General features: G+C 40.5%; 2 protein-coding genes and 5 non-coding genes across 9 annotated transcripts; 3 read left to right on the top strand and 4 right to left on the bottom strand.

The window, feature by feature from the left end:
• The first annotated feature begins 16,476 nt into the window (after positions 1-16,476).
• On the top strand, positions 16,477-16,558 carry trnas-aga (transfer RNA serine (anticodon AGA)). The gene has a single exon. It is a non-coding gene; the product is annotated as a tRNA-Ser (tRNA).
• Positions 16,559-18,933: 2,375 nt separating this feature from the next.
• On the bottom strand, positions 18,934-19,005 carry trnag-ucc (transfer RNA glycine (anticodon UCC)). The gene has a single exon. It is a non-coding gene; the product is annotated as a tRNA-Gly (tRNA).
• A 685-nt stretch (positions 19,006-19,690) lies between these two features.
• trnag-ucc (transfer RNA glycine (anticodon UCC)) lies at positions 19,691-19,762 on the bottom strand. Its single transcript has one exon. It is a non-coding gene; the product is annotated as a tRNA-Gly (tRNA).
• Positions 19,763-20,536: 774 nt separating this feature from the next.
• On the bottom strand, positions 20,537-20,608 carry trnag-ucc (transfer RNA glycine (anticodon UCC)). The gene has a single exon. It is a non-coding gene; the product is annotated as a tRNA-Gly (tRNA).
• A 1,459-nt stretch (positions 20,609-22,067) lies between these two features.
• Positions 22,068-22,139, top strand: trnaa-ugc (transfer RNA alanine (anticodon UGC)). Its single transcript has one exon. It is a non-coding gene; the product is annotated as a tRNA-Ala (tRNA).
• Positions 22,140-26,909: 4,770 nt separating this feature from the next.
• Positions 26,910-34,234, bottom strand: map3k8 (mitogen-activated protein kinase kinase kinase 8). 3 transcript variants are annotated; one of them, XM_063483754.1, is made up of 8 exons: positions 34,161-34,234; positions 33,045-33,407; positions 32,739-32,909; positions 31,074-31,335; positions 30,227-30,333; positions 29,189-29,341; positions 27,780-28,026; positions 26,910-27,688 (listed from the first exon to the last, which is right to left on the bottom strand). In XM_063483754.1, the coding sequence occupies exons 2-8, from the start codon at positions 33,405-33,407 to the stop codon at positions 27,564-27,566; spliced, it is 1,428 nt and encodes a 475-aa protein (XP_063339824.1). In that variant the 5' UTR covers positions 34,161-34,234; the 3' UTR covers positions 26,910-27,563. The 3 variants fall into 3 exon arrangements, with proteins under 3 accessions (XP_063339824.1, XP_063339822.1, XP_063339823.1); XM_063483752.1 differs by lacking the exon at positions 34,161-34,234 and adding an exon at positions 34,016-34,144; XM_063483753.1 differs by lacking the exon at positions 34,161-34,234 and adding an exon at positions 34,012-34,135.
• Positions 34,235-34,510: 276 nt separating this feature from the next.
• On the top strand, positions 34,511-46,625 carry mtpap (mitochondrial poly(A) polymerase). Its single transcript, XM_063484327.1, has 9 exons — positions 34,511-34,691; positions 35,428-35,594; positions 35,691-35,924; positions 36,021-36,245; positions 37,865-38,076; positions 39,265-39,491; positions 41,910-42,002; positions 42,100-42,173; positions 45,491-46,625. Exons 1-9 carry the CDS (start codon positions 34,511-34,513, stop codon positions 45,833-45,835), a joined length of 1,758 nt encoding a protein of 585 aa, XP_063340397.1. The 3' UTR covers positions 45,836-46,625.
• Positions 46,626-60,948: the final 14,323 nt, after the last annotated feature.

The following is a 60,948-nucleotide window of genomic DNA, read 5'->3' as shown; positions in this document are numbered from 1 at the left end:
TTACCATCTTTCATAAACAGCATGATATTGTCCTGAAGTTGGTGCCAGGGACCCAATACTGTAGAAAAACTACTGTCTTGTATTTAAAATGGCCTAAAAAGGTAAAGAAGACACAAGACTTTAGACCAGCAAACAGCTTTCACTCGTACGCAAAGCTATTAGTTAAATGCTAACATGCTTAGAACAATGATAACATGTAAATATCATGTTATGTGCGCTATGCTGACATGCTAATTAGCAATAACTTAATGGAAAACAGGTATCTGGTTCACAAAAGGGTTAAAATTTAGACCAAACAATGCTGCTAAATGAAGGGTCTGGGATTTTATTCTCTGAGGTCTCTAAAAAAAAACATTAGTTCAAACATTTTAAAAGCAGCAAAGCATTTCTTGGTGGATATTTTATGTCAGTCCAGCTGGTAGTTATAGCAATACTTAAGCCTGATCTCAGACTAGATGGGACTTTAGAAACATACCAAATTGGTATAAATGGTGCGGCAATCAAAATTCTAAACTAACATTAATTATAAACTTGGATTAAAATCAAATCAAACAATCTGAAGATAATTTATGTACTTTATTGGTTCCACTTGTTGAAAAAATCCTTAAAAAATGTAATACAGTAAGAAAGTTTAAGTTAGAAGCTTGTGTTACTACTTCTGAGGGTGGGGAAGTAATTAGCCACAGCAAATTAAGTGAATTCTCTCAGTGAAATATTCGGTGTAAACTTCTGCTTTTTAAAATAATGTATTTACTTTTCATTTTAACAAACCAAAGTCGTTCAAATATGAGAATCCTACCTTCTGTCAGTAGAGCTTCAGGGGAAAAACAACCCACCGGGTCCATTTTTGTCTGTAAGAGGACCACCAACCATCACGGGAATTCTTTCTCCCCCTTCCCCAGCTCCCCAGGTTTACACCAGGCTTTGAAGCTGTTTTCACAAAACATTATCACAGTACATCTAGGTTACAGTAATGTTTCCCCCCCTTTTCCCTTTTGCCATATTGCGTTTCAAGCGAGCACCTTTGTGTGTATGTGTGTGCACTCTACCAGCATTGTTTCTTGGAAAAAGATGAAGGCCAATAATACTAATTCCACCTTTTTAATGGTGGGAAAGCATATCACGAGATCCATGCTGTTGTTCTAACTGGAACCCTTTAGTCTGACAGAAATACAGAGTGTTATGGTCTATAAGCAAAACCAGGTTCTCCAGCACTTCAGGACTGGTTTGATGGCAATTCCATTTGGCACTCACTCCACAAGATCCACATGTGGCTCCAGCTGACCTTTGAGGCTGTCATGTTGCACACATGATTCTGACATCTGTTGAACAGCCTGAGTAACCTCGATGTTCTCAGCCTTTACATAAAACAGAGACATGCTGAGTAGAAGCCATCTGAAAAACATCATCATCTTGTACATCTTGTCAAAACCTTGTCAAAGCAAAAGAATTAAGAGACAATTTATGATTTTAAAAAAATTACCACCAAAGAAGTTTTCTATGATTTTGTAAAGATCAGACAAACCAAATGGACATGATGAAATTAAAAGTCAGAAGCACCTCTAGTGGTCCCTGCAGGCTGTCATTTCTTTACATCCTGAAATTTGTCATGTGTTGGATGAACGGATGCAGAGAACAATGATCTTTTTCTGTCCATTCTTAGAGTGTTACAAGCAACGGAGTTAAAAATACGTCTTTCCTGAGAGTGTCACTGAAGGAAATACCTTCAGTCGAAAAGACTGATATGCTTAACAAGTTCACAAATTCACAAGAAACTTTCAGAGCTTTTCAAGTTGGACACAATATGGATTAATCCTGGAAAATGTAATCCTCTGAAAATACAACTGTGACCATTTCCTGGGAAATGTAATGTCAGGAAATGGTACAAAAATTTGCTTAGATGCAATATCTTAAAAAAAAAAACGCTGTATAACTGCACTTGTACAGAAACATCTGATCTGTTGCAGGTGGCTTACACTGTCTAGTCTGATGCTGCAGGTACCTCAAGGCTATTCTCGCTAACTCCAAGTTGCTAATGGAGGCTATAACTTATTTCTGTGTTATTACAGTAGGCATGGCAGGGCCATAATGCTTTTGTGGCATATACACTTTGTGCAAAATTATTAAGCAAGTGAGTATTTTGACCTCATCTTTATTTCTATGCATATTTTTTCACTCCAAGCTACATAAACCGCAATACTTGTTGGATTTAAACATTCTCCGGTGATATTTATTTGTGTAATGTGGCCCAGAATGCTGAACATCTTATATCAAAGTGTGCACTGTTATTAGGCAGCTTCTCCAAAAGTTGAATCTGTTCATCTGGACATAGCGTTTTGTGATTTTATGATTAAGGAACTGACCTCACAGCCGATTGTTCCTTCAGTGGGCTGGTTTCAGTCATTATGCAAATGTACTGTTTATAAGATTGGGGAAACCTGCAGTCAGCTGAGACTGAAGAAGTCACTTGGATGAGTGACGAAATGTTTCTCCCACAAAACGCTACGTCCAGATGAACAGATTCAACTTTTGGAGATTTGCTTTCCTGGATGATTGAGAATGCATCAAGACATATTAGGCAGCTTCTTTACCTCAGGCAAAATGGGTCAAAAAGGGGACATAATGGACACAGATAGCTCAAAAATTGTAACAAAGTCTTTTGAAGTAGCTAATAGCTTCCAGAAGCAAAGATGCTCAGTACCCAGGGACATGACCGAAGTAAGGAAGGCTGAAACACAAGCACCACTGAACAAGACGCAAAACTTTTATTTTTTGATTTAAGGAAAGAATGGATTTTTTGAACAACAGTGTATTTTCTTGCTTTTTGGGCAGAGGCAGGGTTCCACTAACAGGCTTCTGCATCTTCATGGTTCAAAGCAGGCTTGGGTTGAAGCCCTCCAGACCATTGGTTCAAAGAAGTGAAAAAAGCAAAAACACAAAAACAGTTTTGCACCTAATGTAATACCAGAAAGCATAAGGCCAATTCAAAAAGGCCCACCATGGGCCACCATGGAAAAAATGATAAGACTGGGCTCTTGGAATGTATGTCAGGAACATCCAACCAAACTGGGAAGGCATCAAAGAGTAAAGAGTAATGCGAGGTTTTCAAATGTGACTCCAGAGACACAGTTAGGAGATGATGTCTTTCCCATCATGTTGATGATAACATGTGGTTACAGACTTAATGCACCAACACTGTGCATTTTTCCACCAGTAAAAACTCTGTGATGAGTTAAACAACCACTTTATAGTTTGAAAGTTTATCTGAACAAGTCACCTGAAATACAAAGACTGTATTTGCTCTTATGTTCACAGCCTTGCATGTTATTCAGTAATGTTTCAGGCCCTTGCTGTATATAGTCATGTTTGGGAGGTTTCAGAGCAATGGTCGAGCTGGGTTTGCGTGGGTCTGTCTCATTGCTGCATTGTAAATGAGTATGCATTCTTGGGCATTTAACTGTGCCGCTCTGCCCCTCATCAACCCCGTGACTAGTAAGCCCCCAGTAATGAGGTCAAAGTAGCAATGTACTCTGGCAGCTTCAGAAACACTAACAAGACCTCTTTTATTCCCTTTTGTTGTATCTTTGGATGGACTAGACTCGGTGTTGTTTACCTTATAGCCATGTTTTTTCAAAGGCCGTTTCCCTTTATTGCTTTTAATTTCCACCGACAATATCGATTGAGAGCAGAAGCTTTTGTGCCTATTGTGGAGAAAAATGCAGCATTCAGGACTCATAATGGTTATCACAGAGAAATTATATAAGGAATAGATTTCAAGAAAACTTTTTTCATCATCAGTATGCCTGATGATGGACCTCCATCGGCATGAGAGCAGGCAATGGCCTAACGAGAGAAAAAAACCCCACCACCAGCTACAACATTTTGCATTTTTCAAGCTAAACAAATTCACCCAGTGCAATCTATATTCTGCATTTAAATTATAGTGGATGCCTAAGTTGGCTAAATGAGATGTTATTCAAGGCCAATAATGTACTCTAATGAGTGTCATCTTGGACTTTAGTAGAGCTTTGTTTGTACACCACATTGTGTAGCTCAGAACTTTGTCTTCCAGTTGACCTTCTTTATGTTTTAGAAGAAGAACAACACATTTTCACAGTTTAGTTTTGCGCAGCAATAATATATCAAGCTCTCAGCCAGAGCCTGTATGTGTAACTCTGAACAAACACACTGAGCAAGCTGAACTTAGCCTAACTTTGATACATGCCTAAAAATCATCAAAAGGTTTGAATCTGCCACAGTTAAGATGTTTATTGTGTTTTAAAACATAAAAATAAGCAAAAAGTTTTGTATGTAACTTAAGCTTGTTTGCCCTGAGCTTGCAAAAGACACCATATTGCTTTGGAAGCTCTGCAAGTCACAAAATCAGTGGCAAAAGTTCTTATTGAGTGAATTTTTGGTTCATATACCAAAAAATCATTACATCTATGTGCCTTAAGACTTTAGCAGTACTATAAATCTTCCTATATATGAAATTCCTATGGTGAAAATGGAAGTCTTTTATTTTTAATGGATGGACTTTTAGCTCCCAATGGCTAACCCACTAGCAAGTAACCTGGCTCTAACATTATAGCAAGTTTACATTCTAACTGGTTCACACAATTTATTCAAATGATGTACTTATTTATATATTTATAACATACAGATAAGCTAACACACGGCCATCTAGGTTGCGGCTAGCTTGATAGCTTGGTTGCTAATATGACAATAAGTTCTCACATAAATGATGCGCTTGTTAAATGGACTCCAGCCAAAATGCTGTCAGCAAACCATTTCCATTTTTGGAGTTTAGACCTTCAAATGTACAACAGCAACAAAACTAACAATCTCTGGCCGTCTGATGAAGAGAGATTATAATAATAATAATAATAATAATAATAATAATAATAATTATTATTATTATTATTATTATTATTTTGGTCAGCAGTGTAAAGTTGTGTATGACATAATGTTTAAATTTGTGTGAATTTATAATTTATTCATAAAGATACTTTATGTGTTTAGCAATTCCATGAGAACTTGCTTTAAAACTATGACCTTACAATGTCATGACCCTATCATGATGTTGACCCAGGAAATTACATTTCTGGGGCAAGATCTTGTAAACAGTGATTATAGTGATTAGAGAACTCACTATGTTCTCTGAACTATGCAGAATAATTGGGGCAGAAAGAGAATTTAACATAAAGCTCTAATCTAATCTCATTAATCAAATCAAAGCCAATAACCTGCATATTTGACATTATTTAAGCCTGAAAAATACAGTTTTGGAATACATGCGGATGTTGTTAGATTCCTTAACTGTTTCCATGAAAGTTCTGAATGTACCCACATTATATCACTGACTGGAGGACAAAGGCAGGGGGTGGAAGTGACCTATTGTAAGTCACTGGCTGTTAGGATTTAATTCCAGACTGACCCCATAAATTTGTTCCACTTATTAAGCCCTACAAATTACATCTGCATGCTTTCAATGGCCTTTGGTAACAGTACTGGCTCGAGGTGATGGTGCAGGGAAAAAAAATCCAATTCAGCTTGTCACTTTCAGAATTGTTTTAATGGTAAATTAGGTAAATAATGTGGCACTGAAACATAAAAGTGCATCAAACTGACCCAATACTATAACATAAATGCTTTATTTCCCAACATGTTTTCATAACTGTTTAACATATATATTGAAAGAGATGGTTCAGTTGATCGGGTATTAATCTGACTGAGAGAGCATTCGCTACTTTGACGTAAGCAAGAGGCCCTTACACCAAAGTAACTTTCACTAAATATTTTTAACATCTATCATTTTGATTTTCTGGGCCTTTAACTTTTAGTCTTTAAATGACTTTCCTGTAGAGAATTTTAATAGGAGCTCACAAACTTTCTTATATAGTATCTGTGCTTTTAATGTGAAGCTGGAGATATCAGCGGGCTATGTTAGCATAGCCTTGTGGAAAAAGGAGATAGCAACCAGCAGGCTGAAGAAAGAGTCACGCGTCTTTGACAGATTAAGGCAAAGTGTTTAACTTTGGGCAGCATGGCAGAGTGGTGGTTAGCACTAATGCCTCATATCAAGGTCTTCGGTTTGAATCCAGCTGAGTGTGGTCTTTCTACGTGGTGTTCTTCCTGTGCCTGTGAAGGCTCTCTCAAGGCCTAAATCTGTCTAAGTCTAAATCTATGCATGAAAACTTTTCTTTTTCTCAATTAGTCCTGTGACTGGTAAAGATGCAGTGTCCAGGCTGTGCCCTTCATCTCAGCCTATGATATACTGGGTAGGCTCCAGACCATACATGACTCTGATTGGATATGCAGAAAAAGTTGTTGGATAGCTAAACCTGCTTGATCTTTAGGCTAGGTAGCCTAGTCTTTAATCAATCAGTTTGTCACTGTTACAGGTTGATAGTGAAAAAATAATGTATCAATCCTTGTTAGCTATTCCTGTAGCACATTTCTCCTTATTAAATTAGGCTCAGAAATTATGAAAGCATGTGATGCAATCAAGAGTCCAGTCAGCCAAGAGGATAAAGTACTATAGGCTAACTAGCTGCTAGCTGCATAAGTATGTACAGTATCTGCTAAAAATGTTTTGTTTCCTCAGAAATACATGAAAAGACCACACTTCCATGCCTGCGCTGTGGAAATCAGTTTACTCACATGACCACATTTTAATAGTTCTGTTTCCCAAACCTCTACAAACCCAACAGTAAAAACTGCTTCCACCTAATTATTACGTCCCCACAAGGGATTTTGACCCAGTTCTCCAAGGTGTGAGTCGTGCATTCGCATGCTGCACCTCTTACTGACAACTGTTTTTTATTATGTAACATCACCACCAGGGAATTCATGCATCCACCACAACAATGCTGTGAACTGACTGCCTTTTATTCTGTGGGGTACCAACATAATTGTAAAACACTACATGCCACCAGCACATAAAGCGTTTAAAAGAGGTTGCGGTTATTTCACGTTAATCTGTGAGATCAAAAGTTTGAGTGGCATTAAAATAGTCCTATTTGAACTAATCATGTGTGGAATATTTGACTCAAACAGGAAAGAATTTGATATGATAGCGTTTGTTGGATTACATTTTGTACGCATTACGTGAAGACCAAGACTTAAACAGAACGGATACGTAACTGTGTTTTTTCATGTGTGCATTATTAATAATACTACTGATTCAGCTTCGACTGCTGCTCTAGTACTGTGATTTTCACAATTATTTAGTTGGTTAATAACAGACCCTGTACTGTGTTAAACATGATTGTTAGCCCTTTGATGTATTGCATCAGAGTTAGCATGACGAATCATAGTGCAAATGTCATCCTTTAGTGTGGGTAGAAATGAAAAACAGGTGTAAAAACTGTGAGTCCTACGTGCTAGCGAATTAAGGAAACTGTATGTCATAGGGCTTTTCTTAAGGTTGTGTTTTTCTAAGATTACAACCCTGCGATGAGGCCAGGCCATGAGAATTTCACATCTGCAGCTGATTATTGTGAAGTAACAACAAACTATGTGAGATGGCTGGGATGTGGGCTGGAAGGAGCGGATGATATAATGTGCAGTCACTTTAAGTAAGGTCGTGGTTCACGGATAATCACAGACTTTTGAGAGGCGATTGCGGCAGAAGACCTTGTTTAACCAATACACGGTTAAAACTACTGTATTAGGCCTATTCTCAAATAGAGCACAATCGATTTCATAAGCACAGAAGTTATGAGAAAGTGTGTTTGTTTTTGCCTTTAAACTACATTTTTGGAAACTAACGAGTGGCAGCTGGATACACTCTCAGCCTGATCTATGCAAATGGGCGGATGGCATTAATTAGCTGTCCCGTTGCTACATTGTACACAACCTTTTCAGCCTTTGTAACTCTCCATGCCACAGTCAATCAGTATCTGTGTAACCACGCCTGGTATTCTTCTCTTGCCAGAGTCACATGGAAAAATGAACAATATTTGAGAAAAGCGTGTGCCTCTGGGGCTCAAAGGGAGAATAATGACAAACATATAAATAATGCAACAGCTCAGCGGGCTGTGCAGATTAAAGAGGGAACAGAAAACAATTTTCTTGTTGCTTACAAGTGAGACTTGTGTTGATGGAAATCTTTGCACGCAAGAGACAGAGGACAACAGAAAACATGCCGGAATGGAGAGGATAACAAGATGAGAACAGGAAAACAGGGGAGGAAACACAAGTGAAAGACAGCTGCATGAGCTGATTATCAAAACAACGTGTTTGCATGTGTGTAATCCAGTATTTCTATGGTTGTGAAGACCAAGCCTGTGAAATGAGAGGCTTTGTTTTCTCTTTTGCGGGCCTAAAGGTAAGGAGGTGTTAAGTCCGGTGATGCAATGGTGAAAGGTTATTATGCAGATGGTAGAGTTGCTGTACTTCCATCTTGGCATCAATACAGAAAATGACCGGAAATGAAGAAGAAACATCAAATGTTCCTAGTAAATAAACTGTAACATCAGTCTTGCAGAATTCGCAGCAAACTCCAAGACAAGATAACATACAGTATCGCAACATGGAACTAATAACATGAGTGCAGTTCCTCAAATGACCACTTGAGGCAGGCTTTTTTGTTTGCTTTGTTGAAACCCATTTTATTATACTTCATTTTTTCATTCATGTGGATACTGTACATGTTTAGCATTCATTTCATTGTTTAGTAAAATTCATTTAAATTTGTAGTAATAAATAATAAATGTAAAAGGTTTTTGATCACAAGTTTGTTTTTTTCATAAATAAATATTCAGAAACACATTTTACTTTATGGTTTTGAAGTATCACTGTAACGCACATAAACTCATACAAATGAGAAAAGTATCCAAGGCCAGCATGTTCTTGTGAGCGTGAAAACTTATTGTCATTTCATTATTGTCATAAAGCGCTTTGAGGCGACTGTTGTTGTGATTTGGCGCTATATAAATAAAATTGAATTGAACTGAATTTTAAATAGCTCTTTCTAGCATTATTAGTACTTTGACCTCAAATCTAGACCCTGAAGGAAAGGTCAGAGGTCAAGTGTGACATGATATTTAAATACGTATAGTATTTTAAATATGTTGACAATACACACCACACTTTTAAGGATCAGAGTTCCCAAGTTATCATGCTTTTCTTTTCAGTTTTTGAGGACCTTGGTGTATATAAGGCAAAATTGTTAACATGACCCCGACTCTACACCCCCACAAAATTTTATCAGAATTTATTCATAACTTTATTGTGTTTACAGACAGAAAGAATAACACGCCTGCACGCAAATGCTAGCAAAAACATAACCTCCTTGGCGGAGGTAATAGACATGTCAGCAGCCTGGCACAAAAATGCTTTTGGTTTCATGACTGATTTCCTTCTTCATGATTACTTCATTGAAAATTCCAAAATGCTTTAAATGTTTCTGTGTAATTTTAAACCCCAGGCAACATATCATCACTTCAATCTACACTTCTCCTCAAGTTAAAATAATTATGAAAAATCCTGAGTTCATAATGTGTTTATAAAATACTTTTTAGAGCTTGTGATGTCTGAAATAGTCAAATATGGCACAAGTGTAAAGCATTGTACCCAAAATAAACAGTTACAAATCTGGCATAACTGATTAAACTGTACAAGTGCTGCATTATTCCTGAATGAGACAAACTAACAGACCAAATGTTTGGGAACATGCTACTAAAGGTGGAAGGTAATGTAGACTGTTTAGCCTGTATCTAACTGAGAATTAAGAAGTACCATGTCTGTACTTGTGACACCTTGTGGAGAAACATAAATCTCAATTACCTCCTTACAGTGAAATATCATCTGCTGCTTCCCAAGCCCTGATTGGCTCTTGTGTTTTTTCATATAAATGAATATACATGGATACCTGGGAAACCCCCCCTCAGAGCCATAGACATCTGAAATGGACTGAAATCATGTAGTGTATAGTTGCACTAATCTATTTGCCTGGAGCTATTTTGTGCATTTGTTTGTGTCTTATTTGGCCTGTTTGTGTGACCTAGTTTACGTCTCCCCGGCTTCTATGCGCGTGAGTGTTTGTCTCAACAGAAACCCAACCTCTGTGGCACCACAGCTGCTCGGTCACTGTCAGATTCTGTCAGCGACACAGCAGTAGCCCGGCCTCTCGGTCGCTGACTCTGTCTGTTGGGTTGCCAGATCCAGGGTGGTCTCTACAACCGCAGTCATCCAACTCATCCGCCCCTGTTGTCAGCGTGATTATGTTGATTTACTAGTACTACCTCACTCCTTCCCACCTCTCAGTACATCCATCCTCTCCTCTTCTCAACCCCACTGCTGCCATACATTTATAACAAAGCTTCTCTGCTCATGACACACAGCAGTGTCCACACTGTAAGAATAATAAGTCTAAATGTGGCTAAGTACTTTAGAAACATTTTCATAGACTTGTAGTACACTTTGAGTGGTGCAACTGATCACAACCTATTTATAGTCAATGTAAATATACCAAAGTACTTATTTTGCATGTGCATCACTGCTATCAGACAGTCAAGTGTTCTTTGGAAGTGGTTTTTTTTTTTTCAAACCAAATGTGAATCATGAATTGATGCACACTGGGACATGCAAATAGAGGCAAATAAACGTCTGCACAAGTGGAAAGGTTTTTAACTTAAGTGTAAAATCTGCCTGATGCTGGAAGCTGCTGAAGCCGTAATTCATAGAGTTATTGTCTCCAATTCTTTTGAAAGGAGACCAGATTGTAAGAGTTGTTGGTAGTTTTATGTGTTCTTTTCTACTCTGAGTAGAAAAGCACTTTACTTAGCTTACCTCATTTTGCAATGCCTTTTCTATGTAAGTGGTTTCTATCTAACATTTACACATAGGTGGATGCATCAGAGAGCAACCTATGTATGCAGACTGGAGCAGCCAGGCCTCAAACCAACATGCTTCTGATTAGCAGACAACATACTCTACCTTCTGAGCTACAGCCACTCTCGAACTCTGAAAATCTTATTGTAACTTGATTCCAGGTATTGCTTTTACGCATTGCCCTAGTTCAGTGGTCAGCAACCTGCCATGGGTTAGAACTAGGGTAATACATGCTATATGTCCCCTGTCACCTGCGTGTGCTGCTCTTTTTCTCCCGTTGTTTGGTAGGAGGAACTAAAGTGGCTCTTTTGATGTTGAAGGATGCAGACGCCTGTTGTTGCTGGACTGAATATTTATCTCCATCAACTGTAACACAAGGCAGGCTTTGCTTGGCATTTGGTTTTCAAGAAGTTTATCGCTTATCTTCTGCACAATTGGAATTTCTAATGCCGACATGCTGTCGTGTGTCACAGTTGTCCTTGTTCAACAAATGGAAAATTTTTCCCTGATGTGAAAAAATGATGCGTAAAGCACGTTTACATGAGAAGCCAAGTCATTAGATTGGAGTGCCATAATCTGGTGAGTTATGGCACAGATGTCAAAACAGAGCTTGTACAAGTCTCAGAAACAGCAGAGATACAGCCAGAACAGCAGTATTTGACACCCTGGGAATGTGAGCTGGCTGGAATGGGAACACAAATTATTTTAAGTAAATGAAAGGTTTGGCTTTGGGGGAAAGATTACAAACTTGTGGTTTCTCTGTTCCCTGGGCAAAGAGGATGCTGGGGGAGGTCGCAGTTGTCATGGCAACTTAATTAAACTAACTTTGTGGTCAGCACAGACAACATTTCAGTCCTCTGCAGGCCGGCTAGAAAGCTTTCAGATAAATTCTTTGCCTGCTCTGATCTTCACATCCTCATAAAAGTTATTTTCTAAACTCAGCATTTTCAGTTTCATACACATGGCCCTCGTAGATTCAGAGGAACAGGACTTCTGGAGTGCAGCAGGCAGACGCAGGACATGCGATGAACCTGCTGATGACTGTAATCGGCCAGTTATGTGGAAAAGAAGACCAGGTTTAATCACCACATGACAACAACTTGGAGGATTTGCTTGTGGTCAGTCGAGCTCAGTTTCCAGTGTGTTCAGCCCACACGAACACATGATACACATCAACAGTAGCTTACTGTGCATACTGTGCATACTGGACATACTGTACGTGCAAAAATGTGGACACTGTCAAGATGAATTCATTTGAATGAATTCAGTAGCCACGCAGCAGGCCACAGCAGTGAGTGTGCAGTGAGCTGTGGGGTCTCACAGTAAAACTGAGGACTCGTGGCAGGCGATAAACTAAACACAGTCCTGTAACCAGTACTTAGTTACATAAAATCAATTACAGAATTACAGTAAACAAGAAATAAGTTTGCTTTCATTCACATAAAAATTTAAAAATTCCATAGCTGTCACGTCTTTTTTTGTTCATTAACATTTATTAAAATATATTAAATATTGAAAGTATATTTTATGATTGCAATCATATCAGCTAAAAATTGGCATTGTTTGCAGGTAATTTCATATTGATCAACAAAGCCAGTAACAAATGGAAGGCTAGCTCTCTGTATGTGTGCCACCCTCCAAACTTTCCATATGTTGATAACCACTGACCTGCTCAACTTTAAGTTAGGGTGTGGACACATGTTTGCATGGCCATGTTTATGAGAACCTCACTGCCTGGATGCATTCTTTAATTTTTTACCTCAAAGCTTATTCATTAACAATAACTGAGGAATTGTCATGGTCCTGTGTCTTGTGTCTTGTGTTTTGAGTTTTGTATTCTCAGTTTAGTCGTTTGGATTTTTAGCCTTTAGCTCTGGATCCTTTTCTTCTCTTGGTTCTGTTCATATTTGGAGTACTGGTTTGTATTTATTTCTCTTCCCCAGTGGTCTCTAGTATTTACATCCTGTTTGTTGCTTCCTATTTATTTTTATACTCTGGTAGCAACAAAAGGCCTGGAGCCATAATCAGCCCTGCAAAGACTCCAGTCCAGCCCACTGGATGGCTTTGTAAAATGTAAGGGAGACATAAATTGTGGACTTTTAGCTGTATTTTCACACGTTTTCCAGCTTTTCCTATAGATACAGCGCTCCCCTGTGGTCATCCACAACAATCAAAAAGTAATCTAATGATAGATTTCTGTCATTTTGCACATTTACATCCAAATTAAGCCCAGTCAGCTGTGCTGACAACTTTCTTTCATTTACTACACTACCATTTCTTTATCATGCATTGTCTTATATTAAAATTTTGCAGAGATTAAATGTGCATTTAAACTTTACCCTGACAGAAATTGGAGTCTGACCCACATAAGATCAAAGCGGGCTGCATGGGGCCCACGATGTAAAATTAGTTTGACATCCCTGCTCTATTATCTTTTGTGCAAATTCCACTTTCCTCTTCGTCACTGTGGCAGTCCAGCAGCGAAGCCTCGTCTGAGCAGCAGTAACTCAGTACCAAACCTTGCAGCTGCCTGGCCTGACAGAAATGATGCTGCCTGGAAACAGGGCCAGCCCCAGAGGTCTTTGCCCTCCAGAGAGGTCTGTTTGCTCTGCTCAGCCTGTGGGTTGGCTGCCTGAAGGGTTTTTCAGCCTAGCTCATCCTCTGGGTCAAACTTCTGAACTGGTCTTCAGTGCTCCCTGGCTCAGGCTGACCCACAGAAATGCTCCTGTGCATTGCCCCATGACCAGGTCGACTCACTGAACACTCATCAGCATTGTCTGGACTTGTCTGCTTTATACACCTGTGGCCATGGAAGTAACTGGAACACCTGAATTCAAAGATTCGGATGGATGAGTCAATACTTTTGGCAATATATTGTATGTACCACTGTGGATTTTGCAACTTTTATTCATTCATTTTCAACCCTAATTAGATGTTAGTTTTCATTTACTTTGTTTTTGTCTGTGAGTCCTGTGTTTGGGTCCTTTTTGCCACCTCTGTGACAGGAATAGACAAATCTTCCTCACTTCAAAGGTTACACTGAATCGCTGCACCATCATGGTATATATCTGTATAAAGACAAAAGTAAAACTCAGCCCAGTTAAACTTAGGCTGATATCTTTTCAACATAATACACGGGCCTTTACATGTATATATAACAGGTTTATCTGTTGTTTTGACAGGATAAACCTTCAGCGCTCCGTCTCCTCAAAGGAGCTCTGGTGCCACTCAGGTCTCTAACCTTCATCCATAATTGATGGTTAGGCCTTGTAATGTTTATGGCCAACTGTTATCCAGGCTGAATAATTAAAAGCAGCTTTCCTTTCCACTGCCATACAGTATATACTTTGGTAATTTACATAATTGGTCAGATGCAAAAGGAGGCTTCCTACTAAATAATGACCTGTTATGCAGGACTTATGAATGCAGCAGCTGGTGATGGTACAAAGCACAAAGTCTCTCAGCTGGCCAAGCATTCATGATGCTCATCTGGGCGTACCTTCCCCAAAGTGATGAAGTCATGTTTTTCACTGTGTGCTCCCAAAACTCTCAAATAATTTTGCAATGTCATTTCAAGTGAGGCTGTTCTGCCTTGGAAGTTTTCATTCCAGAAAATCCACACAGAGCCTTTCTTCAGTTCCTTCGCTTGATTTGTGCCAGATGTTCCCCTCACTCTACTCTTTCAGTCCGGCAAATAAAAAAATACTGCTTGCCACAGCGACAGTCTTAGTGTTGCAATGCTTACTTTTTTTTTCTCTGATTTTTGGTCACAATGGAGAGACAGAGGGTGTAGAGGAGGAGGAGGATGTTAGTTAGAGCAGTGGACCTTTGAGCTTTCTTACTGAGACGCTGGAAACATTCAGTAAAATTCCTCTGCGGATAGACCGCAGCGGTTTAACAACAGCTGGATCTTTTTGGTCAAGTGACGCACATTGGAGCTGAAACGCTGTGCAGACAGACACATATTGTGTAAAGACCAAAGAGACACTTAGCTCATTAAAGCTGGATAAAAACTATCATCCTTTTTTCAACAAGAATACAGATTTCCTGTGGTAGCCTCCACATCACCGCTCCCCCCGGTAAAAACAGAGCTTGCAGCCAGCTGTTTGCTGTCCACGTGGTTTGGAGGAAAATGGTGTATCCTCACATCTCGCCATGGCTAATTTTCACAACCCTCCCAGGCGCTGTATTTACATCTGGAATAACATCCCCACAAATGTCAGTGTAGTTAGAAGGGTGGAGGCTATCATTCTACACCTATTGGAGACTGAATGAAGCTTGATTGCACTATTAGAGGGTAAGATCATTTCCACCTCAGTGTTTCGAGTTCTTAAAAGTGGATCATAAATTAAAATTATAGGGCAGAATTCTTGCTAAATTGTGGTAATTACTGAACCATGTGAAACAGCAATCTGAGGTCAGCTTGACCTGCAGGCTCACACATCTCTGTTCTGAAACCTTTTACTGAGGTTTAAGTTGGGGATACATTTTTGCAATCTATCCCCAACTTAAACAGCCCACATATGCCCTCTCATCTCATAATCCTATGACATTTACTCAACACCGATATCCAGGACCAGGACTCAAATCTGACACTACCAATCTCAGCTTTGAGCAGCCAGCCAGCATTATTAATCACTTTACCATCTACTCTACATATCTCAACGTCTTACTCTTATCTAATGTGGAATTCAGTTGCGAGTGAGGGCACGAGGACAGAACAAACGACACCTTGTGGAAGACAGCCAGAAATGAATAAAAAGTAATGATTAAATGCAGAGTGTTGTATAAACACATAAGAACAGAATGAAAACCAGAATCCTGTCTGTGTACACATGCAAGGAACTGGGATTGTTCTCAGTGTACTTATTAAAACAGGCAACATAGATAAAAGCAACACGTAAGAAGAAGCACAACCTGTGTAAAATAATCAGCATTATATAATGACAGTTTAGATACCAAAATCAAGGTTGTGAAGCCTTTGAACTTCTATATGTGACACTGGACTATACAAATTCTGCAAGTTCTTCCTGGAGAACTTGAAACATCAGTTTAAAGAACTAACAGGTAAGTGATCTCAGAGTTAACTGACACACTTTTGGACAGTGACTGTAGACTTGATGTGGGTTTCTTGTTTAGACTCTTAGTATTTATGAGAGAGATGTTCACACTATAGCTCTCCGGTTTACATTTCTGGAAGACGTGTAAATACTTGATCTGACGTTCTGTGTGTACTTCAAAGGAACCTTTTAAGAAATGTGAATTACTGCCATCTTGTGGTATTGGAAGTCAAAGGAATCTGCGCTTTCTTTATTTCGTATTTATCCACATACATAGTCGACAATGTTGTCAAATAAATCGAAACATCGGCATTAAAAATACTTTTAACAAAATGTTAAAACCCCGCATCCATCAGGTTTTACCTTTGGAGCAAAAAGAAAATAAATATAGACTTTTGTTAGTAACTCTGGAGTTAATCTTCCATTATCATTTCATTATATGTTTGTTTATGATGTTCATCTAAAAAAGTATTAGACGTTCAATCAAATATACAGAGGCTATACGGAGGCTTAGCAACTAATGCTCGGCTAACTATGCTTGAGCTAACAAGCGATGCACGACGGTGACGTAGTGTGAGTTGTCGTGGCCGAGTGGTTAAGGCGATGGACTAGAAATCCATTGGGGTCTCCCCGCGCAGGTTCGAATCCTGCCGACAACGTGACTCTGTTTTTGTCCGATCGAGACTGAATCTACATAAACTACGTTATGGTGGCGGCCATGTCTGTTGCAAAAAAACCTACATTCAGAACTTTCCCTGTGCTACTGTGCTAAATATCTTGAATGGTGCTGCACAGTATAATGGTTACATCAGGTATGTTCCTGAATGGCAGCTGCAAATCAATCCAGCTGGATTCATTTTGTGTAGATTCCCAGATACTTAAAAAACATTTATTGTCCACAGCCCTGAGGAGGAGCCTTTTAGTGAAATTATTTTTCTTTGAAGGAGAACATCAGAAAACAGCAAGGGCATTAGGGCAGCACCGCTGAAATATTAAATGAACACCAGTGACTAACCAATGTATGTATATATATTGAAATATAAACATACTCATTCGTAAATTTGGGCTACATGTTTGCGTGTGTCATCTGTTTAGAAGGTCTAGGCTAGCTTTCTTCTGTATAGCCTTAATGGCACATCCTGTTCTTTAAATCATATTTCAGGTTGTTGTATCAGTACATAGTAGGTGTGAAGTATTTATTTACTATTTGAAATCATGACACTAAAATTCCTATTTACAAAGGAGCAGAATTCTGAAATGTGAAATTATTCAACAAAGCATGACCCATGTGTCCCTAAGATCTGCTGAATACAGTCGAGGCTATCCTTTCTCAAAGGGATCTGCTGATAAAGTGCTCAAGTTTTCTCATGACAGCAGTGTGTGGATTCAGAGTTTCTTCCTGTTATGAGAGCTAACACAATGCATTTCTTATGCCTCAAATGAGAAATGTAATCAAGTCACTTGCTGTTTTCCTCTCATCTTTTATTATATTGCATTAGATACTCTCCTTATGTTCCCATGAACATAAGGAGAGTATCTAATGCAATACAATGTTGTGGCAGCTTATATGTTGGGTTCCTTTGACCCATGTCAAAGGAACCCAACATATAAGCTGCCACAACATTTCTGCAGTTTAAGATGCACAACAAATAAGAGAGATGGGATCACTGTCCTATGTGGATCAGACTTGTTTGTCCAGCACATCCCACAGACTTTGGATTTAAACTGTGGAGAATTTGGAGGCTAAGTCAACACCTCAAACTCATTGTGGTGCTCCTCAAACCAAAGCCATAAGGGAATACTGTTCACGGAATATTCACATGCCCATTTTTGGCGCTACTGTTGGTGGACATGAGTCACCATGGGAACCCTGACTACTGTGCAGCTATGCAGCCCCATACTAACAAACTGTGATGCACTGTGTATTCTGACACTTTTCTATCAGAATTGCCATGACACTTTTCTGCAATTTGACCTTTAGCAGCTTGTTTGTTGGATCACAGCACACAGGTCCCCATGAGCATCAGTAAGCTTTGGCCACCCATGACCCTGTTGCTGGTTCACCACTGTTTCTTCCTTGGACCACTTTTCATAGATTGCGATCACTGCAGACTGGGAACACCCCACAGGAGCTGGAGTTTTGCAGATGCTCTAACCCAGTTATCTAACCTTTTAAATTTGCTAAAAATCCTCACGCTTGCCCATTTTTCCTCCTTCTAACACGTCAAGTCTGAGGACAAAACGTTCACTTCTCCCACATATATCCCACCCACTAGCAGGTAGCAGGTGATGCAGAGACATCTGCAGTATTTTCAGTATTATTCACTTTTCGATTTGTGGCTTGCTAACACCAAAAGATGAAGCCCACCTGTAAAGTCACAGCAGTGCAAACTGTGTATGCCATCGTCACTGGAACTTACATGTGTTCATTTGGTGAGGCAGACAACACATAAATCTCTAATGTGCAGCTGTCACCTTAGAAATAAACAGCATTGAGTGTTCACTCAGCATTTACTTATTGTTTTGTGCACTAAATCCCACGATTAACTATTTTTTCCAACATTAATTTCCTGTCTTGCGTTGGAGTTTATCGTTTTACATATATATATATTTTATGTTATTGAATTTTATCATTATCATTATCTGATACCATCTCTGATTGGAGCAGGCGAGACTCTTGGGGATCATTTTGTGCAGAAGAGTCACATGACATGTGACTTAATGTTTTGCATAAGAGTAACTGTTCTGCTCTCTCTGGCATTAAATATATGCAGCTCTAAAGCTTCATACAGGTGAGTTACATTCAGACTGCCATAGCTTTAACTTGTTTGAGGGGCTGGGACATATATAAGCATGCTTGAGTGATCAGAATAAAAGCATTTCTGAAGTAATAAAGGTCTGTAATGACGCACTGTAATAATGATGGGAGAAGATTATGAAATTAGATCTAAGGAATATCCCCTTAATACACATATTGTCTTATCTTTGATAGAAAATGACTTTCTTCCATTATTGTTCTGTGACAAAAGAGAGCTGCGATGGCCGGGAATCGAACCCGGGTCAACTGCTTGGAAGGGAGCTATGCTCACCACTATACCACCATCGCCTGATGCACATCTGGAATCAGGCTTCTCTTCAGCCAGCGTTTCAGCCGGGGCTTTAAACAGCTGAGACAGGAGGAGACTGGAAAATAGGAGGAGCAAAGTAGCCAACGAGGCAAGAGAAGAGAAGTGAACTGAAGAAGCTTCTCGGATGAGAGGTGAAACGTCTTCAAGCAACTTAAAGAAGTCCAGACGCTTTCCTTGCAAACTCCTTTGACTACGATGACCTGGATGACTGAGAACCTTCACAGACATGAAGAGAAGTGAAGTGTTGATTGATGCTTGCTTCAGTTAGAAACCAAAATATTGTCTATCTTCTCTCACATCCTACTAATCCTGAAGTACTCACTCACCAAAGTAGCTGCCTAGGTGGAAAAAGTAGTCTTTCTTTACTTAGGAGAAGTACAGTAACCTATGTTAAAAACACTCTGCTAAAAGTTGAAGTATCTATTGAACTTCTTTACTCAAGTAAAAGTGAAAATGTACCACCTCTGAAATGTACTCAAAGTAAAAAGTAAAAATATGTCTTGACTGATTTCTGTTCTCCACACTGACAGTACACTGATTATGCTGTCTTTATACTTTGCTTGTGATGTCTGTGTACGTTCCAGGTATTTAATTCCTAGTGGGGCGCTTTCCCCTTTGGAGATGGTCTTGAGTTGTCACATGAGCCAAGGTGTGAAAAAGAGCTGCGATGGCCGGGAATCGAACCCGGGTCAACTGCTTGGAAGGCAGCTATGCTTACCACTATACCACCATCGCCCAATGCACATCTGGAATCAGGCTTCTCTTCAGCCAGCGTTTCAGCCAGGTCTTAAAACAGCTGAGACAGGAGGAGACTGGAAAATAGGAGGAGCAAAGTAGCCAACGAGGCAAGAGAAGAGAAGTGAAGTGTTGACTGATGTTTACATCAAGAAAAGAAAAGATGAAAACTAGTTTTATTAAAAACCACTAGATTGTGCATCTTACCACACTCCCCTTAATGATTTTTGGTGTGCTCTCTCCAAAGTTACTTTGGCTTGGAAACAAACCCATATCACACACTGGGAAGGCAGCTATGCTTGCCACTATACAGCCACCGCTTTGAATACATCTAAAACTTGCCTGCTGACTCAGCAGTGTGGCTCCACGTGCGACTACATCTGGGCAGAGAGGAGAGTTTAAAAGAAGGTAGGAGAAGGAAAAGAGTGCATCAGTTAATGCGTGTTTCTTTCTCTTCGTTGTGATGACAACTGAGCCCCCTTTTCCAAACATTTAATCCACGATTAATATTATTATAATCTGAAAATACCTGCTTCCAAAGCTGTAGCCCACTCTTTCAACAGTCAATTTGCAGAGTGTTTAGTTTTGCCTACAGAAAGGGAGTTGTTTGTAAAGGGTAACTTTGAGTGCACATGTAAACAAAAGAATAATAACATAAGATAAGAACTATAGTAAATGAGATCTATGTAACAGCCACTTATTCCACACTATATATTGTCTTATCTCTGATATAAAATGCCTTTCCTCCATTATTGTTTTGTGACAAAAGCAAGCTGCGATGGCCGGGAATCGAACCCGGGTCAACTGCTTGGAAGGCAGCTATGCTTACCACTATACCACCATCGCTTTATACACAGCTGGAATCAGGCTTCTGTTCTGTCATCAGTTCATGAAACTATGTGGCACAAAGGAGCCAACACAGCAAGAGAAGAGAAGCATAAGAAAAGCACTGCAGAAGCTGCTTCAGTTAGAAACCAAATATTGTCTATCTTCTTTTACATCCTACTAAACCTGGAGTGCTCACTCACCAAATTAGCTGCCTAGGTGGAAAAAGTACAGCCTTTCTTTACTTAAGGAGAAGTACAGAAACACTCTGCTAAAAGTTGAAGTATTCATTCAACTTCTTTACTCAAGTAAAAGTTTGGAGATGGTCTTGAGGGTCGTTGACCCACTATTGATCATTTGAGCTGTCACATGAGCTAAGGTGTGAAAAATACCTGCGATGGCCGGGTCAACTGCTTGGAAGGCAGCTATGCTCACCACTATACCACCATCGCTTGATGCACATTTGGAATCACGCTGTTCAGGCAGCGTCTTTAAAAAGCTGAGAAAGTTGGTATGAAAGTGGAATTCAGTGAATGAATCTCAGCATCATTAGCTAAAATTCATAATAATTTTACAGTTTTATTATTATTTACTATTGCTGGGGGTTGCTGACAACTTTCTGAGTGGGAGATCTGAGTTGAAGGGACATTCCAGAATCAAATTCTGACTGGGAACTCCTGACTTATTCAGGAACGCATCATAAAAGCCTTTTAGAGCCACTAGAGGCTAAATGTTGTCAGCATTAACTGAAACAAGTAACATTACTGCTTAAGTTAAAAACAAAACAAACAAAGTATGGACATGTTATCAAAAATATATGTGGACACTTTTGACAAATACAAAAAATGAAATGCCATTTTAAATGATATATATACTTTGATTGGGAATGGAGGCCGTCCTGCTTTTTAAATCATTTAAATGTCTTAGCCATTTACGGTAGAGCACGACAAACCTAAAGTGTCCTGACTGCCGTTGTCCTCTGGAGCACCCTAACACTCACACTCGTTGCACTGCCTCATCTTACTAGCAGATGTCACTGTCGAGTCATTTCAAGCAGTTATTCGATAATTTATTCTTAAAACTATTTTTTCTTTATAAATATATTTTCATATTTAAGTGCCTGTTACTGTGCTTAAATATTACGATCCCCTCATTGTCACTGGTAAAACTGACAAGGCAGCAGCCACTGATTGAGAGTGATTCACGTTCTGTAACTAAAATATGTAAAATATGTTTATGTTACTATTCAAAAGAGCAAGGCACAAAACAGGACGTTGAAAAGAAGAGCGCTGTGGCAGATTACAATCGGTTATAGCATATTACATGAAGTTAAATATCTGCTGGTGTAAAACACACTTTAAGTATACTTTAATAATTATTTCTTTAATTCTGTCATAAACAGTATTAACCTAAAATATGTAACAAACAGGCCAATACACAGGATGCGTTCAACAGCTGGCCTCACGGTCAGTTGCTCACAGGGGATGTAGCTCAGTGGTAGAGCGCATGCTTTGCATGTATGAGGCCCCGGGTTCAATCCCCGGCATCTCCACACTTTTAGTGCTGAAGTAATCTGGTGCCGCTTTGCAGTGTGTCACTACACGTGAAACGTGTGGTGTGTAAAAACAACGTATCCACAGTCAGTCGTCCTGCCGTCTTTGTAGGCTGGTAGGTAAAATATTTGAAGACAAACATTAGATCTAATCACAGTCTTAACCACTTTTTAAAGTATTTTTGTTTTCATTTTCTCTAAAAACTTTGAAGAAGCCATAAAAGCTTCCATGCTTATGTGCAGATCAATAATATTTTTTGCCACTTCATGTCCTGACTAGTTTTCCTCCCTCGCTGAACTCTAATAAGTCTGCAAGCTTTGCAGTTTATATGAGGAACAGACGTGGAGAGGGCAGCAAATCAAGTCTATGCTTCTTTCTTGCAGCATTACACGTTCTCGAGTAGACCAGGAGGCACACAAGGCCACCAAAGAGAAAGAAATCCTCAGTTTTTTAAGTGTTCAGTGAGCCTACAGCAGCACGTCGAGATCTCGTTCTAGTACTTATGAAGGCTGCCGGCAGGTGGCAGTATCTGTCTGCAACGCTCAGTGGAAACCGTGACCGTGACAGTAAATACTGCAACTTTCATTTCAGCTTGACAGGCACGTCTCTGGGCTGAGTTCACCGCCCACTCACATGTGACGCTTATAGAAAGAGGAAGAGTGGGCCCGGGCTGCAGATAGGACACAACACTTTACACCACACGGGTTTCCCTGATGCAAATTCAGTAGCAGATACTGCCCATGACTAAATATGAACAAATAAAAGTTGTCTAGTGGCGAACTTTGCTACAACTTGATTCACGTTTGATCTCTGTGATCTAGCTGCTAGATTGGGGAATTCAGGAAAACCCACATGAAGAGGCTTCCAATGAAAAAGCTAGTTTGGGGTTTTTTTTTGTTTGTTTTTTTTTGCTGTTTACTGCTGAAATATTGTAGAAAATGCGGCATGAGCATTTCTAGTCATGCAGTTGTGATTCATGTAGAGTGATTAGTGCTGGGTAAATCTGATCAGATTTGCTGAAATGTGGGAAAACTGAGAGTTAGAAAGTCAACTGGGAATTCAAAAGAGTTGTTTCAGTGAGAGAAAGCTGATGTTTCATACTCTGTAATCACCTTTTAATTTTGGTCCAGACTGAAAGGTTTGGACAAGTTTTGCATGTTAGTGCTGTGGGATAGTGCACATGTTGGTATCAAGCTGATAACAAGTAAATACTAGGTCAGTATTGCTGATACCAACACTGATACCCATACTGATGATCTACAGAGGTAGTGTTTATAAGGGAGAGCATTGTGTCATGATTTATGGGATAAATCAACACCAATTTGCTAATTCTGAACACATTTTAAAGAGCACTAAATCACTTTGGTTTTTATTTTCCACAATAATAAGGTAATAGAACAAAACACGCCTTCCAGCTGAGTTTTGTTGTTCATGTATTTCAAACATGGGATTTTTGGAGACCCAGGACGTGAACGCTCTAAAGAACTTCGGCTTCACTTCTGTTGTTTAAATGAGTCATGAGGGATAAATAAAATAGACATGACAGTCAACCAAAAAAGGTTCAGACATTTTTCATATTGCATATTACATATTTCGTTTTTTCTTTTTATAAAAGGATAATTTAGTGAACACACTTCAGAGGGCTACATACTGAACTTAGAGTACAGAAATGTTAGAAGTGTCGATATTTGGATTGATCCAGCCACCTCTATCACATGGATTGTTGTGCATTTGGACATTCATAAAGTCCAGCAAGTTCATATTTGCACTCATGTCTGTAATTGCAGGTGGATTCTCTCTCTCCTCCTGGTTTGCAGTCCCCATCAATCACTACCCTTCTAATGTGTAAAAGCCATAATAATGATAATGATAGTGCAGAGTTGTAGTTAGAAACAAGGTGATTAAGGACCTTCAAAGTAATTTTAAAACATCTTAAAATCTGGTCTAAAACTTGCTGGAAGTTGGTGCAAAATGCTGAAACAGGAATTGTTCTAGTTAAAGGCCTGGTCGGGGAGTTCTGTAGAGTCGGCAGTCTTTCAGTGCCGTTCTGCTAAGGCAGGTGAAAAGGTAGTAATATCGCCACATAACCTTCAAAATAAAACAGGAAGTAAACCTAAAGGGGGACCAAGAGCAAACTCAAAATGAAAGAAGCAGGTAGCGGGGAACAAAGGAGGCACATGAATAAAGACTAACACTCAGAAAAACAAGAACTGAGGATTTACAAGAAAAATGTATGATTCACAATAAGAGGCACAGAAAAAGCAAAAGCTAAGGATAATAAACGGGAACCTCAATAAGAGCAGTACGAACTCTGACCTTTCATCTCACGTGAGCAGAGGTGGGTAGAGTAGCCAAAATTGTAATCAAGTAATAGTGGCACTACTTCATGGTAGTTTTACTCAGGTAAAAGTAAAAAGTAGCCATCCAAGAAATTACTTAAGTAAGAGTAAAAACGTTTTTTGTAAAAAAGCCTACTTGAGTAACTGATCAGAGCATCTGATTTTATGTTTAAAAATGAGATAATCAGACAAACAAAAATGTAGTTTCGTGCAAGTTTTGGTATTTTAAAAGCAAAAAAATACTACTAAATATTAAATACTATAAATAACATGATTACAAAATAATAAATCTAAGCAGAAGAAACACTTTTCCAAATCATTATTAAACTAATATTCAGAGTAGGTATATTACCTATGGTGCTACTTTACTTCTCCAAATGGCACAACAGGCTCAGCAGATAGAATAACATTAAAACAACAAACTTTATGTACAACTGTAGGTTTGTGTCTGTGTCTCATGCATTTTTGGTTAAAACGTGTTTATCATTCATTCCCTGAAGTTACTCACACTGAGTAGAGTAGTCAGAATTTTTTCTCAAGTAAGAATATTACTCAAGTAACAGTTAAAAGCATAGTATAGTAAAATTAGTTATTTTTAAAAAAAAAGTTACTCAAGTAAATGTAGCTACATAAATGTAATTAGTTACTACCCTTCTCTGCACGTGGGTTATGTGTTCTTATGCTGATGTCATTATTCGAAACTTTGCTAAAGCCATGAAGAATCTATGGCAGAAAAGAGGGAAGTGTTTGTTAGAGCCCATTTAAACTCTGTTGGTATAATCAGAATCTAGGTTTCACTGGTAAATGGGTTGTCTTACCCCAAAAAGCCAAATAGAAAAGTTGCAACAGAATTACATTCATGATTCCAGTAGACCACCTTGATATTTGAGCTAATTACAGTGATCTAAGGATATATGTCATTGGATGTTAAATGTTTCATTGTATCATTTGTTGCATCTCTGATGAAATGCTTGTGTTTTTTCTGCACATTATTTGCATTTTTCCATTAGTACAGATGTAACATACAGGTAACATTCAGGTATCAAATGTTAGAGCTAACAGTCATGATTTTAATAAACTGATGCTCAGTAATGCCTCCCGTCTGTTGCTCATTCTAAAAAAACTGTCAGCCCAGCACCAGGAGCTCCTTCTGCAGACGTGGGACTGGTGACAGTTAACGGTTGTAAGAAAAAGAAAGTAGAGGCAGTCAGCTGACTGAATGTGAAACATACTGACATACTCAAGTTTTGAATTTCATTCACCTTTCCAGGAATCTCCCTTAGTGAGTTCAAAAAATGAATAGCAGCTAACGAGTTATGGCTGCAGTGACATATACACAGACAATTTGGGATTTTTGAGTTCATTGCATTTATTGCAGAATGACATTTTGAAAACTCTTGGTAATTTCTACACTTAATACTAAAGAAAGCAGATGTAAATTATTGTTGCTTTCAGCAGAAACACACACTCGTAAAGTGCCCAAAATGCTGAGTTTATCTTATTTAATTACATGTAAATTTTGTTACATAATTACAATGTAAAATATTAAATTCAGTGGAATCTGGTCTGGTTTACTTGATATAGATTTGATTTGTACTGATCACATTTTCCTTTATGATTAATTATTAAATTAAATAAATCTTTGATTTGACAAATTTCAGTTGCATTTTACTTAAAATGATTGCTTCATGTTCATTGAGGGTGCAGAATGTTTTTGTTTTAGCGAGGCATGAAATATGGGCTTTCTCTGAGAGTTGGGAACTCAGAAGAGATGTAAAGCTGCATCCAAGCCTTATATCACCAAGCAATGCAAAGCAATACAATGGTGTAAAGCACGCTGCCACTGAACTCTAGAACAGTGGAGATGTGTTCTCTGGAGTGATGAATCGTACTTCTTCATTTGGCAATCCAACGGATAAGCCTGGGTTTGGCAATTGCCAGGAGAATACCAAGTGTAGAGTTTGATGGAGGGGAATAATGATGTTGGGTTGTTTTTAAGGAGTTGGGCTCAGTCCCTCACTTCCAGTGAAAGGAACTATTAATACTTCAGCATACTGAGACATTTTGGAGAATTTCCCAACTTTGTGGGAACAGTTTGGGGATGGCCCCTTCCTGTTCCAACATGACTGTTTCAGTGCACACAGCAAGCTCCATAAAGACATGTATGTATGAGAAGGCTTGGTGTGGAAGAACTTGACTGGCCTGCACAGAGCCCTGACCTCAATTTTGGTCCAGACTGAAAAGGCTGGACTAGTATTGCACATATTGTCGAATGTTTAATTGTATAATTTATTGGATCTTTGTGAAACATAGTGACATACTCGAGTTTTCAGTTTCCTTTGCATTTCCAGGAATCTCCCCTAGCAATTTCAAAAACAAATAGCTGCTAAAGCTAAGGCTGCAGTGACATATACACAGACCATATGGGATTGTTGAGTTTATTGCATTTCTTGCAGAATGACACTTTAAAAACTCTGGGTAACTTTTACACTTAATACAAAAGAAAACAGAAATAAATCACTTGCTTTTTTTCCCTTTCAGTATAAAGCAGCGCATGCCTCATCTCAGTGGATGTACAGAACATAAAAAAAAATCACTCATCGCATTCATTCCACAGAAGCTTCATTTTGCAAAGCACAGTGTTGCCAAGAATATTCCACAGGAATTAACAGGAGGACGTTCGAAAAGAACTACACATCATACATGTTTACACACATACTTTAAGACACAGCTTACACTTTAAGTAACTCAAATGATACAATAACTTTTTTCAGAAGGTTTTAGGAGAAAAGAAAACAGCGTGCATTTATCACCATGAACCCGAACTGAAATAAAGTACAAACATCCCACAAAAGAAGTGTGGGAAATTATATGTAGAGTATAATGCTTTTTTATTCACAATGCATCCAAACACTGTCCTGCAGCGTTTTCTATTTCAGGCCGAACTGGATCCATTCATTCCAAGTCACACTTGCTGTTTTACATCATTACGAGTCATGTTGGCTATAGCTGTCCACGAGTCTCAGCCATTTATGTGGCCTTAAGAACAGTTCAGCCTTATAAATGGTGTTGTCTGGTCATTTGTTAGCCATACTCTGAGGAAGGGGGCCCTGTCACCAGTTTAGAGTAACCTGACAAGGCCCCGAGGTCAATGTACAGTGAGCCCTTCCTCCTGATGTGTCCAGAACCTTCAGAGTACAGAGAGGATTCTGCAGAGAAGACCAGGTACATGTTAACGTAAAGTAGCCAGCTTATTATTAATAACAGAGAACAAACTGAGCTCGGCACTAAAGGCTTTACCCTGCGTGGTGTCGTGGTGCTGGCTCTGCTGCCGTAGCAAGGTGTGGGTGGCCTCTTCCAGGGCCGAGTCAAGACTCCAGCAACGCGGCTGATCCTCTCTGGGAGGGTTGATGGCGTCATCCTTTAGTAGCTCAGACGCCGAGCTCCGCAGCGCAGGGTTCCTCTCTAGGGCTCGCTCCAGGAAGGACCGCATAACTGGGCTGCAGTCCTCCGCAATGTCCTCCAAAGGAGGGGCCTGCTTGTGGATCTGTTTGGAGACAGATAATACAAGACTGTCATTAAAGAAGAGAAAAACAAAGCTAGTACTTCCAAATAACTCGAGAACAAAACAGCTATGCAGAACTGAAGCTGCCCTTTTTTTTCAGTGGCTATGTGAGCAGTGGTTTGTAAAACCAGTATGGTTACAATAAACAGGAAGAAGGAGCAGCTGCAAAGCTCAGCCCGTACAAGTGACTTTGCCCTGTAATGCTACTTCTCCATGACGGCAGTTTCAAGTGGAAGTGAGTAAACGGCCAGAGCAAAAAAGCTGATAATCATTTTAAAAACAGAAATGGGACTAGCTAAAATGGAAAGAGCCCATGTAATGGAACGCTTTTAGATGAAACAGTGGTGAATGACTAAATAAGCCACAGGTCACCCACTGCAAACATCCTCTTTATCGCCTGGCAATCTTGACTGCGAAGGGCGTGAGCATGTTGTGTGCGGTAAGTGTGTCACTATTTGACTCGCAGGATACTAACAACACAGGACTGTCTCTGCTGAGGCATGTAACAGAGGCATATGTCTCCAATGGTAATTGGTAACCAAGGAGGATTTATACCTGCAGCTAGGAAAGAGCAACATTAACACTAAAGGAGTTGTTTTTCCTAATGAGTGATTGTCTCTTTCCTTTTAGGTCTGTGTTGGCCCAACATACTCAGTGCTTTCATGCTATTCAGTGTGCACCAGCCACTGAGGTGCAGGTAGCATACAGTGGGGTTGTTGTTGTTTTTTTAAGAGCAATTTTAGGAAAAAAGAAAAATCAAGAAATGAAAACAAACAAAAACAAAATTAAGTGATGTACTAATTTGCTGTGTAATAACTATTTCATGGGAAACCTTTCACAGTTTATCTACAAACTGATTTACTATCATGCAATCTAGCATTAAGCATAAAGGTCAGCTCATGCTGATGGGAAAGTACTTGGTCATAAATCAGAGCACTGAAACTTAAGAGATACCGACGTTCCCAAATAAGGCAAACATCAGCATCCAACTTTAGGGTCATCAGACGTCTCTGGTGCGCAAATTCAAACATGCTTTTTCCCCCCCAATATCACAAATTCATCCTGTGAGGACCACAAATATCTGCACCAACCATTCTGGTTGCGTTCATTTCCCTATGATGTGATTTTCATGTGCAGTACTTACAATGTAGAGGTAGGATGGATATGCAGTGCGTGGGTATCTCCTGACCCAGGGAGGACTACCGGTCTGCATGTGAATGATGGTGGTGCCCAGGCTGTAGATGTCTGTCTTGGTGCTGTGTCCTCGACACAGAACCAACTCTGGACTCATATACATCTGAAAGAAAGACGGGGGATGTTTAATGGGTGACTTTTAACATGGCTGCAGATCAGAATGGCAGAGAGAGAGAGAGAGAAACAAGTTCCCTTTTTATTCAGTGCAACAGTCAAATTCTCCGTGTCAGCGAGACACAACAAACAGGAAGTGACCTGTTGTTAGTGTAAAAGGGGTTTTCTGCCTGCAACCAAACAAGCAACCTGCAGACCCACGCTGCGCATGAAAAAAGGTAAGGGAAGTGCAGAAGTGTGTTGGCCTTTGGAGGGTGAAAGGTAAACACACCAGAGTTCATCTCTTTGTGTCTTTCTGCTGGAAATTCCAGCTTGCACTCCCATGTTCATGTAACCCTGAGCAGCCCAGCATATTTACAGGCTGTGCCTGTAAATACGCACAGGATGTGCCTCTCTTATTATTACTCCTGGGTGTCTGCCCTGGGACTTTCCACAAGCACTTGAGAGGCCCGGGGGTGCATGTACACAGAACTATATAGACTGACACACAAGCATGGGAAAGCAAGGACCAGTGGGTGAGAAGGTGTGTGCAAAATCTTCATCCTAAAAAAAAACAACTTAAAGAGCTGAAAGCCCTGAGCATCAGCAAACTATTAATAGTGGCTGTGAGGCCAATGAGTGCACTGACTGCTCTAAATTAATGCTTGCCAGTCACTGACTCTGTAATCATTTTGGAAAAGCACACAAGTGCTGACAAGTCGTGGGACTAATTTGCTAAAATCCCTAGGGAAGTCTAGTGTGAGTCACGTGTCAACACACGCTCCAGATCAGCAAAAGAAAAGCAAGCATTGATTGGAGAGAGCAATTACTCAAAACAGAATTCATTACAGGGCTACACTTACATCTTTTAAGGCGGAGCAGCTTATTTCCTTACCTCTGTTCCTCTAAGATCTCTGGGAATGTATACATCATCTGTCATCTGCACTGTCAGCCCAAAGTCCACCAGGACTGCTTTGTCTGACATCAGGACAATGTTGCTGGCTGTGGAGAGATGAAAAAAAGGAGGTGTGATTCACGTTGGTGCTTGAACTGATAAGATTTCAGTTTCAGGTCCACTGAGTCTGTATTGATCTTAAGCATGAAAACGATAAGTAGGTCACAGGCTTTGGCAAAGGAAATTGCCATGAAGACACTCATCCTTCTCCTTAAAATGTCACCAAGGTTTAATTACATATTTTGACTGCAGGCAGGAAATGCTAAGAACCGCAGCTTGTCAGAGGGCCAGAATGGTCATTTTAATAAGTCACTTGCCTCTCTGGACCATAATTGTAACCCTGACTGAGCATGAGAAGCAGGCTGGAATTTCCAGACAGCCAGCAAGCCTTTAAGCAGTGAGGCTGACAGACAGCTCTGCAGAATGCTTTGATCCCAGCAGCACTGCTGTGGTTCCTCAGCTGAGCTCCACCTGCAGTAACTAGGGCGTATTTGTGTGATCTGTCATGATAGCTACCAGTCACTGTGACCAGGCTACCTTTGAAGAATTACTGAAAAAGCATCAGTCAATCTATCAGATTCCTATGATCTGCTTGGTTTGTGGCTGTTCACTGATTCATTCTTTTCAGCGAATTGAGTTATTCACAAGAGCAATATCCGTCTGTGGCTTGAATTTGACGCATAGAAGATACAAACTGTGATTGCATAATTTCCTGTAACCTATGTACTTGTTCAATACCATGGAGCACATCCATCAAGAGTAAGTGACACACATCTTTTATGCTTACGTTTGATGTCATGGTGAATGACGTTGTGCGAGTGCAGGTACTCCAAGCCCCGCAGGACTTGCTTGGTCACCCAGATGATTTCGAACTCTCTCATCGGTCCGCAGCTGTCCAGTTTCTCCAGCACAGAGCCGCCTTCGCCGGCCTCCATGAACAGGTGGATGCTCTGGTTCCAGAGCAGAACGCCGTACAGCTCGGCGATGTTCTCATGGCGAAAGCGGGCCTGAAACTCTACATCAGCGGCTTTGAAGTTCTCCATGGGGATCTAGCGAGGGAGATAAGACACATGATCACAAATAGCCCACCGTTTTGGGAAACATGTTCATCTTATTTCTTGGAGTGAGTTAAAAGGCTCGGTGACACCATTGCATTTGACTGTTAAATATGAAGCCAATGAGCTAAATGAGACATCCTGGGGACTGCTGGCCAAATGGCTCAGTGTTTGCTTACAGTTACAATAAACTGACTTTTCACAATTTGCATTTTTATTGGTTAGGGTGGCTTTATTTGACAGTGCACAGAGGATTTATCAGTTATTGGTAGAGCTAGCTAGCTCGGTAAAATGCATACTTAGATCTGTCCATATATTTTCTTCCACTTCTTCCAATTCTGTATTGTGGTTTATTTGGAGCCTATCCCAACTCCACGCAGAAAGGCCCCAGCCGGCCGGTGGATTTGAACCCAGGAATCCACAGTGCTAACCACCACACAGTGTGAGAGCAAAATGTGCTACTTACATATAAAATGCTGAAGTTTTGGACCCTGCCTCAAGTGGCAATTTAAGGAACTACAGTTAATGGTTCATTTTTATTATAATTATTGTTTTTTTTACCCTGACAGCCTAATCGGGTAGTTCAGCTCAGTTAGTTCTGCAAATAAAGTATACATTTAATACATACTTCACAAGGACACTGACTCTTTCTGTATTTAACAGATTAGCTGACATAGTAACATACTGTTATCCTGTTTTTTGTGCTTTAAGAAATCTATTGTTATTAGTTTGTCAGTGATAATTTTAAAGTTGTTTCTTTAAAGAAATATTTTCTCAGTAATTATTATCTGATGATGGCATTGTTTTAAGCAGATAAGGACATCCTAACTCCAAGCCCTTATTGCAAACTATTTCCAGTAAATCCTCTGCAGTACATTCACAGCAGCGTGAAAAAAAAAAAAAACACTGTGTCAACATAGTATTCTGACGATAACACCTGACTAGAGAGGAAAGTACTCGTTCCTCATTTGTCAATATTTTCCATACAACAGCGTAAGCACGCTGCCTCCCTCCCTCCTCTTTCTCAAGCATAGATCTGCCCAGATAGAAGCAGCATGTGTGGTTTTTACATGTGTCTTTAATGAATCTGACCCTGTCACAAACATCCAGAGGAGCTGTGGGAAGTTATTGTTGAAATTCCAGTCTTACATTAATCCCTGCCCATGTTGTAAGTTTGTTACAAGAACAAATAGTTCTTCATTCAGCAACCCTGTTCCTCTTTCACTCAGTGAACATAGCAAATGTCACGCTGGCACCAACAATCTTTGTACAAACAGAGGAGTAATTGGACTGTGAACAAGCAGTATTTGGCAGGTTAAATATTTGGCACGCAGGTCAAGAGCTGTCGAGAAGTCAAGCACAGGCGGGATTTCTAGTCACCGATCAGGAAGACTCACCAGTTTGCAGGCCATTCTCTTCCTGGTGGTGGTGTCCTGAGCCAAGTGGACTTTCCCAAATGAGCCCTTAGGCACGAGGCCAGACCCATGATTCTTGTAGGTCAATTTCCATGGAAACAGGAGCACGTCCATGTTAATCTGGTAGCGGCCTTTTTTCACAGCCATGTCCTTCTACAAAAACAAGATTTGTTTTTAGGAAGGAAAAAAAAAAAAGAAAATTATGCAAGTTTTTCTAGGCTGACCACATCAACTAAACATTCAGGTTACGTTGGAGATTAAAAAAAGAAAAAACAACAAGATTCTCACCTTATTTAGGAGGACTCCCATTTCCTCTGGCAGGTTTGGCAAGGCTGCCGTCTGCATGCTGGACAGGAGGTTGACAAAGGACAGGACCTCTGTCACAGTCCCATATCGAACTCCATTAGCGTAGTCCTTCTGCTCACTCCCCAAAACCACCACCTCCCCTGCCTCCTCATTCTCATCCATCTCCTCCTGGGAAAGTCCTTCTTCGTCTTCCAGCGACAAGGTTTCTTCTTCCTCCTCTTCCTCGAGCCGATATAGAGTCTCTGCAGCGTTAATAATGTCCTCTAAATTCATGTGAGCCAAGAGCAGTTCTATTCCCGTGTCATATTTGTAATCCATGTTAATGCTCCGTTTGTCCAGCTCCATCTAAAATCAAACATCAGGAGGTCAGTGTGGGGACTGTTTCCGTGCTGACTTGAATTGTATAAGCGAGCGGATCGTTCATGACTGGGAAGGTTCACGTGGGGAGCAGGACGTGCAGTGAAACTACACTTAAGAAGTGAAGCTTTGATACAGCTGGCTGAACACACAGCTGGGAGGGGCTTCACAGGGCTGTTTTCCAAGCAAAAGAAGGGAGTTTCGCAGTAAAGCTGGGAAGCCCCCCCAGGAAAGCTTGAACCTTATTATACATCTATAAAACAACAACTGCCCATTATTATAACTATTATTAGCATTATGATGCCGCGATAAAGAGTTCAGCTCACATTACCCGATGCAAATCATACACATGTGCATTAATGCAAATTCCATGCAACGTTTGAAATAAATACATAAAAAATAAACCGTATTACGATCCAAACATGCAAATTTAGAATAGGTGCCTAGAAAAATAAAACAAACAAACAAACAAAAAACAGTAGCTGTAGAGCTAAAACTAGCTATCTGCCAAATAGTCAGCTGCTTAAAGAAAAAATAGAGTTTCGCTAAATAACAGGAGTTACTTATTTGAGTGACAGAAACCACGCGTTACCTGCCTTATGAAATTGAGTCGGAAGCTTAAGCGCACCGTCGTGTCTTCATTGTGGCGCCCCGCAGACTGTCTGATGTATGAAGCTCCGTGGATTGTGTTTAGAACGAAGTAAACACAGGAAGTGTGGCGTGTCTGTGGAGGTGGAGTACCTCTTTAGTGTCAGCTGCCAGCAGCCCTCTCTCGCTGTCTTTGTAGGTTTCGTTTTCCCTTTTCTTGTTTCCTCAAATGAAAAAACTCAAAAAAACCGAAAAGCTTTCAGGACTGTTGGGTGCTTTCCTATCGGGAGACGTGTCTCGTTTAATGTACGATGCATAATATATCACCAACACTGAAGCTTATTCGTAGTAAATAAAATAAAAACAAATTTTAATTCAATTTCAAATTTGATACCTTTAAAAGACGTTACAGACTCAGCCCAAAGAAATCGGATGATAGTTTTTTAAACACTAGAAAGTGTCTTTTCTGGTATCTCTAGGTTGCCGTAGACAGGACCAGCCGCATGCGCATTTGCGCTTCATTCCGAAAAACAATGGCGTCCTCCTTTGCTGTGTGCAGGTTACATATGAGAGGAAGGGCCAGCCTCGCGAAGTGCCTACAGAAAACCGACGCGTTTCTTCACAGAAGTATAGGAACAGACGTCGTTATTGCCCGAGCTGAGGCCACTCGAAGTGACGAAAGTGGTTAGTAATTAAGCCTAGAAAAGAAGCTGGCCTTTAGGCTAGCCCTAATACACCGCCGTGTGATGTCGAGTGAGCACCATTCCAAACTCCCCTGAGAAACGTTATATTTTTGTTGGTGAAGGCCGTAACTCTAAGTGTGTTGTGCGTTTTACACAATATGTGACCCGTAAGAAATCACTGGGTCATACGTAAAATTCGGCACTGTGACTGTTAACGATAACAACGCGATAACTCTTTTTCGGCTAAATTTTTATTATATAGAACGTTTTGAGCTTGTACCTGTCATTTGTGGGACGTGTATATTTACATAGAAAGCCCCACTGTAAAACTGGCAGTTTTTTAAATGAGGTTTGTTGACATGTTCTGGGACAATTGAACAATGAAAACTAGAACTTAACCGACGATACATCACATTTTTTGCATTTTATTATCAATTTGGTGCATCCCAGTCTTTGAACGTTTATCAGTGCAAAACTGACGTGACACACCACAGAATTATTGCCTGCTGTCACCGGCAAATGTCATATTATTTCCCAGTAAGCTGATATCAGTCACCCAAGTTGAAACTAATGTTAGGCTCATATATTTGTGCACCCCCAACCAGTCCCAAATGTCTTATACAGCTAATATTGTCCCGTCTGTCTGTTAACAACAGCGTGCTTATTACACAGTTTTAAAGGTCTTACTCTCAGAGAAAAAAACTTGACTTGTTGGATGGCTTCTTCTCTGTTGTCAGATGAAAAGAATGGAAGGAAGTCTCTGCACACTCTCCACATGGAGAGACGAGAGCAAGCAGAGAGGTCCGTTCTCATCAGCTGTCAGTCCAGTACCAATGAGAAAAAGTTCCTCAAGTATTTATCAAAACATGGAGAAATCAATAAATACTTCTTTTATGAAAGCTATGTGAGTAAAAGACCAACCTCTTCTGATAAGCAAGTACTGCTACCTCACCACCTTGTTGGAATTGTGTTACAATTATGATATTGTGTAATTCTCCAGGGAGTGTATGCTGTAGTGGAGTTTGCCAACCAGGAAAGTGTCACGTCTTTACTTGAAGGGGTGGCAATTCCTGGTGGCAGCCACGAATCCGCAGTGCCTTTCAAATCCAGACTGTTGTCACTCAGAAACCTCGGCTCAGTGGACTCATCAAACCAAGTGTCAGGCCGGCAGTGCCAACCTCAGACCACTATTCCCATCAATGAGCTAATAAAGAGACTTTCCAGAGAAGAGAGTGTATGTTGACTTATCACATCAAAAGTTATACTTACATTTTAAGTCTTGTTTGAAGTTGATTGATTTGGATGTTTCCCATTTCCTGGTTTCCCTCAGATAGACAAGCAGATAAGCTCCTTAACTGAAGCCTATCAACTCACAGAGGAGAACAGCAGGCTGCGTTTCCTCGTCTGTTCCCTGCTCAAGGATATTGCTACCGCTTATTTTCCAGAATGCACCATCAAACCCTTTGGCTCATCAGTGAATGGCTTTGGAAAGCTTGGCTGTGACCTGGACATGTTGCTGGATCTGGACAGCATCAGTGGACGCAATGTGAAACTGGTAATGAGGCTTTTTAGGTTTCTTTAGAAAATATTAGATTTATTGGCAAACAGTTTGCAGTGATTTCCTTGTGAGTTGTGAGGTAGCTTTCCTTTTAAACATTTTATCTGCATCTAAACTAACTACTCTTTTGGTTTGTTTTGTTGTCTCTGACACAAAAAAAAGGTATATGAAAGAACCACGTTCTTCTTTTGCTTCTTTCGGCTCCCTTTGGGGGTCTACACAGCAGATCATCCGCTTCTATGTGACCTTAACGTCCTCCTCTGTCATCCATGAATCCTGTCTGTGGTCTTCCTCTTTTTCTGTTCACTTTGTCTCTAAAATGCTTAATCATAGCTGTCTCTCTGATGTACTCATTTCTAATATATTGAAAATCTTAGCATCACCATCTCCACCACCTGTAAGCTCTGCCTTCTGTGTTTATTGTCAGTGCTACTGTCTTCAAGCCACACATCATAGATGGTTTCACGACCCGCTCATAAACCTTCCCTTTCAGTCTTGCTTTCCTACTGTCATAAGTCGCCCCTGACACTCATTTCCACCCACTCACCCTGCCTGCACTCTGTTCTTCACCTCTCTTGTTCACTTTCCATTGCTTTGAATGCTTGGCTGCAGGCATTTGCACTTGTCTACCTTCACCGTTATAGGAAATTAGGTTAGTATTTTTAGACTTTTTTAAGTGCCTCTGCCAGCAATTGCAGATTTGCCACCACAATCACACTTGAACCAATTTCATTTTATTATCCAGTGGCACTGAGGGAGCAATAAAACATGTGACAGAGTTATCAAACTTATTTAAGTTAATGGGCAACATGCTGTCCAAGTTGATCTCAAATGAGCTAGACCAGTAAACCCATTAAATAGCAGCATATAAAAAAATTCCCGTGAAGCACTTTTTGAAGTATATTCATATAACGAAACATCACAGATGGCTCATAAAAAGTAGGAGCAATTTGAAAAATATGCCGCAGTTTATCCTCTTTCTGGTTGTTTTTATTCCAAAAGAATGCCTCTGTGCAGCAGGGGTTCTTGTTGTGTAGGTCTTACTTAAAAATGCATCCAGTGGCCTGCATTGAACCCTTTTGCAGGGTATGTTTGGCTCATGGCACATATGTTTGAAACCACCTATACATGTATATAAAAATTGCCCTCACATATTGATTTATCTCCTGATATCACCCCACAGCGACGCACTACCCAGAAATCCTTTGCATAAAACCAAACAAAGTGGTGCAAAAGTGGTTGCTTCTTTCTTTTTGCCATCTGCTAGATCCCCACTATCTCCAGACTAAAAATGCTGATGTGTTGGTCTGACTTTCAGACAGCTGATGTGCATGTGTCTGTCTTTAGTTTGTTTGAAAGCTATGAATGCACTTGCAGTAATGTAACGGTTAACTGGCAGCTCAACTAGAATGACCACAGATATCAACTTGACATAGAAGAGAGTCACCCTGAAACATGTATTAAGTGAATATTTTATTTACATGTCATAAGACAGAAAGGTGTGGAGATACTATAGGATCAAATGAAAATAACAACTGTATGCCTCATGGTTTCTTAGGACAAAACAATTGAAAAATGAAAGTTTAAACATATCTGATTCCTCCCTGTGTGTGCAGCCTAAGTCAGGCCTCTCCCTGGAGTACCAGATGAAGCGGGCCAATTCAGAGCGAGCCGTTACTCAGAGCATCCTGTCTGTGATTGGGGAGTGCGTCGACCAGTTTGGGCCCGGCTGCGTGGGGGTACAGAAAATTCTCAACGCACGGTGCCCTCTGGTCCGTTTCGCCCACCAGCCGTCTGGCTTTCAGTGTGACCTCACAGCCAACAACAGGTACTCAGTCAGCGCAGATGTTCTGACGTCAGTGGAACGATGTGAAGGGTTCTTTGATGTAGTTCTGGTGTTGCAGTGTTCTTACAACAAATATGTAAGTGTAAAAAAAAGTCAAAGTTCCACATCATGAAATGTCAGATTTGACTTGGTCACAGTTCTCTTGCTTCACAGAAACTGCTCTTTTTACGTTACCCATAATACCATTTTTGGCCACGCTTGCGTTATAAAAGCTCCCAGACAGAAACCAGACTCTGGCAGGAAGTGCTACGATGGGTCAGTCTTGCATTTTTCCGCTGTGAAACTGAACACGAAGGCTAAGTGTGGGCTTGTTTGTGTTTCACTTCTTTTCCTTCCAACGTTATTGACTTGTGGTCTCTGCTGGTGTGTGACACAAGTACGCACACACACACACACCTGCTAACGTACAGAAAACCACTCTGCAGTTTCTAAGGAAATGGAGTTGAACCAGCCTCTGTGGGTGGCTGTGAGAGGGGGGACTTTTCTTAAATCGTGCTCACAGATCATTGAAGCGTAGCACCTTCCTGCCTGAGGTGTGAATGCGTGCATTCAAGAAAAACAGACGAACAGCGGCCGAGTCAGGCGCCAAGACCAGCTGAATGCTGCTCTCCAGCGGTACATTTAGTTTCTCTGACCTGTAATGGTCGGCCCTTGCACCATTTCTCTGAACTGTTAATGCTGTTAACACATCTCCAAGTTCTATATTTAAGGCAAAATGCAGGCATTTTATAATTGAACATAGTGTCATTTATTTTCAAAAGCCATTCCATATTACTAAATTTCCATTTGAAATCTCCAAAATCAGACAGTGAGAGGTACATAACAGCCCGCCTGGAGTTTGCCCGAAATCAGCTAAAGGACTCTCAGATCATGAGAAACAAAGTTCTCTAACTCTCTGGCTTGAATACCGAGCGTCATGTCTGGAGTAAACAAAAGTAGTCAAAATCAGCCCTACAGTGAAGCACGATGGTGGCTGCATCATTGTTGTGGGAATGTTTCCCAGCATCAGGAACTGGGATACTCATCTGGGTCCAAGGAGGGATGAATGCAGAAATACACAGACACATCCTTGATGATAACCTACTCTAGCGCTCCGAACCTCAGACTGTGAAAACTGCATCTATTTGGATGCACCGTATGCTCAGATGTCACTCTTTGTGTTCTCCACAGGGTGGCGATGAAGAGCACAGAGTTGCTCTACCTGTATGGAGAGCTGGACCCTCGGGTGCGCAGCCTGGTGTTCACTGTACGCTGCTGGGCCCGAGCTCACGGAGTCACCAGCAGCATCCCCGGGGCCTGGATCACCAACTTCTCCCTCACTGTCATGGTGCTGTTCTTCCTGCAGAGGAGGAGTCCTCCCATCATCCCCACACTGGACCACCTGCGGGACCTCGCAGGTACCATCCAGCACTCACACACCCTCTGAGAATTTGTTAATAAGTTTCAAAGTTTCAGTAGTGTTTTAGTTAATAACATTAAGAGTTATGCTTTTTTCTATTCTTAACAATCATTCTAAGCGTAGCATTTCACAGCCCAACACAACAGTCTCGTTCTTCATGCTTCAAAAACAGTGTACTTTCCAATCTTAAGCAAACACGCGTTCATTAGAAAACATTTTTCTTATTTAAGTGTCGGGCAAAAAACAAGAAGTTCATAAATTAATAATGCCTTTTTTTTCTTCACACGTTGCTTACTAACTGTTCCCTAAAATATAAAATGCAACCACCGAGTACACTAGCGGCAGTGTGGGGTGGGGGTTTTCTCTGTACAGCTGTAGTCACACTCACAAATATACCTTGGTCAATTAGTTACTTAGAAATGAAAAATGTCATAAATGATTCAACAAAAACTTTTGGTGTTAAGGAAGTTAGATTTTCAGTGTAAGATACCTGCTTTGAGGACAGTCCCAGTGCACGTGTGAAAAGGTTCCAATTAACTGAGTCAGAGTAAAATTCACGCAGCAGGGAGGAGGTGAACAAAGTAAGAGCAGCAGTCCCCACTCCCTGAATATTGTGTTTCCTGGCAAATAAAAGCAAGAAAAGCACCAAATTGTAAAATTTTGCTGAATTCAGTAAGCAAATAACACAATTTGGAAGTAACAAGAATTCTCATTTACAGCTGGTTGGGGTGATTTTCTCCGGGAAAGCAAGGGGAAAGTCTTTTCTGTTTGTAACCATGTTTAAGCACCTCTGGACACTTTGAGCTTTATTTGTTTATAGAAATGCATACATGGAATCTCCAGTTAAATTGGATTAAAACAGCTTGAAAAATTCACTGACTTCATTCACGGACGTTGTACTTCTAGCACCATTTTTGCTGTCATGGAATTCCCGATCCTTCTCTCATAACATCTCCAGTGACTATTTGTTCACCTCTAATGAACCATCTATTTACAAAAGAAGTGATGAACAACACGAGATGTTGTTGAAACAACTGCAGTTTAAACAGTGTCTTTTAAATGACATCAAACAATTCAAACGATTTTTTCTTTCCACACGTTTTTATGCCTTTGTAGTAATCCTGGCATCCACTCACCACTGAGGGTCCTAATATCTTTATTGCAGCTTTCACACTTGTGAAGCCACCCGGTGGTCTAGATTGGACCTTTTGAACTTGTGGAGGGATAATTAATGGTGTCCTGTTACTGCTGCTTTCAGTGACTGAGGTATGTGTTGGATTCTGCAGCATGCAGACCCATTGCTTTCCAGACCTTTTCTCCCATGGCAGAGGTCCCCTCGGCCTGGCAGGGACCAGCAGCTGCCTTTGCAAGACATGCTAAAACACTTGCTTTTTCCAGGTCATAGACAAAGCCCAGTTATCTGCTAATGTATGTATTCTTTAGCAGACAGGGCACAACCATATCACAATCAAGCTGATCTGGTAAACCAAGCTTGATGACTTGTTAAGTATTGGTCCACCTGCTGGTGCCCACTTCAGATAAAGAGAGGCGTTGTCCTTGTGGGGTCCTCAGCCTGAGCATAGGTGCCATTGCCATGCAGCATAATTGTGTTCAATGCACCTTTGCTGTGTCCATGACTTTCAAATTTAACTGTAGCCAAGAGCAGCATTTCAATGTCAGGTGTGACCCAGCAACACTGAGTACAACACACATCCTTCATCTACAGCCCTGGAGACTGTTCACTTGTTTTATTTAATACACAGCATCCTGGGAAAGCCTTCCAGCCATCCATCTTATTACCGTGTATATATGTGTTAGGAATGTTTAACCCAGTGTCCTTTTCTAATAGAACTGCCGTCACACCAATCTGCCCGCGAGTCCACTCGCCTCCCTCTGCCCCTCTTTCTGTCACCTTGGCTGCCTGATAATTGCCTTCCAAAAGCAATCTAACCTCACCTCCTCCCCTCCTCTCCTTCCTCTTCCTCCTCGGCACACCATTTAGCGCAGACTCTATCACACAGAGTGCTTACAGGACAATAAAAGGCCCATCACTCTGGGAAGGTCAATGACCCACCTCCTCTAGACGCACACACACACATGTGCGCTTCCAGGCAGTTATTTAAACAGCAGTATAACACACTAACATACTCACACACACACACACACCAGCCTCATGGTGGTGAAGGAGACTCGACAAGGGCACGGTTAAAGATGTAAACCAGCCAAGGAAGGACATGATACATGCTGTCTTTGTTCTTTTTTTGTTTTTTGTTTATCACGTGTGCCTGCTCTCCCCTTGCTTTCTTGTTTTCTGGCCACGAGCGCGTGACTCCATCCATCTGTGTCTTGTTTATGGCCGTCGCAGGCGTGTAAAGGCAGACGTTTTACCTTGTATCCCTGCTCTCGTCTCCACAAGGCCCCGCGGACAAGAGCGTGATCGAGGGGAACGACTGCACGTTTGTCAGCGACTTCAACAAGATCCAGCTTCAGAGCAACACAGAGACGCTAGGTGAGCACAAGAGACCGCCCCCCCACAGTTTGATATGTCGGTGACATTTGTGTTAGCGGGCTTTTGTGCTAATTCCAGTTTTCTATCTTTGCTTTAGAGCAACTGCTGGGCGAGTTCTTCGAGTTCTACGCCACCTTCCCATTCAGCCGGATGTCCATAAATATCAGAAAGGTGAGCATGATTATCCAGAACTGCCTTAGGTCATAGTTTGGTGCCAGTTGAAGGGGGTGTACCTGTTAACGGCAACCTACTTTGCTCATTTGCACCTGCCCATATTTTCATTCCTGGAGTTGTTTTGCATGATTCACAGATCAAAATAATTAACTAAGCCTGTTTTTGCTTTAGTCTCCCTTCCTTGGAGCCACCTTGCTTCTGATTGGCTGCACCTCTCAAACAGAAGGTTTATACAGCATGCTGCTATGCAAGAGCAAAGCTTGAGGTTTTATCTCTCAGGGATTACTTGTACATACACTGACCTCATTATTTGAAAGTTTTACCATGTTTTATTAGAATATCAATGCTACCACTATAGCATTATATGGCAGAAAATAAAGCAAATGGTGACAAATGAATTTAAAAACTGCAGCAGTACGAGCTTAAATGTGCAGAGACAGGTTAAGCTGGACGTATACTTTCTGGCATACAAGTATTGTGGATGGTATTAAACACGGACAAAATTTTAAGGAGTGACACAACTGTTACAATTATTGAAAATAAATATGAATCATATTCAATTGAAAGTACAGGAAATCCTTGCATGCCAAAAGCTTCAGTTTGCTCTAAATGCTCGGTTTCACGCAGATTTTCTGCTGTGTGATCTGTGTGGTCTTATAGAGAGTGGATATGACATGGTCATCTGTGAGAACAAGCCCCGCCTCCTGATGTTTCAACCTCTTGTCTGGGAGGGGCAGACAAAGGATGATCTGAGGGGTTTGCACCAATGGCCAGTGATTAGCAGACATAACAGATCCATGTATATGTCCACTTCTGAGAGCTGGAAAAAAAAGAACCATATTCTACAAAGAGAAAAGTCAGCTGCATAATTTAGGAAATGCTGCAAACAAGCTGATTTTTGAGTTGCTTAGGAAGTTCTACTCATGTTGTATCAGTCAGTACAAAGGATTTCTCCCTCTGCTAATGAAATAATAATGAGACCAACAATCGCTTCCTGTGCTTTTTTTTTTTCTCTCCATGCCAACTGCATGAATAAATAAATAGATATCTAGAAAATTCCTCACATTCAAAAGGGAGCAAATGTGAATTAAGTGGGAGCTCCAGTTTAAAATCTAAAATCAGCAAAGAGCGGTCAAAGCTACAGCAAAACTTTTAGACTGACAAACGCTTGTAAAACATTTTGGACAAGGCAAAAAGCCCTCTACTTCAAAGCTGCCATTTAGACTTCAAATCAAGTTTTCTAAACACACTGAGGCTCCTGTCCAAAGGAACGTTTGAATGAAGCTGGACTGTTAAACTGAAAAACAGCCGCGATGGCTCAGAGTGTTCTGATATACTGTCAGCATTGCTGTATATGTCGTAAAAAGGCTCAACTGGAGTCCTTCAGTGTGGGTTTGGATTTATTAGTGGATCTCGCCTCTGCAGTACTGCACAGTCATTGCAGAGTTATGGTGGGGCACACACACACACACACACACACACACACACACACACACATACATATACATTTGGCATAACTGTATGCAGGTAGTTTTAACATCGTTTAATTGAGCTGTGCATCCTCGCAGTCATTTATTCCAGTGTTACAGTTTCCGTGATTATGTCAGTTTCTGATTGTGATGTAAATTCTGTAGCATCTGCCGTTTTTTGTTTTTTTGTTTTGTTTTAGCAACTGATGCACTACGCATGCATCCATCAGACAGACGGCTATGCTTCTTCAGCAGTCCTCATCTCTACTACTATGCTACAGAGTCCTTCTTTAGCTTCTTTCTCAACAAAAAAGCATAAAAACCATGTCAGTGGGTAGTTATAACCACAGTAGGAGTGCATTCTCCAAGCAGAGCAGTATCTTAGTGGATAAAATAGATAGTGACAAAGTTTAGCTTTAAGGGCATCATTTGTAGTTATTGCAATACAATAATATTGTATTGTGTGTGAAGTATTTTGAGAATATCATATCATATGATGTCGGGGGATTCCCACATCTACATGCTAATGTGACAAAAAATTAATATGGTTTTAAAGTCAGTCCAGTGTCTGTGTTAGTCCAAATCCTCACACCTAAGGAACTGGAATAAAACTTAAAACGCACACAGAGAGAAGTTCAGCCTTCTTTCAACTCTTGCACCCAGCTGAGCTCCGGCAGGGAAATCTGCTGGTAATAAAGACCGTGTTTGCTGGATGGCGTCTTCCCACACACACAGATGACAGCTGTCCTCGTCTCATGTGATTGATGCCGGCCCCACAGGAGCCTGGCGCCCTTGAGCTTTAGATCCCAATTAGGAGGTCTGTCACATTAAGTGCAAACAAATGCATATTTGTTCTTTTTATATCCACATTTATCCTGATGTGCCTGTTTATGCCTGCGTAATACTTTCTACTGGCAACCAGGGAACATCCTCGATGGAAGTCACACTGTTTCATCGTTGGGAGTTTTTGGGGCTAATTTTTCCTCTCTGTCTATATGCGATAGTTAATTAACCTACTGCTTAAAATGTTCAGTGCTGAATAATATGCCTCTTACTCCCTATTACTCTTCCCAGTAGAAATTTTGTTGATAAAGTAGCTCTTCATGCTTTGATGGCACAGTATATGAGATGCAGCGATTTTGCTAGTGCTTAGAGTTTAATGAATCGATACCCGTGGGAAAGAGAGACCCCAGCTTAATATATGAGACTAATGTGAAGTTTGACATAGCCTCCCTACAGCACAGGAAGCTTTCAGGTAGACTGTGGTTGTGACCCTTGCCTATAGGCTTTCAACAGTGGAGCAACCACCATAAATCTGCTTTACTGTGCTACAATTCTCCGCTTCACTCCCCTTTTCTGACTGATGGCTTTATGTTGCCATCTTTAATCCTTCCTGCCCGTCCTTTATCCCCATGTGCCTTTACTGTCAGGCATTATGCAGGATACAGCATGCAAAGTACCACGGAAGCTTCTTGACTTCCCTCTGACCCACATTTTGATACTTTATTTGATGGCCACGGCATTTGGACAGATACAGACCATGTATGTTTTTTTTTTATTTCAGGCTAAGCTAATTTTTTTCCTTCTTTTTTTGGGTAAATTCAGAAAACTCTGCTCATTTCCCCAAGTCAAAAAAGACATGTCCATTTCCCTTCTTCATCTGCTACCCTGCAGAGAGGTGTTCTACTCAGCTATGTGTGCCCCAGATAGAGCAGCAAAGGGCTGAGTCCATGACCAACGAGATTGATGGACCATGACGCACAGGACACGAAGGTCTACACTTACAGCTGCTGCTGCTCACGAATGTGTTTTCAACCTGCCTTGTCCCCTTCCCTCTCCCTCCAGGGCAAAGAGCAGAACAAGCCAGAGGTGGCCCCGCTGCACATCCAGAACCCGTTTGAAACCTCTTTAAACGTCAGCAAGAACGTCAACGCCAGCCAACTCGACCGATTCGTGGCTTTGTGTCAGGAGAGCGCCTGGCTGCTCCAGCAGAGTGAAACCAGCACACCAAGAGGTGGTGGTGCGGGAGGCGAAGGTGCACCCACACCTTGGGGACTCGCTACCCTCCTTCTGCCTTCGCAGGTCGCAGGGATTAAAAGTCGCAAGAAAAGGAGGAGGGAGCCGGCCAGTGAAAGGATCAAGGGCTTGCTAGAATCATTAAAAAATAAAAATCAACTAAAGAAGAGCTAGAAGGACTCTTCCATGTCTCCACTCTCTTGTCAGGACTTCAACCTCCTCAGTGTTGCTGTGTGATGCTTCACCGTGAAGGTGAGAGAAGAGGCTCCAGGAACTGGACTGTAGTTCCAAACATGGACACTGGAGGGTGTTAGTGAGACCTATAAGTGCATATGTTTTGGGACCTGAAATAAGGGAGTCTTGGCCATGTAGGCTGTAGACTGTAGACTTTCCCACTCTGTTATGATTAAAGACAATACTGTGTAATTCAGTCTGGCCTGATGCTCGTTTCGTAGCTCAGTGTTTCACAGGTTAATTTGATTCATTATCATGTACATCACTGTTAACAGCATCAGCACAGACACCATCTGTTTACACTTCAGGCTAAATCATTATGCATACAGTTACAATATGGACGGAATAATTAAGGTTTTACTAAAAACTGTATACACTTGTTACACTTATGGAGCCCCAACACGAGTAAAGGCAGCAGAAGTGTAGCAAAATACATCAGAATCATAAATACTAAATAACCATGGAAAGAAATTTCATACGTTTTAAAATTATCCTTGTCTGATAAAATAAATTCTAAAATTTCAGTTTTTCCAAGCAGTATGATCTTTTTTTATTCTTTTTTTTTTGAGACGTGAGAAGGGTGTGTGTGTGTGTGTGTGTGTGTGTGTGTGTTTTTATCTGAAAATATATAATTTCAAGTGTAATTAAAGCAGCAAAGTGGGACAAACACTTGACTCTGTTAGAACTGTTACAGAAGTAGTACCATTGGTAGTTGGAGAAAGAATAAACTTTATATAAACAGCTTTTATATCTGATTTTTACAGGTTTAGTGGTAAAAACTGTATCAGATTTATCTGATACAGATTTATAACAGTAAAATTTGATCTACTTTGTGTGCTTTTACTGCAAATATTGCATTACAGCTAATAACCTTTGAGCAATAATAGCTTTGCTTCCTATTTACTTTGTAACTGCAGGTAATGCTAAAAAAAAGTTCATGCTATTCTATCTCTAACACTACATAACCACTAAACACAATTTTGGAACACTTCAACTTTGAGTTGTTACTGAAGTGTACTTTATGTCATTCTGACAGCAACATAAAGCACAACTTTTAGGACAGTATTGTCGTAAGATACCCAGCTTAAATATAAAGGAACCCTCAATTATCACAGTATAACACAAAGTCACTTAAACTTAAGGGATATCAATCTGTTCTGTTAGGAAGCATAACCCACTGTGAATCAGTTTCATCTGCTTTATTGCAAGTAAAAGTGACAACAGGTGTACTCGAGAGGCAACAACAAGGCAATCCCCCAAAAGGGAATGGTTCTGCAAGTGGTGACCACAGACCATTGCTGTCTTCTTATCCCTCCTGACTAATTTTTCTGTTTCTGTTTGGTAATAAGGACCGGATGGCATCTTCCCACACACACAGATGACAGCTGTCCTTGTCTCATGTGATTGATGAAGTTCTATTAGCAAGACCCGATACCTGTAGTCCATTCAGGTGGAACAGGTATTTTAGTGTGTGAGTGTGAAGAACATACCAAAAGATGGACTGTTGCATAAGGCAAGATGGATTCAAGGTCAACTTGGCAGAACCAGTATCTTCTGCTTTTTGTGAGAAAGAACAGGAAGAGCATCGCCAGAGAACTTTGGCCTTTGTTCAATACTGTGATTATCGACGGTTCCCTTCATTTTTTGGAGTGGTTTATACAAGAAGTTCAGGGACAGTTTGATCTCACTTTCATACAGAGGATTTCATAATCAGCAAAAGCTGGGGAACCTGAATCTACTTCCACTTCAGGAAAGCTGTAAGTTAACCAGTTCTTAACCTATAAAAATGTAATCCTCTATAAAACTTTTATGTCTTTCTTTCACTTATTTTTTGATTTTACACAAATTGATTTGAAGTGCTAAAAATTGAATTGTAAAACAACTACAAAAATGGGACGCATTTTCCATATGTATAACAGACTACGATGGAACTCTAATATGATATCTTTACAATTTTGTAGTGATGTGCATTTAGTTGAGTTTTTTTCTTGACTTGGGCATTTTCTCAATAGCTATCTACAGTTTTGTGGAAGCTAGCTGGATAAAACATACTGCTGTGAGAGATCACACAGGGAAGCTAAGTAGTATAGTTTATGTATTGATTACAATAACCTGCACTATTTAATGGCTTTAATCAATAACTGTACAGTGATTGGCTTTATTGCTGGTTAGCTTGAATGCTATCAATGGCTGCCATTGATAGCATCAAGCTAGCCAGCTGCGGTAAGCTAAAGTTATGCTAAAACCAAAACATCTGGGAAGTAAAATAATTTGGAGAACATTGAGTGATTGATCTTTTTTATCCATCTTGCTAGCAGTTAATGTAATAGATATTTTTAACCAACTAAATAGAGGTTAAAGGATAATAGGTGGCTATATATATTTATTTTTACACTTATTTTTACGTTCGTTTTACACTTCACAGAGATCTGATTAAATTGAACAAGTTGTACTTTTTTGTGTTTGGGATGAAATATATAGAGACGTAATAAAATTTTCAGTTCCTGTGTTTCACATGTTGAATTTTTTTTATTTTGCTATCTTAAGGCAATGAACCTACACAGCTTTTTATGATTTGGTCTTCTGTGTTAAGAAGATTGAGTTTATATATAACAAAGTGTGCTATATAAATAAAATCACCATTGTCATTACCACTGGCTTGATTTGGTCAGAGTAATTTCTTTTATTCTATCTATATTTTCTTCTGTGTGGGAAGAAATTAGCCTTGTTCTTGGGGGTTAGGCTAAAATCCCATCACCCAATGATTAGTGAGGTCCCAGTTTCAAAGTCTGCGGTTGGCTTTGACTGATACCATAGGCTCATATTGTGACTTATTAATGGCAAGTTTGGCCCACCCTGAAACATCCCCTGCTTTCTCGTGCATTTTAACTCGAATAGGGGCTATATTTTATTTTTTAAAAATGGAAGTGACGCTGAGTGTTCACTCAGGTCATAGATCACAGGAACTGAAGGGTTGTTTTTCCCATGAGCATTTATATAATCAGACTTTTCTGCACACAATGAAGCTGGCCCCTGCTGGTCATTGGAAAGAAGCAGTTTTGAGCCACTTTAACATTGTCTTCACTTTTGAGATGTGGAATCAGCATCCATACATAGTTAATGGCAAGCACAAAGGTAATAAATTAATGCTAGAAACTAATTTTCTAAAATGAAAAACTATTGAAAAATGTATTTAGAATCTAAATAAATGTAAAGATAAACTGAAAGACAATACATACCGCTGAAGAATTGCATACATACTTGTAGGCTTTGATTTTAGTTAAGACAACCAGTGTCAATTTGGGAGTATTTTTTTTTCCATACTTGCAGAAAATTCCAAGTTTCACTTTAGTTCTCTCTATATAGCTGTTTATTTAGATAGAAATTATGGTTGCGACTGAACAAAGAATACCACATTTTTCTTAAAAGGTTTGTCAAAATTAAAGATTTTAGATGAAAACGGTGGCATAGTGGTGCTAGCGTGGGATGTCCAAGACAGCCCACCAGCTTGGTTACCCAGTTTACTGGAACTAAACTCAGCCAGCTCTGTGGTGAGGTCTGCTGAATGGATTGACCTTGATGAAAACCCCACTGACTGATTTGTCATACTAAATATCCAAAAAGAGTCATAAAACTTAAACATTTCATTTGGTTTTCCATTTACAGTGCCACGTCTGCCAATCACATCCCTTGAAATGTTTTCTAAGCTTGAACTGGTAAATGTTATTCACAATTTATATATTTCTTTCTTATTATATAACCTGAGTGTGTGTAAGTGAGTTTGAGGAAAGAGAAAACGCTGTAGGGTGCATATGTTAGGAGTGCATCTACAGGTTCACATCCTATGAGAGTGCCTGACTGTGTTTGTATATGTGTGTCTCGGGCCCATGGGACAAGGTTGGAGGAGTGGGGAGTGAGTGGCCCACAGCTGTTTTTCTGCTCATTGCCGTCTGAGGTCGGAGGGGTGAGCGGATGGACTTTTAACTACCTCCCCCTCCCCTTCTGCCACCAGTCCACCCTTTTACCATTGGGGGGCACGGGATGGACAGGAGGAAAGGAGCAAAGCTGCTTTGAACTCCACTCACTGTCCCTGCCTCCTCTTTCAAATTCAGCACGCCTCCCTCTCTCTATCTCGGTCATCTGTTTTCCTCTCCTCACAGACTAGCAGAGTTCTTTGAGGTTTGAGGAGTTTGTTTATTTCCATGAGTGAGTTTCTGACTGATGGATGTGCTCTAGTGGAGCAACAGAGTGGTTATGAAATGTGGTAGTCAGAAAAGCATGGGGTGGGGAAATCAACAGCTTGGGGGAATCTGATGAAATGTGACTGCTGGGTGTTGTGGGGTTCATTTTAAAGGAGTGTGATGTCAGTGCCATGGATATTCTGATTTGCAGATGGTGGTATAAAACCCACAGTACTGTTTTTTCAAATTTATAGATCTCTCTTTGATGGCACTCCCTCCATTTATTGAACACTTTATGAGGTAATTACACGGATAGATAGAAGGTGTGGGTACTAGCCAAAAGGTTGTAACGGGCCATTGTCAAGGTTAATCATATTTTTTTCTCATCCCAACCAGCAAAAAATACAGGTTTTATGTGACCATCTCCCTGTAATAGACTGCTTTTGCTTGTAAAGGACTGAGACTGTGTTTGGGTAACCTGCCCAGCAGTGACCTTCCTCTGAGGCTTTTGCAAGTGGCACATGGTGGGCTTTGCTTTAATAGGATAACTTGTGAAAAATCCAAGATGGATTGGCCCCGTCACAAGAAGTCCTGAGGTACAGCGGGGCGCTGGCCAGGGTTTATGTTGCTGCCTTTTTCTTGGCTCCTAATGCACCTTCAGGGCCTGAAAGAATGTAAAACAGTGTCTTGAGGGTTTAAAAAATACAAGTGTAAGTAAGTATGTTGTGTATATGCTTGTGTGAGGAGGAGGGTTAATATATACCCCTCAAACATCTCGAGCAGCCCTTTCCAGTGAGTTCTGGAAGAGGAAAAGGCCCAAAACACACAGTGCTACTGCAAGCTGTTTGATGTGGAAGTCTTATCGCTCGGAGCACTTTCAGAAGTTATTTTATCAAGCCATCAGAGTCACTGCACCACTCCTTCCCCTTACCTCCACGGTCTGCACAAAGGGCCTTTGGAGACTTGTGGAGAAAGTACTCTCCAGACCACTTCCCCTCGCAGTTCCATGAATTGTCCCCGCAACATTGTGAGAAGCCATTACACCAGTTTCCGTGTTCGAGGAACGAGTGTTCTGGCAGCCTCCTTTTACTCCCAACTTTTGCACTCCTCAGCACCCCTACGAATGGCTTTGCATATGGGACACGGTGAGAGCGAGGAAGGAGCGCTGGAATGCACTTTGCTACTTTGTCTGCACATTCTGGCTATCACCCACAGTGATAATATTAGTTAAAATACTGGCCACCAACTGAGTAACGTACGTTTGGTCTTTACGGTGTATGGGAATGGCTGGGACTTACTGTACCCACCAACAGAACCATTGTTTGAGTGCAGGACACAGGGCTGCCTAATTGGAGCCTGGCACAGAGTTTCTGGCAGCCGAAGCCTCTGAGTGTCAGAGACCGTGGTTGTTTGCACATTCTTTCTCTCACTGGACAGTAGAGTGGCTACATCCATTCAGCAGTGGTCGGATCAGTGGCTGCATGCTATGACCAAAAATGAATTGTTGCGCGGGTACACAACACACACAAAGCACGCATGGCAATCAGGACATAGGCGGGCATCCATGGAAACACAACCCACTAGGCTCTCCTGGGTGCCTTTGCCCCATGACTGGAGAATGCGTGTGAGATGCCACATAAAATACATGTGATCAGTGAAGTTCCCAGAGCTTATCACATGATGTTTGCTGTTGTGTCAGGAAAAAGCTTGAGCAGAAGTTACTAAATACAGAATTGTATTTAGAGGTATATACTTTAGTTATTCCTGCAGCATTCAAAATACTGAGCTGCAGTATTTTATACTCAGAAGCATGGAGGTGGGTTGCAAAGTGGCTTGCAGATATGCCTCAACTGTAGACGAGCACATGAGGTCAGTGACTTGGATGTGATGGGAATACTTGGCTGTCATATTTCCTTAGGTTTTTCATGTTCAGTTGAGCTGCTGCATACAGAATAAAACACCTGGGTGGTGTTGCTCTGGCGTGTCGCTCTTAGATTTACCAAGAGTGGCAACAATGTGTAATAGCTGTTTTTGTCCCCTATATTATTGTAGTTATAAAGAAAACAGGGAATTCCAAATGCTAGTTTAACAATTTAAATATTTTTTTGTGATTATGTCTTAATTATCAACATCATCAGTCTAGGTTTAACATCCTTTACACCCATATTGAAGTCTCTACAATCACTAGCCTACAGCTTGTAAGAAATAATTATTAGTGGTTTGAATAAAAACAAAAAAATTCAAAGTGAAATAAATTGTCAGTTTTAATTTAAATATATTAATATGCTGGACCTTCACATCAGCAGAGCCTGGTGTGGGATATTTCCTCTGAACTGAACATCGGGACTCTGTCCAGATAGTTTGGCCAGCTATGGGTGGCCCCCAGAGGAGGGTATAGACACAGCTATTCCAAAGATAGTGGGAGTGGAGATGGGACTGAGAGTACAGTGGTGGGGTTGTGGAGATAATAATGTTGGACCCCCCCCCCCCCCCCGCTTTGTCCTCATGAGCCACATTTCTCATCCTTTCCTATAAGAGCTTAATCTACAGTCTGTACCACAGCCAGCGAGGGCCTTATCAGAGGGCCGGCATGTTCGCTTCGGCCTTGGCTCCCTTTCACTGGTCAAACCTGGCTGAATAGATACACACTCCATATAGATACAGTCACAAGTTCAAGTTCATGGTTTACTCTGAGAGCAATAGCAGTATCTAAATAGCAGTCTATAAAGCTTACGAGTATGAGGCTGTAGAACAAAACTATATCAGTTTCACTTTTACGATTTGCAGTATCAGTTCAAGAAACATGATCAGTTTAAGGCTTGTGATTCTTTATAGCCTAATAATAACACATCTTTTTAATAGCTTTGTTTTTAGGCATTTAAAAAATATGGAAGCAGCTTAGCTATGCTCAGCATCAACAATAAAGGGGAATGCAACGCATTTTACACATCAAAGTCTGTTTACAGGTGCTGGGAGGACTGTTGCATATGTGTGAACAAAGTTATATAAAGACTCGTGGCTCCAAAGGGAGCTGCACGAAATCATATAAAAGCACAAGATTGATACTGCTTATTACTTGAGGCTAGCTGTTTGGTGCAACATTAGATGTAAGTAACAGATTGTGTGACAAATTTAGAGACAAATTGGTTGGGCTTAACTTCCGGGCAGCAGTATTGTTCTTGGAATATTTGCTTTCAGCTTTGGAACAAAGCTGCTGCTACCTTTTAGAGAGGTGAGGGGAAAAAAATCTGGAAGCAAATGGGTGTATTCACAAAAGTACAATTTAATAATCTGAACACAAAGAAATCTGTATGTACAATCCTAAATAGACAGTATATTATAACCCTTAAAAAGCTTTTCATGTCAAACTCTCAACCTTTTTTGGTTCCTCTGGATTCTAGACCTTCAGACATAATGGCATTCATTCCAGGAAATCATAAAGATACAATTCAGCAGCTCTGTTTTTATAATCTCAAACTGGGGGCTCCTCTTTCTTCGATTGTTTTTCCAATCAAAGGCTCTGTATTTCATTCATTCTTACTGTAAAAAGATTGTTTTCCTTAAGCAGTATTACTCTGGCAGTACAGACCACGAGGCTTCTGCGTGTCTCACTTCTATGGAAAACATTTTAAAATTCTACTCCTTCATGCACAATTAACTTCAGATGTCCCTGGTAGGTGGCTAGTAAATTCTTGAAATACTGGAGTGTATTTTTTTTTTCTGCCTCACTGTATTTCAGTAAGAACAAATTGGAGATCTGTGCTTAAGAAAAAGCGACGGAAATGAAATGAGACAGACTAAAAACAAGCCTTGTCCCAGCACCCCACAGAGAAAGGCTTGTTCAAACTCACCATCAGGCTGCTGGTAGGAGCTGTGAGTAGGGAAGGGCACCGGTATTAGAGGAAGGATAACCATGCGGATGCCACACGGAACCTAATTAATTAAATGAATGACTATTTAAGGCTACATTTGACGTTTTAAGGTTGCTTTCCCATTCATGATTGGAGGTCCATGCAATCTTATCTTCAGAAAGCTTGAAAACGTACATTTAACTTTGCACATATCTTTATTTATGCTAAGAAAAATCCCCGTTTGTGGTTTATAAAGCTACAAAATGTACTGAAAAATTTGGATTTTGTGGTCTCTTTGAAAAACACTTAAAGATTTCAAGTACAGAAAATAGGGGATTAAATAGGAAAGCAAGCACACTGTTTTTTAACTTAAAACCTGAGCAAAAACAAAACTCCAACTCTAACCTTTCACCTTGCTTTTTGGATTCTGAATCTTTAAGCTTCAATGTTATCACTCTGGCCATCAATTTGGGATGTTGGCAGAAGATACCATATTTGGACAAGCGGGTGGAGTGTTATGTTAAGTTGGAGTATCAGCTAATACTAGGAAGCAATAGTTGGCAAGCTAGCATAAACACAAACTGACACAGATATCTGCTAATTATGGCAAACTAGCAGTAGTAGTTATGAATAGTTATTATTTATTTATATAGCGCCAAATCACAACAACAGTCACCTCAAAGGTGTCAGTATTGTAAGGTAAAGACCCTACAATAATACAGAGAAACCCCAACAATCAGACGACCCCCTATGAGCACGCACTTTGGTGACAGTGAGAAGGAAAAACTCCCTTTTCACAGGAAGAAACCTCTGGCAGAACTTGCTTTTGGGAGAGGCATCCATGTGCCGTGACCAGTGGGAGGAGAGGGGAGAGAGACAGAACAAAAGCCACACTGTGGAAGAGCCAGAGATTTGTACTCACCAAAACTGAAGCACAAACTTGTTGAACACACAACAAGTCTTAATATTTGTCAGATAATTCCATCCAAAATGCTCTCTTACGTTAGCTTCACTGTATTTTGCTGATTTGTAATTTCATTGAAATTGTATATTTACACAGCGTGCCAAATCAGTTTCTGTTCTTAATCACATTTTGACTAATTGCTACATTGTGACTTTGTAAATCAGAGCATTTTCCCTGGAAGGTGGAGAAGCTCCGAGAAAAAGACGGAAACAAGCACTTAACTCGGTGGGCTCAGTTCAGGACAATATGTGAGGGCGAAAGCCACAAAGACAGCTTTGTATTTCAGCTTTAGCTCCGAGTGGCTCTGCTGGCAGCTACACATAGACCAGTATTGTGTCTATGGATTGTCCATGGGACCCAGAATTAAGTCACACCCCCACAGTGTCACATGAACCTATCCAGATGTGTTGAGTGTGCATCAAGAGACAGAAATCAATCTTTTATTCTGAGAGAATACAAAAGTAGGACAATAATACTGTATCTTTGTCATCGCAGCATCAATGCTAGCATCTGGATACAGAGCCTTCACCTCACATTTATCTCTGCTGCTAAAATTAGAACTGCAGATCTTGTATCACCTCTTGCACTCTGAGGTGATGAAAAGTCTACTCCAAGAGGTTGGATAAATATAGGCCCTGACTAACTTTGGAGGTATCCATACTTAGAATCAACCCAAATTCCTAAAACATCTGAAAAGTACCACAGGAGCCCGCTTGTGTCACACATCAAGTCTTTTTGCCTGAAACAGCTCGTGATGCCTGCCATCGGCACAGCAAGATTGAGGTTTGCTGTGCAGGAATGAGAGAAACGGAACAAACAGAAACTCATCCTCGGGAGTATTATCCTATTTTTGAGGCATATTTTTATTCATCTCTCCATTCGCCTCCACCTCTGATTTCCTCAAGATCAGGAGCAACGGCGGAAAAAGGCAGAGATGAAACACGGACTGCTGCCTCTCCTCCCCCCCCTCCTCCCACCATCTCCCACTTTCCTCGTTGGCTCCAATTAAACTGGCCCTAGTTCCTATTGCGTAATAAAATCCAAATAAAACCCCCCATCGGCTTCCTGTGCAGGTTCATGGTGTGGTTAATAAAGCCGCTATCAGCTCTCAAAGCAGGACAAGGTCTTATTAGAGCTAGTGGAATGCAGTAAGGCCCACTGGATCACAGACTCCCAGCTCATTAGTGAGCATCTGTAACAGCCCACTGACATGGGAGACTGGCTGGCTGATTGGGTGATAGTCTGGCTGGCTAACTGGCTGACCAGAATGATTGACCTATGCTTTGTTTAATCTGTCCACTTTGTTTTGATGTATTTTGTTTAATTTTGATTCCTTTAGTGGACTGTGGCCAGGGATGGATGGAGGGATGGATCCTAATAATAGTTTTGTCAGGCCAACAACCAGATAACGCTGATGGTAATGCATTAAAGAACCATTACGATGAACATTTTGCAGACCACACAATCTTTATAATCAGTTAATAATCAGAAATGTAATTTCCTAATGTCCCTGTTTGGATCAGTGGACTGATCTAGAGGTGTTGATCCTACTGCTATTTAGCAAAATTAGATTCAAATCCTACACAAAGTATTATCTTATGTATTATAGTTTTGAACAAGCTGGAAGGAGATGTCCTTTTGGCTAAACCAAGTTCTCCAGAGGCCTTTTACAGGCACACTTGAATTTTTTGACACATTTTAAGGTTTTTTGATTTCCTGAGATGGAGAAAGCATCATGTACCACGCTGGTGATTTGTATGCCAACATAAAGCTGACACTGTAGCACAGGTTATTAAGACTTTTGTCCAAGTGTTGACTCATGTTTGGGTATCTGAATAAAAAGATCTAAAATTTGGACTCAATAAGCCAAAACTGTACAATACACAGCATTTAATATGAGAAAGATAAGCCAGGTAAATGGAGGAAATATGTATTTTACCCACTGGTCATCTGACCAACAGGGAGTATATGAATAAAGAATAAAATAGTACCAAGAAGTGAATCCTGGAGAACGCCACATGGAGGGAATTTGAGGATGAGATGAAGTCTCATCCTCAAAAGCAAACAGTTCTCATTGTTCTAATTTGTTTTCGCAGAACAGTGTGAAGTTATTAAGCTCTCTGTTACTCAGCAAGTTTAGAGAAGTACAATAAGATGATCAGGCCTATCAAATGATGTAGAGATTAGCATGTTTGATTAGAATTATCCCATTTGATCAACGGTATTTTGGTAGCTAAGAACTTCCACTGTGACATGAAATTAAGGGCCTGATATGGAAAATCAAAGGTTCTTGATCCGAGACAGTATATTAAAACATTTAAACATTAGTAAGAATCCAGAGGACGGGACCAGATAAGAACTCACACTTAGTTGGAAATAAATTAAAGAAGACTCTGAGGGGAAAAAAGTGTCGGCCTTAGGCAGCTTATGAACTTGTATCTCGAATCATTTTTGGACAGAATGAAAAGCCTTGATGATAGCAGGGTTAAACAGGGGCTTTCTTGGAATATGTTACATATTAAAACTTAGTCAACACTTATTTCCAGATATCTCAAGCCTTCTCTGCCATCTGGATAATAAAATAGTCTGCAGGCTTTGTGATGAAAAGGATTTTTAACCCATTTCTCAAAGCCGTATCTGTTCCTAATCCAAAGTTCTGCTTAATTTAGCCTACAATCAATTGCTTTGCAATATATTCAAAGTACAGAAATGGGCTGAAAATCCTTTATATCACAGAGCAGATGGAATATTGTTTTTTCCACAGGGTCAGACTTCTTAAAGTCTTAAAGTATTCTAGGAAACAGACTGAGAACAGAGCTAAATGTTGAACACTGCTCAAAATCATATTTAGGAGTGCCTACCCATCACAAGCCTACGTATGAGGTAGAGAAAACTTTACAAATAACAGAAAAAATATTTTGAACAGTTAACATTATATACCAATGATGATATTAGCTATAACTCATGCAGGATGGGCCTTTGGCATTCCATCTTTCTTTTTTTTTAAGTTATACATTCCTGTTGCATTTCTAATGGTTCCAAATAATTGGTAAATAAATCTTTACTAAATTCTCAGCTGTAAATGTTCCAAGTTTGATGACGGCCTGGATTTCTGAGGTTTTATTTTACATTTCAATTCAATTCAGTTTTATTTATACAGTGCCAAATCACAACAACGGTCACCTTGAGGCTCTTTATATTGTAAGGTAGACCCTACAATAATGCAGACATACATTTGACATGTTAATTCGCAGTCTACTTTACACATTAACACACAGATTTGGTGATATTTCTGTGCACATTTATTGATATCCATTCCAATCAGAACTAAGTATCAAAAACTACCTATAAGCTACACTTTAAACAGTCCCATGCAGAAGTGTGAAAGCAAATTTTCATCAGTCTTGTCATTTTTATTTTATTGTCTTTGGCTTTCTGTGACAAAATACTCATGAGCATCCCTTGAGAAACTACAACCTACAGTGCGGCCCTGCAGTGTTACACTCTGCAGCCTAACTGCATTTATTTTCTTTCTTTCTTTCTTTCTTTCTTTCTTTCTTTCTTTCTTTCTTTTTTTTTTTTTTTTTTTACAATTTTGAACATTTTAAGTGTCTTTAGGGAAAGATGCTACGCAATAACGAGCAGTTTTAAAATGTGTCACGTAGGCTCATTGCTGTTTAATGATTATGTCGTAGTAATGAATCACTCCATGTTTTAGGTGCCTCAGTGTTATTACTCTAAATGCTTAAAAATTGCAATAAAGTCAATGTACTTTCATGTCTCGGTTTATTAGAAGTGATCAAGCTTATGCATGATTTGCTCTTGTATCCTGCCCTATAGCAATGTCAATAGGCTGCAACAAAGGGTCAAGCTCCTATAATTTGTCATTTCAGTCTTAAGCATAATGATGTTTACGCTTTGCATATCTAATATTATACTTTCTGACCCAGTAGTCTTTTAAATGAAGACACATCTTCCCATTTGTATGAAGAAAGTTCATTATGAGTTTACTGTGGCTGGAAAAAAAAAGGAGAGACAGGCTTGGAAAAGAAGTAAGAGGAGGGACTTGAGCTTGACTAGGGGCCCGCAAGAGACAGACCCTTCCTCTAAGGGGATTCATTTTGGTAAAATGATAGCCCTGTCTGGGATAATGCAAAGTAGAAGAAGAAGCCATATGGGCAGAGAGCAGCACGATGTTAATGCTTTTTTCCTCGATGGAGGCTGTTCTCCACAAAAATTTAGCCCCAAAAACTCTGGATCAAGAGGCACACTGTGGTTCAAAGAATGCCCCAAAAGTCATTGTTGCCAGAGATGGAGGGTTTGTACAAATTTAGCAGTCAGGAATCTTTGGAAAATCAGTTTGTGCTGGGAAGCCGAAGTGTGCTGAGAAACATTTAGCATATTTTAGGCAGCCAAAACAGATGATTTTTTTAAATCACATTTCAATATCTTCATGCATAAATGCGAAACAAGGCGGCATTATGTAACACAATCTAAATTTTAAATGATAAAAATTTGATTCGAAGGAGATATTTACTTTTGGTTCCATTTTTCTCAAAGTTGAAGTCGGAGCAGGGCGTGCCTTCCTCTGCTGTGTTTAGGTAGCAGACGTAAGGGTAAAGAGACACGAGTCAGAAACCTCCACACGCCAACAGCAGGTTTTAATTTTTCGACCGGCGAGGCAGGTTAACTTATGCAGACACCAGTGTGTGCGTTTGGCTGCGTTTATTTTCTTTTGATTAAATAGGCATTTGGGGCATGTGCAGTTGGGTTTGAGACTCTATAATGCCTTTATTCTCCAGGAACTTGCTGGGGGATAGAAAGCGGTGGAAGGCGAGGTGAAAGAGGAGTCAGGGAGGGAAAGCAGGAGCGCAGGGACAAGTGGCGGTGAACTGCTTCTTTTTGTCACTCCTTCTCCTTTATTCGCTGTGACATCTTCACCCTCTGCTTCCATCATCTACTTCTTTCCCATGTCTGGCACGAAATTCCACACATGCCTTTAATTTGGAATGACGCAGCTCAGGAGTGAAGTTATCTTACCGCTGTGGAATTTTCCACTCTTGCCTCTGACATGAGCCCAGAAGCAATTAAGCAAAAGGAGGAGTGGGGTTTATTATCGGATTGGAGAAGGGGGCGATGGCTGTCCGTGAGAGAAATCGAAGGTAACACTTGCTTCTGTTTGCTCGGGCCTGTGTTTACCGGGCAGCGCCAGCGAGAGAGGCAGGATGGAGAGATAACGATTAGGGGGTGGGAGGTGACAGGGGGATAAACGCTGCTGTCCTTGGCCCTAAAAGTCCACGTGCTGTGAGAATGAATTGAGAGAAGATGGGAGGAAGAACATTTATCTTGGCCCCGTTGACCCCAGCTCGTTATCTCACTTTCTCAACTCGCTCGTTCAGAAAATGTTACCCTTCACATGATGGACTGAATCTGAACTGAGTCATGGCTTTTAATACGCTTCCCAACCCTCCCCGACAGAGTAGTGACCGCCGTTACATAAAAGACGGAAAAGACAACATTTTCAAATCGTCTCCTCTTCCGTCTCACTTGGCCTCCTCGGGGGGAATTTGCGGGGTCTGAGTAACCCAATCAGGGCCCGTGTGATGGATCTTACAGATATGTTAGATCCGTGGCTCGGCGATTGACCGCCTGGCCTGTTTTTGTACTCACATCCTCGGTTTGGTGTCTGCTTCTTTTGTCTAACTGGGAAAGGAAAAGCTGGGTTATAAAAAGAATAGTGACGAAAGGCCTTTGAAGTTTTCCGCGAGAAATTGTGGAGAGGAGTGGGGGAAACAGTTGGGTCTCTTCTACTTGAAATAGTAATTATGCTAACGCTTTGATACTTTGAAAACTGGGAGCACACATTCAAGTCTCCTATTCTCAGTGCTGCAATAGAGAGGAGAGGAAGAAAAATCCCCATTCTCCTGAATAATAACCACACTGATGTTCAGAAAAGGCTTTATTCCAAAGTGACTTCAGAGCTTCTTTTTCTCTCGCACACAAAATCTGAAAACCTCCTTTTCAAGCACTAATTGATATTGAATGTAATGACCAGCT

The sequence above is a fragment of the Pelmatolapia mariae genome, linkage group LG9 (genome assembly GCF_036321145.2).
Source record: "Pelmatolapia mariae isolate MD_Pm_ZW linkage group LG9, Pm_UMD_F_2, whole genome shotgun sequence".
NCBI classification, from domain to species: domain Eukaryota; kingdom Metazoa; phylum Chordata; class Actinopteri; order Cichliformes; family Cichlidae; genus Pelmatolapia; species Pelmatolapia mariae.
This window is presented reverse-complemented; position numbering and strand designations above follow the sequence as displayed.

Coding starts and splice junctions, on each gene's coding strand:
- mtpap (XM_063484327.1), top strand. CDS start 34,511: ATGCGCATTTGCGCTTCATTCCGAAAAACAATGGCGTCCTCCTTTGCT. Junction 35,925..36,020: donor GACTTTCCAGAGAAGAGAGT/GTATGTTGACTT, acceptor GGTTTCCCTCAG/ATAGACAAGCAGATAAGCTC. Junction 38,077..39,264: donor GACCTCACAGCCAACAACAG/GTACTCAGTCAG, acceptor TGTTCTCCACAG/GGTGGCGATGAAGAGCACAG.
- map3k8 (XM_063483754.1), bottom strand. CDS start 33,407: ATGGAGCTGGACAAACGGAGCATTAACATGGATTACAAATATGACACG. Junction 31,336..32,738: donor AGAGAATGGCCTGCAAACTG/GTGAGTCTTCCT, acceptor CTCCCTCGCTAG/ATCCCCATGGAGAACTTCAA. Junction 30,334..31,073: donor CATTCACCATGACATCAAAC/GTAAGCATAAAA, acceptor ATCTCTCCACAG/CCAGCAACATTGTCCTGATG.